Below are 72,089 nucleotides of genomic sequence, written 5' to 3'. Positions count from 1 at the left end.
CGAAAAAAGTGGTCAACTAAAACATCCATATTTCTTTACGTACTACTCGAATATGTAATAAAAAATGGGGGTTTCTATTTTTAAAAACGCAGTTGATATCCGTTTGAGCTATGGCAGCGACATCTAGCGGGCCAACTATAGCGCCATCTGGTTTCCCCCTTCAAGCTAGACGAGTTTCGTTCTTTGTAGGGTTTTCGTTTGACACTTATTTCGTGAGATATTTGGCCCGGTCACTATCAATGGACCACCCTGTATATTCATGAAAATGGAGGAACAGAAAGTATGGAAAGTAATGGAAAACTGCGAGGATTACGAGAAGCTTATAAAAGTATTAAGCTGTGTTTTGTCGTGTAAGATTAGATCAGGATGTCGAGCTAGGTGTTTGTTGATTTGCAGGGCTTGCAAGAGACTGAGCCTTTAGGCCTTTGTTTGCTAAGTAAAGGACATTGAACTGCGACTGGTAGTTGTGACCCTCACTCAGTACCTGCTCAGCGAATGTAGAGTCATAATTATGCAACATCCAGTTGCGTTCATGTTCAGCCATCCTAGTTGATACATCTCTGCCTGATTGACCGATATAAAACTTATAACAATCGGGACTAGTAATTCTGTACACTCTAATGTTGGCGGCCGGCCGGAGTGGCCGTGCGGTTCTAGGCGCTACAGTCTGGAACCACTGGACTGCTACGGTCGCAGGTTCGAATCCTGCCTCGGGCATGGATGTGTGTGATGTCCTTAGGTTAGTTAGGTTTGAGTAGTTCTAAGTTCTAGGGGACTGATGACCACAGCAGTTATGTCCCATAGTGCTCAGAGCCATTTGAACCATCCACTGTTGGCTAGTAATTGTATTTTACCTTTACCATTGAAAATACACTGGGCTGTGATGTTTTTCACGCAGTAGGAGATCCTATAGTTGCAAGTTTTCAGTGTTGTCTGTGATACCTGACCTAGGTAAGGTATAGTAAATCATTTCTTGAAGAGATTGGAAGGGGCAGCATTTGGAGTGTAGAGGAGAGGCATAATTTTCACTTTTTGATTCCTATGCAAGATATGGTCAAACAGGACAGTATCATAGCCATTGGTAGAGGTAGGATATCTTATTGTATCCAACTCTGCTTGGAAATCCTCTTTGGACATGGAAATAGATATGAGGCAGTGTGCCACTGAGTGGATGTGAATGGAGCTTTATACTACGGATTTTTTGTGCGTCCCTTAATGGCGTAAATGGTCTCGATTCCGACATTTTCGACCGATACTCCAACATATGCCTACTTACCACTGCTGTTTACAGTAAATCTTAATAAAAAAAGAAAAGCTACAGAAAAATCAAAACTTTTCATTGGATTTCATGAAAAAAGTGTTCGACAATGTCAAATGATGCAATATGTTCAAAATACCGAGAAAACAGAGGTAAACTATAGGGAAAGACGAGTAATATACAATACGTACAAGAGCCAAGAGGGAACAATAAAAATGGAAGACCAAGAACGAAGTGCTCGGATTAAGAAAGGTGTATGACAGGGAATATTCCTCAGCCCCAACTTTTCAACGTAGACATCCTAGAAGCAATGACGAAAATAAGAGAAAGGTTGAAGAGTAGAATTAAAATTGAAGATGAAAAGATATAAATGATAATATTCCCTGATGACATTGCCATCCTCGGTGAAAGTGAAGAAGAATTACAGGATTTTTGAAAGGGGTGATAGTAAATCGAAGAAAGTCTAAAGTAATGAGACGTAGCTGAAATATAACACTGAGAAACTTAACATCAGGGCTGGTGATCACAAAGTAGACGAAGTGAATTAGTTCTGCTACTTAGGCAGCAAAATAACTTGTGACAGACAAAGCAAGGACATAAAAAGCAGAGTAGCACTAGCAAAACGGGCGTTCCTGCCCAATAATGTACGTTTGAAGCTCAGCATTGTATGGTAGAGAAACATGTCCCGCGGGAAAACCGGAAGAGAAGAGGATCGAAGCATTTGAGATGTGGTGCACTGATAAGGTGAGGAATGAGGGGGATCTACGGAGAATCGCTGACGAAAGGAGTATATGGAAGTAACTTACAAGAAGAAGAGACAGGATAGTAGGACATCTGTTAAGACATCATAGAATAACTTTCATGGCAATAGAGGGAGCTGTAAAGGCCAAAAACTGTAGAGGACGACAGAGACTGGAATACATCCAGCAAATAACGGAGTACGTAGGTTGCAAATGCCACTCTGAGATGAAGGGGCTGGCGCAGGAGAGGAATTTGTGGCGGGCTTCGTCGAATCAGTCAGAAGACTGATGACTGAAAAAAAGAGACTATGACTGTGTACTGTCCATGCCATCTTCATCTTCACCGATACAAGGGTTTTCGACTGTTGCTGTGTCCAGTACATTTTGCATTTCTTTCCTCTGTCGCAAACTTCTAGCACGCCACCACTCAGCAAACACTGTGATTTTCGAATTATGGCATAGTGTTAAAACAGGTTTCTCTGTGTAGTACAATTCCGCTTGCTGTATACTCCCAAATCAACTACACTACTGGCCATTAACATTGCTGCACCACGACGATTACGTGCTACAGACGCGAAATTTAAACGACAGGGAGAAGATGCTGTGATATGCAAATGATTAGCTTTTCAGAGGTCGGATTGTAGCCATCGCGATTGCGGTTTATCGTATCGCGACATTGCTGCTCGCGTTGGTCGAGATCCAATGACTGTTAGCAGAATATGGAGTCGGTGGGTTCAGGAGGGTAATACGGAACGTCGTGTTGGATCCCAACGGCCTCGTATCACTAGCAGTCGAGATGACAGGCATCTTATCTGCATGGCTGTAACGGATCGTGCAGTCACGTCTCGATCCCTGAGTCAACAGATGGGGACGTTTGCAAGGCATCAGCCATCTGCACGAACACTTCGACGACGTTTGCAGCAGCATGGACCATCAGCTCGGAGGCCATGGCTGCGATTACCCTTGACGCTGCATCACAGACAGGAGCGCCTGCGATGGTGTACTCAACAACGAACCTGGGTGCACGAAAGGGAAAACGTCATTTTTTCGGATGAATCCGGGTTCTGTTTACAGCATCATGATGCTCGAACCCGTACTTGGCGACATCGCGGTGAACGCACATTGGAAGCGTGTATTCGTCATTGCCATACTGGCGTATCACCCTGCGTGATGGTATGGCGTGCCATTGGTTACACGTGTCGATCACCTCTTGTTCGCATTGACGGCACTTTGAATAGTGGACGTTACATTTCAGGTGTGTTACGACCCGTGGCTCTATCCTTCATTCGATCCCTGCGAAATCCTACATTTCAGCAGGATGATGCACGACCGCATGTTACAGGTCCTGTGCCGGCTGTTCTCGATACAGAAAATGTTCGACTGCTGCCCTGGCCAGAACATTCTCCAGATCTCTCACGAATTGAAAACGTCTAGTCAATGGTTGCCGAGCAACTGGCTCGTCACAATACGCCAGTCACTACTCTTGATGAACTGTGGTATCGTGTTGAAGCTGGATGGGCAGCTGTACCTGTACACGCCATCCAAGCTCTGTTTGACTCAATGCCCAGGCGTATCAAGGCCGTTATTAAGGCCAGAGGTGGTTGTTCTGGGTACTGATTTCTCAGGATCTATGCACCTAAATTGCGTGAAAATGTAATCACATGTCAGTTCTAGTATAATATATGAATACCCGTTTATCATCTGCATTTCTTCTTGGTGTAGCAATTTTAATGGCCAGTAATGTACGAATTTACTCGTGTATTCTTCGTATTGCACTGTACTAGTGCAATAAGTAAAAGTTTATCCATTGTAATCCTGCCTGCAGTTGCCACTTCAAAAGCCAGTGACGTGTCAGAGTCGCTGCAGACGACACTGAGCCGACAGCCCCGGCTGCAGGGGGCCACGCAGCTGACGGCAGACTACGGCCGGCCACTACCCGCCACGCCTACTTCATCGCGTGCGTCTCTACGAATCACGCGATCCTATTTCTCGCCCCCACCCACGGCACCCCCTTTTCCGTTATATTCGGCCGACTTCCGTAGCGGCCGCCGGCCTCCCCATCGCTGCGCACAGATAACCTTATCTCCGAGGAAACGCCTGGGGATTTATCACGGCTAATTGGACGCGTCATAAATACACCGTTAACTGGGCTGCGCTCGCTTACAGCGGCCGGGATTTATAATTCGTAATTTGCGGTTCCGAAATTACGCGGCGCGGCCATCCGTTTTCATTAGGCGGTCCGCGCGGCGACGGCGGCTGCCCGACCGGCCGGCCGTCCGTTCCAGGAGTTCAGAAAAAGTTCGCCGCCCTCGTGGGCCACACAACTCGCGCCACGCTTAAGCCGTCCTCTCGCGGGACTCAGAAACGCACGTGGACGATGATCGAGGCCACCGAGTAAGACAGGCCGCTGCGTGTGCGTCACACCACATAACGCTGCTGGTCTTACGAGAGCCAGCAGTCGTCCAGCTAGTAGTTATTTCAGAGCACTTTAATAAGCCTTAACTGCACGTTTAAATGCATGCAGAGTCCCAGTAGCACAAGGCAAAATTAAAACGTTCAGTGGGCACCATTTCACTGACGTACTGATTTCCCCCTTGCTCTGCGCGGAGACGAGCGTTCCCGAAGTATGGCGGACAAGCCGATTAGTTTGACTTGGCAGGTTCGTTGTGGAGCCCATATTTCTCGTCGGCCCCGGACAAGGATCTAGTGACGGACCGCGTAGAATTCCACCTTCCACTAGGCTGCGCAGCATTATTTTGCCTGTCAGATTTTTGCCACGTCCAGGGGAACGCGGTTGGTGACATCCACTAGCAGTCTTCGTTGTTACAGCTCGTAGTTCCAATTGATCATAAACAATTGGGGTATAATCTGGTTTGATATATCTATCTTCCTTGAGATGAGTTTTCTTTAATAATTAGTTTAACGGTGCTGCACCGCCAAGTTTAACCCTGTATTAGCATTTGCGGATAGTTAAGATTTCAAGATTTTTGGTTTAAACCTAGCTTTTCCTTACTGTACAGTTTTTGCAACAAATTCTATTTTTTATGAGTAACGTTGACCTCAGATTGTAATGTATACCCTACATCAACAAATAAATTAGGTTCATTATAAGTGATCCATTTAACTTATTTCGCTCTACGTCATGACTTTGAACAGGCGACCTTTCTTTATTGAAAATCTTATAAATATGTTCAGTTACAATGGAGTTACAATGGCATATTTTAATCTGTGCCAGCGATCTCCCTTGCAATACAGGTGCACGCCACTTCGATCAATTTGAGGACTTTTGTCCGGAAAGATCTGCATGAATGAATAGCTTTTTGAAGGCTTGAAATCGCTGGGTAAGCGATAAACATTCATATTTCTTTACGGTACTACACGAATATGTAATAAAAAATGGGGGTTGAATAGATAAGTGACAGCAGATCCAGTAGGTCAGGAAGGCATGTTGTGCTGCTGAGGCGACAGTACACCACGGAACACCAGTGTGCTCTCGTCCAGCAATTCTGCCAGTACTGGATCAGGGGCTTGTTGGCCTGCGGACGGTTGTTGCCACAGCTGCGCTGCTGCATAGTCGAATGGGAGCAGGTCCAACAGATCGGGAAGACGTTCTGTGGACACTGGCTGCTGCTGCTGAGGCAATAGTATGTCGCAGAACACCTGACAGTACTCGTCTGTAACAACAATAACAAATCTCCGAGTATCATGGCTTATGGATAATTTACAGGCAGCAAATAACGACGCTCATGTGGAGTGGAGATGATGATATCAAGGCCATGGTGCAATTGTCTGGATGTGATGATGTCAGAATTCGTTTAATGCTGATGTGTAAAAATATAAAAACTACAATTTCCCTAGCATTTGTTACTGACTTCGAAAATTCTGCGGATGCTGGTGCTGATTAAATCAATTCAAAGAATGTTGATGCTAATGTCAGCGATTTGGGCTTGTACCCGCAGTGGTCCTCTACTGCAGTCGAACTAGGGACCTTTGCCTTTGGCGGGCAAGTGTCCTCTGTTCGAGTATCGGTCCGACACATAGTGTTCATCTGACATGAAATTTCATATCAGCGCACACTCCGCTGCAGAGTGAAAATTTCATTCTGGAAACATGCCTCAGGCTGTGGCTAAGCCATGTCTCTGAAATATCCTTTCTTCCAGGGTGCTATTATAGCCAGGTTTGCAGAAGAGCATCTGTGAAGTTTGAAAGGTAGGAGACCCGGTACTGGCGGAAATACAGCCGGGAGGAGGGCCCGTGTGCCATGCTTGGATTGCTCTGTTGGTAGAGCACTTGCCCGCGAAAGGCAAAGGTCCCGAGTTCGACTCTCGGTCTGGCACACAGTTATAATCCGACAGGTCGTTTCAAAAGGAATACTCATGGCAAATCCATTTTGACGTCAAGAGTTTTCTGACGAGCAGTTCATCAACTACTTCCGTTTGGACCGGAATCAATTACTTGCGGTTCACGATCTTGTGCGGAAATGCAATGGAAATGAAGTATTTTCTGCGTTCTTGAGCTGGAGGACTGTGAGTTTCTAGGAAGGACACCGCAGTTCGCGAAATGACTTCAAATACTTTACCTCGGATGAAATGTTGACTTGTTGATGGCATTGAACCTTCCCCTTTGAATGTAAACAATGACTGTGCTGGTAAAATTCTACGTTATTTGATACCGAAACAGCTGAGCAAAACTGAACGTACTCAGACAGTTCTCTCTTTACTTATTCTGATCATCACTAAACTGACACACAACATTTTAGCGCAACGCAATCTGACTTTCAATAATCCCTACAAAAGAATGGCCCTGACTAACAATCACCTACACCTTTCATGAATCACTTACCTCACATAAATCTTCGTCACTCGAACCACCTCACTAAATAAAAGATTCTAACTACTGAAGGCATTAACTACTGATAGAGATAGTTAGCAAATGAAAGTTTTTGATAGAGAACAAACACTGTATTTACGATTATAGTGTTCAAAAGTCAGTTAATGACATCCAGTCTTATAAAATTTCCTTTTTCTGACGAAAACACGTCCAGATCGTCCGCTCATAGTAACCTCTCAAAACTCTGGGACCTCTCTCTCTACATCCACCACTGCTGGTGGCTCACCTCCAACTGCCCAACGCTACGTGCTGTTCACATCCAACGCTACACCAGCGAATATTACAACAATGAGTCCAACCAGCCACAGAATGCACACAGCGCAGTCAGTGATTTTCGTACAGAGCACTACGTGGCGTCACCAACATAAAAACCTAAACAGCCTACTTACAGCATTTATTAAGTTGCTTTGTACATCGACTTATGCTGAAGATTAGATGGGTGGATCGGATAGCTCTAGAATAGATACTGTTCGAATCGGGAAGACGATTTATGAGCAAAAGAAGTGATCCATTGATAGCACACATCATGAGGCTAGGAATAGCCAGTCTGATAATGGAGCGAAGCGTCGATGTAAAAACTGCTGTGGGAGGTGTAGGCTTGACTACAGTAAGCAGGTTCAAATGGATGTAAGTTGCGGTAGCTGTAGGCTCTGCAGAAGAGATGAAGGGACTTGCACAAGATAGACATGGGTGGAGTGTAGCGTCGAACCAGTCTTCAGACTGAAGGCCACGAACACTAGGGTTGCTGTTGCTTATAAAGCGACACGTGCAGCTGATGGAATCTGCGTCTTGTACCTTCAACACGCGGCCATTTATCAGGCCAGATTTAAGGATACTCGAAATCCTCGCTGCATCTCCTCCATGCAATTGCCCCTTCAGCCTAGGAAATGATAGTCCATGGATAAGAAAAATGCTATCTGTTTCCACACTGAAGCCAAAAGTCCATCATTCGCATCTGCAGATGTTAAAATGTTGTAAATCGCTGTTCGCAGCTCGTGGTCGTGCGGTAGCGTTCTCGCTTCCCGCGCCCGGGTTCCCAGGTTCGATTCCCGGCGGGGTCAGGGGTTTTCTCTGCCTCGTGATGACTGGGTGTTGTGTGTTGTCCTTAGGTTAGTTAGATTTAAGTAGTTCTAAGTTTTAGGAGACTGATGACCATAGATGTTAAGTCCCATAGTGCTCAGAGCCATTTGAACCATTTGTAAATCGCTTGGTCCTTCTGTATGCCAAAGCTGTGACAGTGGGATTTTTGTCTGCTGAAGTGCTTGCAATTTACATTTCGTAGACAATGAATGCAGAGACCGATCATGCCCACGTTTTAATACAGTATAGACTCTTATATTTCACATATGTTCCTTAAGTTACAACTTTCTGTCGTAATTACGTAAACAGATTTAGTGAGTTTTCTGCTTTATATTTTGTCAACATTGGTAAGTCAAATGCAGTCGTGGTATTTGTTGCCGCATGAGTCATGTTCTTAAAAATTCGTCTGAAAATTCGTTTGTGATATGGTCATCAATGAACCACAACATCAAATCATATCAAAGTGATACACTTTTCTTTGTCTATTCCGAAACAAACTTTACAGAAGCATTGGTAAATTCTTATTCTTATAAGTAACATTGTTACCTCATATGTGATACACGGACAGGAGTGAGGTCATGATGAGAATATTCCAGCGGATGGAGTACCCTTGAATAGCCTTCATGCGCCCTTGTAACAACTATTGGTAGTTACGTAAGTGACCTCTCTTAATGCACGCGAAACAGAATGACTCCAGGCGCGGACTCAGGATTGCCTTCAGCGGGGGTTAATAGTTTCATACTTCCTCCTGCTCGTCCCTCTCTGCTCAAAAGAAAAATTTCTGTCACCACCACTTTTAACGTAACGCAGATCGCTAGGTCTGTAATAGCAACAAAATATATAAAAACTGATATAGCTAAGAGAAGCGGGATACTACATTCTAGCAATACCACAGAGAAGATGTCAAACCCAGCTGCAGATGTCAAAAAAAGAAAGCTGAAGTTCTGTGGGCAAATCAGCAGGCTACCACCAACAAAACTTACCAACAGAATTCTGACACACATGGAAGGGATCAAGTTGTCAGTACCATGAATCACACAAGTCAACAATATCACTGATCACACAAGTCAACCTTGACCTAGAGGAAAGCACGAATCAATCCAATAGAAGTTCGAGACAGGTCAAGAATGAAGTCCGAAAGAATACTCAATTGAGACAGAATGCTTTGCGTGCTCCTACAGGATCTCGACGCAAATAATAATAATAATAATAAGTTTACATTGGTTCAAAAAAATGTTCAGATGTGTGTGAAATCTTATGGGACTTAACTGCAAAGGTCATCAGTCCCTAAGCTTACACACTACTTAACCTAAATTATCCTAAGCACAAACACACACACACACCCATGCCCGAGGGAGGACTCGAACCTCCGCCGGGATCAGCCGCACTGTCCATGACCGCAGCGCCCTCAGACCGCTAGGCTAATCCCGCGCGGCTTTACATTGGTGCTTACTCCATCGCTTTAGCTTAACTTGCAAGGCAGTAATTCAGAAAAATCCACAATTTTAAAAGCATTTGCCGAAAAAATTGGGAACTTATGCTCTTAATTTAAGAACTTTAATAACAATAAACTCTCACAAGTTTGACAATGTGACAATTTAAAATCAAAATGTGCAATGATCTTTATCAGTATTTCAGTTAGCAGTAGCATTGTGCGTACTCTGGCTATGTCAGTCCGTAAGTGAGACGAATCATATTTTTTTCGTTCGTTTCCTCCACAATTTGAATAAGTCAGTTTTGGTGTTAGTCTTTTCATTTAATGTACCCGTCTTACTCGAAAATCCATGAATTCACGAACCGTGTCAAGTTTGTCATTGAGAGCAGGTATGGTCAGCCAATGAATGGCCGTCATTACTTGGTTCAAATGACTCTGAGCACTATGCGACTTCACTTCTGAGGTCCTCAATCGCCTAGAACTTAGAACTAATTAAACCTAACTAACCTAAGGACATCATACACATCCATGCCCGAGGCAGGATTGGAACCTGCGACCGTTGCGGTTGCTCGGTTCCAGACTGTAGCGCCTAGAACCGCACGGCCAATCCGGCCGGCGTCATTACTTAGCTGGCGGTTAGCCCACAATAGCATCCATGTGGGCTGACACTCAGGCAGGCAACTGAAAAGTGTCCTGCGTTAAACATAGCTTGTCGTTTTATAGAACCCCTTTTGTGGTTGTTAATTCAAATACGTTCATAGGATTTACCATTGTGGAAAAAGTGTTCGACGAAGTAAAATGGTGCGCGATGTTCGAAATTCTGAGGAAAATAGGGGTAAGCTATAAGGAACGACGGATATTATACAATATGTGCAAGTACCAAGAGGAAACAATACGAGTGGAATACCAAGAACAAAGAACTTGGATTAGAACGTGTGGAAGACAGGGATATAGTCTTTCACCCCTGCTGTTCAGTCTGTACATAGAAGAAGCAATGACGGAAATAAAAGAAATGTTGAAGAGTGGGATTGAAATTCAAGATGAAAGACATCAATGATAAGATTCATTGACGGCATTGCTATCTCCACTGAAATTGATGAAGAATTACTGGACGTGTTGACTGGAACAATCTAATCAGTACAGAAGATAGCTTGAGAGTAAATAGAAGAAAGACGAAAGTAATGAAAAGTAGCAGAAACGAGAACAGCAAGAAAGTTAACATCAGGACTGTTGATCACGAAGTAGATGATGTTAAGAAATTCTGCTACCTCGGCAGCAAAATGACGGACGGAGCAAGGAGGAGATAAAAAAATCAGAATAGCACTATCAATAAGGGCATTCCTGGCCAAGAGAAATGTACTGATATCAGACATAGGTCATAATACGAGGAAGAAATTTCTGAGAATGTACGTTTGGAGCAAAATATTATATGGCAGTGAAACATTGACTGTGGGAAGACAGGAATAGAAGAGAATCGAAGCAGTTGTGATATGGCACTACAGAGGAATGTTGAAAATTAGGTGGACTGATAAGATAAGGAATGAGCGGGTTCTCTGTAGAATCGTTGAGGAAAGGAATATATCGAAAACATTGACAAGAAGAAGGGACACTGTCGTAGAACATGTGATAAGACATCAGGGAAGAACTTCCGTGGTACTAGAGGGAGGTGTAGAGGACAAAAACTGTAGAGGAAGACAGGGACAGGGATAAATCCGGCAAAGAACTGAGGTCGTAGGTTGCAAGTGCTGCTCAGAGGCGAAAAGGTTGGCGCAGGAGAGGAAATCATGGTGGGTGACATGTAACTAGTCAGAGGAGTGATGATACGAAAAAAAAGTGAGATACTTGAAAACTGATAAATGTAAAAACATTGTAATACTTCACTACTAAATAATGACAACAGCAGAGGACTACACTCCTGGAAATTGAAATAAGAACACCGTGAATTCATTGTCCCAGGAAGGGGAAACTTTATTGACACATTCCTGGGGTCAGATACATCACATGATCACACTGACAGAACCACAGGCACATAGACACAGGCAACAGAGCATGCACAATGTCGGCACTAGTACAGTGTATATCCACCTTTCGCAGCAATGCAGGCTGCTATTCTCCCATGGAGACGATCGTAGAGATGCTGGATGTAGTCCTGTGGAACGGCTTGCCATGCCATTTCCACCTGGCGCCTCAGTTGGACCAGCGTTCGTGCTGGACGTGCAGACCGCGTGAGACGACGCTTCATCCAGTCCCAAACATGCTTAATGGGGGACAGATCCGGAGATCTTGCTGGCCAGGGTAGTTGACTTACACCTTCTAGAGCACGTTGGGTGGCACGGGATACATGCGGACGTGCATTGTCCTGTTGGAACAGCAAGTTCCCTTGCCGGTCTAGGAATGGTAGAACGATGGGTTCGATGACGGTTTGGATGTACCGTGCACTATTCAGTGTCCCCTCGACGATCACCAGTGGTGTACGGCCAGTGTAGGAGATCGCTCCCCACACCATGATGCCGGGTGTTGGCCCTGTGTGCCTCAGTCGTATGCAGTCCTGATTGTGGCGCTCACCTGCACGGCGCCAAACACGCATACGACCATCATTGGCACCAAGGCAGAAGCGACTCTCATCGCTGAAGACGACACGTCTCCATTCGTCCCTCCATTCACGCCTGTCGCGACACCACTGAAGGCGGGCTGCACGATGTTGGGGCGTGAGCGGAAGACGGCCTAACGGTGTGCGGGACCGTAGCCCTGCTTCATGGAGACGGTTGCGAATGGTCCTCGCCGATACCCCAGGAGCAACAGTGTCCCTAATTTGCTGGGAAGTGGCGGTGCGGTCTCCTACGGCACTGCGTAGGATCCTACGGTCTTGGCGTGCATCCGTGCGTCACTGCGGTCCGGTCCCAGGTCGACGGGCACGTGCACCTTCCGCCGACCACTGGCGACAACATCGATGTACTGTGGAGACCTCACGCCCCACGTGTTGAGCAATTCGGCGGTACGTCCACCCGGCCTCCCGCATGCCCACTATACGCCCTCGCTCAAAGTCCGTCAACTGCACATACGGTTCACGTCCACGCTGTCGCGGCATGCTACCAGTGTTAAAGACTGCGATGGAGCTCCGTATGCCACGGCAAACTGGCTGACACTGACAGCGGCGGTGCACAAATGCTGCGCAGCTAGCGCCATTCGACGGCCAACACCGCGGTTCCTGGTGTGTCCGCTGTGCCGTGCGTGTGATCATTGCTTGTACAGCCCTCTCGCAGTGTCCGGAGCAAGTATGGTGGGTCTGACACACCGGTGTCAATGTGTTCTTTTTTCCATTTCCAGGAGTGTATAACTAACTATTCGCCATGTGGTACTATATAGGCTAATCGTTCCTTGGTTATCGTAGTACAGCCCTGGTGCTGACTGGAACCGTTGTAACCGAACGTCCTTCGGTGTCTCCGTTGTCGCGGCTTCTATGGCCACCATAATCCCGGTGACTAGCATCGTTTCCAATAGTCGCATTCGGGCCATCTGCAATTAAAAAAACTCCTTCAGTCTATTGGCGTGCACCTTTGTACATTTTTGGTCTTTTATTCTAATCACTACGTTGGGTCCGTCCACATCAACTACGGTGTACGGCCTTCTCCACTGACTGTCTAATTTACACGATCTACCACGTCTCACGCTTTCATCATACAACAGTACACGATCATTCACCTTCAAGCTTTTCGGATTCTGCGTCCGGTCGTACTGAACCTTGTTTCTCTCCCTACTTTCCTGCGTTGCGGCTCTGGCCTCTTGATGTAGCATCTGTAATCTCTGGCGTACTTCTAAAGCATAATCGTCGTAGTTGTATACGACATTCGCCGGTTTTCTTTGCAGAAGCCCCGGTAGGTTACATTTTCTGACAAAGAACAATTCAAATGGCGTGTACCCTGTTGCACTATGGGGGGCCGAATTATAAACGAATGTGGCGAATTGTACCCATGTGTCCCAATCTCGCTGATCTGTGGGCACGTAATGTCGGAGCATTTCTGTTAGTGTTCGGTGCGTTCGTTCGAGCGCGCCGTTGGTCTGGGGGTGATAACTCGTGGTCTGAATCTTTTCAATTTTTAACAGCTTGCACACCCGCTTCATGGTGTCACTCAGAAAATAGCTACCCATATCGCTTAACAGTGCGGTTGGAATGCCGAACTTCAAAATGATACTTTCAACTAACTTCCGCGCGTCCGTATCGGCGTCTTGCCGTTCTATCGGTTCAGCTACTACAAATTTTGTTAGTGAATCTTGAAAGGTTACGATATACTTGTTTCCAGCATTAGAGGTCGGCAGAGGTCCTACCAAATCTACGTTACATCTCTCGAAGATAAATTCTGGGGTCGGGGTTAATTCTAATGGTTGCTTGGTCTTGGCTTGTGTAATTTTATTCTTCTGACAGCTTTCACACTCACGGATGAACTTTTCAATATCCGCCTTCACGCCTGGCCAGCTACAATACTGCTTTATTTGCTCGTACGTTCTCCCCATTCCCCGGTGACCTCCGATAGGCGACACATGCATTTGTTTAAGAATTGCCAGCTTCTCCTCGCTGCTGAGTGTGGCGTCTTGCTGCCTCCCGGGTAATCTTTCCGCTGGTTCCGCTTTCTGTGAACTCGTAATGTTGTCTCTGCTTGTCAGCTGTGCCGCATCTTGTTCGGCCCTGGTGACTGCATCAGCTGTGCGGCCTGTGTCCACAGCGCTATCTGTCTCACTCCCGGTCGGACTGTGTGCGGCTGCCTCCACGTCCCGACTAATTTCTTGCGCGTTTCGGATACGCGATAAGGTGTCGGCTACCTTATTATGCTTCCCTTCTTTGTATAAGATGTGGTAGTCGTATTCTTCAAGTTTGAGTCGAAATTTCATAAGTCGAGACGACGGGTCGGAAATACTGCTTAGCCACGTAAGTGGCTTATGGTCTGTGAGAATTTTGAATGGTCGTCCAAGCAGATAAGGACGAAAATACTTCACGGCCCATACAATTGCAAGTAACTCTCGCTCCACAGTACTGTAATTTTGTTCCGCTTTATTGAGCGTTCTGGAGATGTAAGCGAAAAAATGGCTCTGAGCACTATGGGACTCAACTGCTGTGGTCATAAGTCCCCTAGAACTTAGAACTACTTAAACCTAACTAACCTAAGGACATCACACACATCCATGCCCGAGGCAGGATTCGAACCTGCGACCGTAGCAGTCGTGCGGTTCCAGACTGTAGCGCCTTTAACCGCTCGGCCACTCCGGCCGGCCAGACGTAGGCAACTGGTAAATCGTTTCCTACTGGTCCTTGGCTTAAAACAGAGCCTATAGCATACTGGCTAGCATCAGTGGTCACGATAAATTCTTTCTCAAAATCCGGGTATTGCAATATTGGTGGTTGAATCAACTTTTCTTTCAATTCCTGAAATGCTTCTTCTTGTTTCGTACCCCAGTTATATGGGACTCCCTTCTTCAACAGCTCATACAGTGGCTTGGCTACCTTCCTAAAGTTGCTTAAAAAACGTCGGTAGTACCCAATTAGTCCCAGATACGCTTTTAATTGTGTCGTCGTCCGTGGTTGAGGATAGTTTCGGATAGCTTCCACTTTAGAGGGGTCTGGCTGAAGTCCCTGCGCTGTTAATACATGCCCCAGGAACGTTACTTCCTTTCGTAAGAATTCGCACTTGTCAACCTGCAGTTTTAACGTATTTTGTCTCAACCGGTCGAATACTGCCTCTAAGCGGGCATTGTGTTCCTCGAGTGATGTCCCAACCACGACTATGTCGTCTAAATAGACAAAAACTTGATTACCTTGTATTCCGGTCAGTATCGTATTCATCAATCTTTGGAATGTTGACGGAGCTGCTTTCAATCCCATCGCCATTTTGTTATACTCAAAATGTCCCGTCGGCGTGCTGAACACGGTTTTCTCTCTGTCCTTCTCATCTATTAAAACTTGATAATAGCCTTTAACTAGATCTAGCGTCGAAAAGTATTTTGCCTTCTCTAAGCTGTCGAGTATCTCATCTAGTCCGGAACCGCGGGACTGCTACGGTCGCAGGTTCGAATCCTGCCTGGGGCATGGATGTGTGTGATGCCCTTAGGTTAGTTAGGTTTAAGTAGTTCTAAGTTCTAGGGGACTGATGACCACAGAAGTTAAGTCCCATAGTGCTCAGAGCCATTTGAACCAGCCATCTCATCTATCCGAGGCAGACGATATGCCATGTTGAGTGAAATCTCATTCAGTTTGCGGTAGTCGGCCACCACTCGCCATTTCTGCTGTCCACTCGCGTCTGGTTTCTTCTTCAAGAATAATAAAGGGAAATTCCAAGCACTCTTACTCGGTGATATTATCCCATCCTTCAGCATGATGTCAATTTCCTGCTGTAACGCACGCTGCTGTGCATGAGGTATCCTGTACGGTCTTTGATTTATGATCGTCCCTTCGGCTTCTGGTACTTACGGTATTTGGTGCTTTACTACAGTCGCATGTGTCAGCTGATTCCCAGGTAAATGAAACACGTCGTTATATGCGACGCACAGTTCTTCTATAGATCGTTTCTCGTCGTCGTTAAGGTGACCTATGCGCATGTTCTCCAATATGAGGCTCCTCCGGGACTTATCGACGGGTTTTTTACTCGTTTTTATTTGTCTGACTTTGCATGGCTCTGGGGGAGGTACCGGTTCTGCCAGCACCTCGGGCACGGGTAGCCGTATCTCTTCCTCACGGGTGTTAATTACACTGGTAATACATGTCCCGTTCCTGACTGTTACTAAGGCATCGGGGATAAAAACACCTGGTCGAATTTCTTGCCTGGGAACGACTGCTTCAGTCCCCTTGACTCTCGTTAGCCGTACTTTAATGAATCGTTCTTCTCGAGGGCCTATCTTCATTTCTATGTTCTTCGGAGATGACGCTTTCCCCGGTCGTCCTGTCAGTACATCATTATCTCTCCTTTTCGGTTGGACGATGGTTTGCTCGTGTGGCGTCGGTTTCGCTGGTCCCGTTCACTTACATGTCATCGAGATCTTTTCTGTGACACCTTTTTCGGTTATCTCAGTCGCAGATCCTTCCTCTTCCCCTACTCCGTGGTCGTTCTTTCGCCCTCCGGTTATCTCTCGGCCTGATGACTTATACGGTGCCCTGTGTCGGGGACTCTTATCTCGCGTCCGACTCGCCTTTATCTGGCTGATGTGTTTCCCTTTCTGTAAAACTCCACTCTCCGTCTGCGATGGCGGTGTTGACCCTATCTTTGCTACCTCTGTGTACTCGCTGGCTTCTTGCAACTGCACCCATTCGTTCCATATTCTTACTCGCCGATTAGCATAATCAATTATCACACGACGCCGATCCAAGAAATCTCTGCCTAACAATCCCTCGAACGGTAAATCAAAAATGGTTCAAATGGCTCTGAGCACTATGGGACTCAATTGCTGAGGTCATTAGTCCCCTAGAACTTAGAACTAGTTAAACCTAACTAACCTAAGGACATCACAAACATCCATGCCCGAGGCAGGATTCGAACCTGCGACCGTAGCGGTCTTGCGGTTCCAGACTGCAGCGCCTTTAACCGCACGGCCACTTCGGCCGGCAACGGTAAATCAATATTGGTCCCTATTACTTGAAATTCTTGCCTGCATCTGGCGCCCTGCGGCGTGTGCAGCACTATACTCATTTTTACTTCTGTTCGTATCTCTTCGTTCGCAATACTACGGATGGTGACAGCTCCCTTGGGCTCCCAGTATTTTTCTGGTTGCATGGCTGTCCCCTTCATTAAACTCACATGGGCCCCACTGTCAATTAATAGCTTCACTTGGGGTTTAATAGAATCTGTGCATCTTAATTCAATGAAATCATTTTTGCTAGTGCAGCCCGCGGTCCGTACTATCCCAGATGCGACGTAATGCGACTGCGCCATTACGCCTTGCTTTCCTTTCCTTGTTTGGTCTTTCTCCTAATGTTCGCCCAGCGACTCTCCGTACAATCTCGAGCGTAATGTCCCGATCGGTGACAGGTGAAGCATGTCCCGGGCTTTGAATTTGTATACGGTGGCGTGTTCCCCGTTAGGTTACATTGACTGCACCGTACTGGAGGTGGACACTGTCCCCTTTGTTCCATTACCTAGAAATTCTCGTGCATTTATTTCTGTGACGGGCAACCTACGTGGAACTGCTTTTTGCACTTGCCTGATGCTGTACTTTAATTCACAATTCTTTGCTAAATGTCCTTCCCGACCGCAATTGAAGCATTTCACATTAATTTTGCGCCCTTGCTTCGGTTTTTCCGGACCTCTGAATTTTTCTTTATTAGACGCTATGGCACTCTCCTCAACTGCCGACAAATCTATTGCTTCCGCAAGGGTTACACGTTCTCCCTGCGCTCTCACAATGGTCTTTATTCTATCATCACATAGCCCTTGTATAAAGACTGCCCGCCCTAGTTTCCCTATTAATGCATTACCCCCTGCAAGATCTTCTTCTCTCATAACCCGTTGCATTGCTTCTCTGAAATGAAATTGCATTGTATCAATTCTCGCGCCCCATAGAGCCACACTTTCACCCGGACTTGTCTGCTATTGAATAATTTGCAAGCATAATAATCCAAAGTTCTCTTATTTTCATAATTTTCGATTAAAATCGAGCGCACTGCGGGCCAAGTTTCCGTGTGATCAAGAACAAGAAGTTTGCTACGCGCAGACCCTGTGATCTAAAATGGTTCAAATGGCTCTCAGCACTATGGGACTTAACATCTATGGTCATCAGTCCCCTAGAACTTAGAAATACTTAAACCTAACTAACCTAAGGACAGCACACAACACCCAGCCATCACGAGGCAGAGAAAATCCCCTGTGATCTGCCCCAGAATAAATTTTAAGAATATATTTTTACAACTAGGCTCTACAAGATCATAAGCATTATCACAATTGTTGATGAATTCCGACAATTGTTCGCGATCACCGTCGAATTTTCGCGGCACAAGCTTTGTTGCTTCGCTATAAGTTAGGAATTGACGATCCCTACTGTCTGGATTGACACTATCGGCCACACTAAGAGGAGCCATTGTTCACTAGCCTCTCGTAGTTGTCTTCGTGGAACTGACTCGGACGTAGAACTGCCGTTGGCTGCTGTGGTAGGCCTCTTGCCCACGGTGGTGCTGGCGTCGGCGTCGGCGGCGGCGGCGGCGATAGCGGCGGCGGCGGCGGCAGCTGCGGCGGCTGCGATCGAGACGGTGGCGGTGGTTACCGTCTCGTTAGGTGGGCCTCTTGCCCACGGTGGTGCTGGCGTCGGCGTCGGCGGCGGCGGCGGCGGTAGCGGCGGCGGCGGCGGCAGCTGCGGCGGCTGCGATCGAGACGGTGGCGGTGGTTACCGTCTCGTTAGGTGGGCCTCTTGCCCACGGTGATGCTGGCGTCGGCGTCGGCGGCGGCGGCGGCGGTAGCGGCGGCGGCGGCGGTAGCTGCGGCGGCTGCGATCGAGACGGTGGCGGTGGTTACCGTCTCGTTAGGTGGGCCTCTTGCCCACGGTGGTGCTGGCGTCGGCGTCGGCGGTGGCGGCGGCGGTAGCGGCGGCGGCGGCGGCGGCGGCAGCTGCGGCGGCTGCGATCGAGACGGTGGCGGTGGTTACCGTCTCGTTAGGTGGGCCTCTTGCCCACGGTGGTGCTGGCGTCGGCGTCGGCGTCGGCGGCGGCGGTAGCGGCGGCGGCGGCGGCAGCTGCGGCGGCTGCGATCGAGACGGTGGCGGTGGTTACCGTCTCGTTAGGTGGGCCTCTTGCCCACGGTGGTGCTGGCGTCGGCGTCGGCGGCGGCGGCGGCGGTAGCGGCGGCGGCGGCGGCAGCTGCGGCGGCTGCGATCGAGACGGTGGCGGTGGTTACCGTCTCGTTAGGTGGGCCTCTTGCCCACGGTGGTGCTGGCGTCGGCGTCGGCGGCGGCGGCGGCGGTAGCGGCGGCGGCGGCGGCAGCTGCGGCGGCTGCGATCGAGACGGTGGCGGTGGTTACCGTCTCGTTAGGTGGGCCTCTTGCCCACGGTGGTGCTGGCGTCGGCGTCGGCGGCGGCGGCGGCGGTAGCGGCGGCGGCGGCGGCAGCTGCGGCGGCTGCGATCGAGACGGTGGCGGTGGTTACCGTCTCGTTAGGTGGGCCTCTTGCCCACGGTGGTGCTGGCGTCGGCGTCGGCGGCGGCGGCGGCGGTAGCGGCGGCGGCGGCGGCAGCTGCGGCGGCTGCGATCGAGACGGTGGCGGTGGTTACCGTCTCGTTAGGTGGGCCTCTTGCCCACGGTGGTGCTGGCGTCGGCGTCGGCGGCGTCGGCGGCGGTAGCGGCGGCGGCGGCGGTAGCTGCGGCGGCTGCGATCGAGACGGTGGCGGTGGTTACCGTCTCGTAAGGTGGGCCTCTTGCCCACGATGGTGCTGGCGTCGGCGTCGGCGGCGGCGGCGGCGGTAGCGGCGGCGGCGGCGGCAGCTGCGGCGGCTGCGATCGAGACGGTGGCGGTGGTTACCGTCTCGTTAGGTGGGCCTCTTGCCCACGGTGGTGCTGGCGTCGGCGTCGGCGGCGGCGGCGGCGGTAGCGGCGGCGGCGGCGGTAGCTGCGGCGGCTGCGATCGAGACGGTGGCGGTGGTTACCGTCTCGTTAGGTGGGCCTCTTGCCCACGGTGGTGCTGGCGTCGGCGTCGGCGGCGGCGGCGGCGGTAGCGGCGGCGGCGGCGGCAGCTGCGGCGGCTGCGATCGAGACGGTGGCGGTGGTTACCGTCTCGTTAGGTGGGCCTCTTGCCCACGGTGGTGCTGGCGTCGGCGTCGGCGGCGGCGGCGGCGGTAGCGGCGGCGGCGGCGGTAGCTGCGGCGGCTGCGATCGAGACGGTGGCGGTGGTTACCGTCTCGTTAGGTGGGCCTCTTGCCCACGGTGGTGCTGGCGTCGGCGTCGGCGGCGGCGGCGGCGGTAGCGGCGGCGGCGGCGGCAGCTGCGGCGGCTGCGATCGAGACGGTGGCGGTGGTTACCGTCTCGTTAGGTGGGCCTCTTGCCCACGGTGGTGCTGGCGTCGGCGTCGGCGGCGGCGGCGGCGGTAGCGGCGGCGGCGGCGGCAGCTGCGGCGGTTGCGATCGAGACGGTGGCGGTGGTTACCGTCTCGTTAGGTGGGCCTCTTGCCCACGGTGGTGCTGGCGTCGGCGTCGGCGGCGGCGGCGGCGGTAGCGGCGGCGGCGGCGGCAGCTGCGGCGGCTGCGATCGAGACGGTGGCGGTGGTTACCGTCTCGTTAGGTGGGCCTCTTGCCCACGGTGGTGCTGGCGTCGGCGTCGGCGGCGGCGGCGGCGGTAGCGGCGGCGGCGGCGGCAGCTGCGGCGGCTGCGATCGAGACGGTGGCGGTGGTTACCGTCTCGTTAGGTGGGCCTCTTGCCCACGGTGGTGCTGGCGTCGGCGTCGGCGGCGGCGGCGGCGGTAGCGGCGGCGGCGGCGGCAGCTGCGGCGGCTGCGATCGAGACGGTGGCGGTGGTTACCGTCTCGTTAGGTGGGCCTCTTGCCCACGGTGGTGCTGGCGTCGGCGTCGGCGGCGGCGGCGGCGGTAGCGGCGGCGGCGGCGGCAGCTGCGGCGGCTGCGATCGAGACGGTGGCGGTGGTTACCGTCTCGTTAGGTGGGCCTCTTGCCCACGGTGGTGCTGGCGTCGGCGTCGGCGTCGGCGTCGGCGGTAGCGGCGGCGGCGGCGGTAGCTGCGGCGGCTGCGGTCGAGACGGTGGCGGTGGTTACCGTCTCGTTAGGTGGGCCTCTTGCCCACGGTGGTGCTGGCGTCGGCGTCGGCGGCGGCGGCGGCGGTAGCGGCGGCGGCGGCGGCAGCTGCGGCGGCTGCGATCGAGACGGTGGCGGTGGTTACCGTCTCGTTAGGTGGGCCTCTTGCCCACGGTGGTGCTGGCGTCGGCGGCGGCGGCGGCGGTAGCGGCGGCGGCGGCGGCAGCTGCGGCGGCTGCGATCGAGACGGTGGCGGTGGTTACCGTCTCGTTAGGTGGGCCTCTTGCCCACGGTGGTGCTGGCGTCGGCGTCGGCGGCGGCGGCGGCGGTAGCGGCGGCGGCGGCGGCAGCTGCGGCGGCTGCGATCGAGACGGTGGCGGTGGTTACCGTCTCGTTAGGTGGGCCTCTTGCCCACGGTGGTGCTGGCGTCGGCGTCGGCGGCGGCGGCGGCGGTAGCGGCGGCGGCGGCGGTAGCTGCGGCGGCTGCGATCGAGACGGTGGCGGTGGTTACCGTCTCGTTAGGTGGGCCTCTTGCCCACGGTGGTGCTGGCGTCGGCGTCGGCGGCGGCGGCGGCGGTAGCGGCGGCGGCGGCGGCAGCTGCGGCGGCTGCGATCGAGACGGTGGCGGTGGTTACCGTCTCGTTAGGTGGGCCTCTTGCCCACGGTGGTGCTGGCGTCGGCGTCGGCGTCGGCGGCGGCGGTAGCGGCGGCGGCGGCGGTAGCTGCGGCGGCTGCGATCGAGACGGTGGCGGTGGTTACCGTCTCGTTAGGTGGGCCTCTTGCCCACGGTGGTGCTGGCGTCGACGTCGGCGGCGGCGGCGGCGGTAGCGGCGGCGGCGGCAGCAGCTGCGGCGGCTGCGATCGAGACGGTGGCGGTGGTTACCGTCTCGTTAGGTGGGCCTCTTGCCCACGGTGGTGCTGGCGTCGGCGTCGGCGGCGGCGGCGGCGGTAGCGGCGGCGGCGGCGGCAGCTGCGGCGGCTGCGATCGAGACGGTGGGGGTGGTTACCGTCTCGTTAGGTGGGCCTCTTGCCCACGGTGGTGCTGGCGTCGGCGTCGGCGGCGGCGGCGGCGGTAGCGGCGGCGGCGGCGGCGGCGGCAGCTGCGGCGGCTGCGATCGAGACGGTGGCGGTGGTTACCGTCTCGTTAGGTGGGCCTCTTGCCCACGGTGGTGCTGGCGTCGGCGTCGGCGGCGGCGGCGGCGGTAGCGGCGGCGGCGGCGGCGGCGGCAGCTGCGGCGGCTGCGATCGAGACGGTGGCGGTGGTTACCGTCTCGTTAGGTGGGCCTCTTGCCCACGGTGGTGCTGGCGTCGGCGTCGGCGGCGGCGGCGGCGGTAGCGGCGGCGGCGGCGGCGGCGGCAGCTGCGGCGGCTGCGATCGAGACGGTGGCGGTGGTTACCGTCTCGTTAGGTGGGCCTCTTGCCCACGGTGGTGCTGGCGTCGGCGTCGGCGGCGGCGGGGGCGGTAGCGGCGGCGGCGGCGGCGGCGGCAGCTGCGGCGGCTGCGATCGAGACGGTGGCGGTGGTTACCGTCTCGTTAGGTGGGCCTCTTGCCCACGGTGGTGCTGGCGTCGGCGTCGGCGGCGGCGGCGGCGGCGGTAGCGGCGGAGGCGGCGGCAGCTGCGGCGGCTGCGATCGAGACGGTGGCGGTGGTTACCGTCTCGTTAGGTGGGCCTCTTGCCCACGGTGGTGCTGGCGTCGGCGTCGGCGGCGGCGGCGGCGGTAGCGGCGGCGGCGGCGGCAGCTGCGGCGGCTGCGATCGAGACGGTGGCGGTGGTTACCGTCTCGTTAGGTGGGCCTCTTGCCCACGGTGGTGCTGGCGTCGGCGTCGGCGGCGGCGGCGGCGGTAGCGGCGGCGGCGGCGGCAGCTGCGGCGGCTGCGATCGAGACGGTGGCGGTGGTTACCGTCTCGTTAGGTGGGCCTCTTGCCCACGGTGGTGCTGGCGTCGGCGTCGGCGGCGGCGGCGGCGGTAGCGGCGGCGGCGGCGGCAGCTGCGGCGGCTGCGATCGAGACGGTGGCGGTGGTTAACGTCTCGTTAGGTGGGCCTCTTGCCCACGGTGGTGCTGGCGTCGGCGTCGGCGGCGGCGGCAGCGGTAGCGGCGGCGGCGGTGGCAGCTGCGGCGGCTGCGATCGAGACGGTGGCGGTGGTTACCGTCTCGTTAGGTGGACCTCTCGCCCACGGCTGCGGCGGTGTCGACGGCGGCTGTGTCCCGCTGGTAGGGTGGGCCTCTCGCTCACGATGACTGCGGTGACGTCGACGGTTGCTATCGAGATCCCTACTCCTAATTCAGTGCCCTGACTCGTTTGTACGTCTGTCCAAAAACGCCTATTTATTTCTCGGAATGCATCCACCCCACACCTGGCACCACTTTTATGTCCGCCCTTGTCGTGTCCCGAGAGGGATTAAGAAGGACACTGTAAGTGACAAGGGCTTACCTCGGTAACTGCGACCGTAGGTGGACGTTGAGCGAGGGCAGCTTGGAGAACTCCGACCTGAAAATGCTCTACAAGCTATTGGATGATCAGGAACACAGAACTCGGAGTATGTTTCTCGGGGTCTCGGGTAAGAATGAAAGTCCAAGATTTACAGTGAAATAGGAATTCTACCCACGGCACTATTGAATGCGTTTCTCTGAGTCCCACTCTGGTATTCACGTATTCACGACTCTAAGCGGTTGCTGCTTGCAACATCGCGACTCGAATTCTATCTCCACGGAGTCGGCTGCACTGCAACGTAAACTTTTCTAAGTCCGTAGGCTGGCACCGACCAACACAAGGGTTGCGTCCCAGACGCCAACCTGACTGTGTGTTACTCGGCGCCGGCCTGGCGGGGTTTGAGTAAACGGTGTCGCAAGGGCTTCCGCGAGCTGTGGCAGCCAGCGGCTACCGAAATATTCATCTTTCTATCATTGGACCTTTCTGAATCCTTATTAATTCCAAATGACGTTACAGAATGATATGGGAGTTCGTGGGTTACACACCAACTGCCACAAAATCGGAAATTTTCACACTGTATGTTGCCTGGGAGATGTAGGTACACGGTGTCAGATATTCACTGGATGGGATTGCTTTTTGAGCACAGCAGTGACAAAGACAATGCGTGAAAGTTCAGCACCCTGCGGGACTGAGTGAGGGAGACGGGTAACAAAACTGCCAAGACGGAAGAGAGAGGAAAAATCAGACAGATTGTGACCAGACGGTCGTCAATGAGTTAGCAATGCAGAGAGAGGGGAATCGGACTGGAGGGAAGAGAGAATGAGTTTGCCTGCTGGACGCATGGCAACCTATTTCGATTTGAGACATGACAAGGAAATTTTATTTCCCACGCTCATCATTAAATGAATGTAAGATAATGTAACTGAAACGCCCTGCTAAAACCGCAGGACAGGACAGATAGAATAAATAGTGGAAAGGGGCCAAAATAAGGGGCTGTCAGTTACACTCGAAAATGCAACTTTATTGTTTGACCAAACATTATAAGAGCCCAAAAACATTTTTTTAAACAGACAGCTTGAATCTTTGGGACTTAATTACCGGCTGAAAGCTACATTAATTTAAAAACGGCTGAAGGCCAATAACTTAAACCACAAGCATAATCAGAAATTTAAAAGGCAAGCCTTATCTTGAAACAGTTCTTTAGTTAGGCTGAAGTAAACAAGTTTTTTTTAGAATGGCAAAGGGCTTACTTGAAACAGTACCTTAAACTAGGCTGAAGGCCTAAAGAGTAAAACATCTCTAATTTAAAACACAAAACCGGCTACAAGCCATACACGTAGCAACAAGAAGAACAAATTACAAAAAAATAAGGCAGTACACACAAGGGCGCCCAGATGTTCGAGGGTCGGCCTGTAATTCAAACTCCTGCCTCGGGCATGGATGTGTGTGATGTCCTTAGGTTAGTTAGGTTTAAGTAGTTCTAGGTTCTCGGGGACTGATGACCTCAGCAGTTGAGTCCCATAGTGCTCAGAGCCATTTTTTTTGTAATTCAAACACTAACGCTCGCTTATGTGAAACAGACAGTCGGGCCAACGATTCACGATCCGACGACAACCCAACCGACCGACAGTCAGCGTACCCACCGACAAGATAACTTCGATTTCATCCGACCAGGGCACAACAGGGAGTTCAACGGAACAACGTAGAAGATATTGGCGCCCACAACGGAGCTGCTGGACAGCAACAACACGATGAGGAAAATACACTGCCTGAAATTTACGTCAACGGCCAGGGCAGGTAACCGGAACGTTAACGGCCACGAGGGAGAAGATTCCGCTGGTGCACTTCAATTCAAATAACCAGATACAGTGAAACTCCGCCGGAGGGGGGCTAGAATTTTCCAACTTAAAAACCACATTGTTGCTCGTGGGAATATCCCAACAGCCAACGAACTCCAAAGGACATAGTGTGAACAGTCTGGACTTGCTGGTAGGTTAAATCAGAACTCAACTTTCGTTTCCAGGGTCGGTGAACCACGGACCTCGTAGCAGTGGGAACAGCCCCACACTCTCCGACACCGCATAGAGACCGCCAGCGGGCTCCGGCCAAACTACGCCCCGCCGAGAATTCCTCGTTGCTCCACGCCAGCCGACCGACTCCTCAGAGCCAGTACACCGACAACATTTAAAAAAAAACGTGTCGGTCAAAATCACGCAAACTACACACAGTTTCACGAACACTTGCACGAAGAACCAGACAATGCTAGCGGCAGTGACTGTAGAATAACAGGGACGAATCACGAGTCGGCACACACAGCCAACCCATAAGCGATCGCCGGCCAAATACACGTCGTCCGGCAGGATGACCGACCGACGACCAACCGAAGTCGTCGCCACTCCAATCACGCGTGTCGGCAACCGTCGGGCGAGTCATGGCGGTCCGGACCTCACTGCTGCCGCGCCCCCACTGAAGTTATGCCGCGTGCTAACTCACGAACTGCCAGGTCCCAACTAACTGATGGCACGTACCAAGTGACTGGTCTACACACGACGGCCGGGAAGTAAATGCAGTCCAGGCATAAGCGCTGCTGCTTCCGCTCACGGGCAGTCAAAGTAGCAACTGAGTGACACAAGTAATTGAAAATTAACATAACGAGGTGGCAGTACGGCGATAACAGGGTGTTAAATAAGAGATGGCACCAACACGAGCGACGCACGGCTCAGTAACAATCTAAGACAACGAAAAGAGTGTCCATTAAGTCGTAAAATACGCAGTAGAAAAAATGCTATTAAGTGATGCAAGACAAACAGTTATCGCTGTGTGTGCACGGGCATTATCTTTCTGAAATGTAAGCCTAGGATGGATTGGCAGAAGGACAACACAACGGGGCGTAGAATATCGTCGACGTTCCGCTGTGCTGGAAGAGTGCCGCAGATGACAACCAAAGGGGTCCTGCTACGAAAAGAAGTGCCCCCCCCCCCCCAGACCAGCACTCACAGTTGTTGGGGTGTAGGTAAGGCAGACGACAGTCAGGCTGGTATCCAACCGCTGTCTGGGGCGTCTCCAGACACGTCTTCGGCCTGGAATCTCATTGACTGGACTAGATTTGTCTTCAGTGATGTATCACGCTTCGAGCTGAGCCCCGATGACCAGGGAAGACGTTTCTGGAGATGCCCCAGATAACGGTGGGATACCATTCTGAGTGCAGCCCGTTATACGGCCTGACAGCCAGGAGTGGCGCTGTGGGGTGCCATGCCTTTTCATAGCAGGACTCCTGTGCTTGTCATCCAAGGCACCCTTCCAGCACTGTGGTACGTCGACTATTTTGACGCTCCCTTTTGTTGCCGTTCATACCGAGCCAGTCCGGGCTCACATTTTAGCAAGCTAATGCCCGTCCAAACATGGCAAGAGATTCTACTGCTTGCCTCCATGCTTGCCAAATCCTACATTGTCCTTCAAGGTCCCTCACTCTCTCCCAAATTGAGAACGTTTGGAACATTATTCGCAGGGTCCTCTACAAGCTCGTGATTTTCACGATCTAACTCGCAAGCCCGACATAATTTTTCTTGATATCCTCCAGAAGGACATCCAACAACTCTGTCAAGCCGAAAAACTGCTTGCATAAGGACCAAAGCCTTATTGACTGGCTCAAATGGTTCAAATGGCTCTAAGCACTATGTGACTTAACATCTGAGGTCATCAGTCCCCTAGACGTAGAACTACTTAAACCTAACTAACCTAAGGACATCACACACATCCATGCCCGAGGCAGGATTCGAACCTGCGACCGTAGCATCAGCGCGGCTCCGGACTGAAGCGCCTAAAACCGCTCGGCCACAGCGGCCGGCGACAGGCTCAATTTGTGAGGCTCTTTCTCTTCAACAAATCATCCCATTTTTCTGAAATTGTAATCATTTGTTTGTCTTCACACGCCACATCTACCGATTTCCGTCCCATTCAGATAATTCGTTCATCGTTTGTCGATTCGTATTTGGCTTAGGCTGTAGAAGAGCAGCCGAATTTAAGTGAGTGAGAGGTAGCTATGTTTCGAATGGCAAGAGTAGGCACATCCAAGTGATCAACCGGTATGCTAACGTTGACAGAAGATGGGTCATGCAGTGGGGAAAAAGTGGGTTGTGGAAGGTTCTAGAAGGTTGTCACTGGACACACTCTGGCGAAAAGAGGTTGTAAGAAGGAGTATGAATGAAGAGATGCCGCTTGGGCCCAGCAGAATGCTCTGCCTTTGCTGGGGAAGACACAAAATGATCCGTCGGTAAAGATTCTGTTTGCAGTTCAGATAACACATATTAAAGTTCTCGTATTACTCTGAGTATTTTAGCATTCATAAGAACTGCGACAAACAAAAGTATTTTAATTATATGTGCTGTAAAAATTGACGTACCTGACGTCACAGACATGGAAGAGCTTACAATAGGGACAGCAATCCCTTGTTTCAGGCAGAACATTGCGAACGTTGGCTGAGCACTGTTCAAGTAGTTGGTAGCGGTTGAATCTTAATGACGCAGTAAGCTGAATTAGTAGTTTATAGCCAAGGAAACATGTTCAGTCTGAGTATACCACAGTGTCTTAGATTCCTCACCCCGCCAGAATATCGACAAGGAAGAGAGGTCATAAATACTTGAGCTTTATACTCGAGCCGCAACTTACTGCTGCAAGGGGAACTGCTGCAGTCGCAGGCATATCACGTGGACCCATCCACAGACGCGAGTGTGCTGGTAAACACCGCGGCCCGACTACTCTGTGAGTCTCGCTTGTACCTTCAAGCCTTTGGTACACGCCGTCATTTAGTAGCATTACTGGCGTTGTTCGTGTTACGTTTTGTTTCGGATTGCTCCCTGGACTGCTTGTGGATGCTTATGACAACTTCACTATGTTTGGACATTTTCTTCTTGGCCAAGCTTTCACTTTATAAACTCCGCAGTCACTGACCTCAGGAACTACCTGTTTGTTCCAGCGAACTCTGCGTTGCTGCCAGAGCGAGTGATCATAAACTGTGTTCTACCTGCATAGAGTAGGAAACAAAAGTGACGACGAGGAGTTTCTCACGATGCACCTATTCCAGTGAACCATGGATTGAGAGTTTCAAAAGTTATGACACCAACAGTTGCAGCTGCAACAGCAATAACAACTGCAACAACAGTAACAGCAAGAATGACAGTGGGAATTTTAGCAGCAACAACAATTGCAACAACTAGAAAAACAAAGGTAATTCCAGTAGCAGCAGCACAAACAACAGTGGGAATTCCAATATCAACAGCAGAATTTGATGTTCGGACTGCTGCAAAACCAACAACAGTCGGCAGGTGCTGTTGCCTCATCTGCCCCTCCGCCATTCGTTTTGTTCGACGAGGCAAATGAGAGTTGGAGGTATGTTGATGTTGCTTTGTTAGTCATTACAAAGCATGTCAAACAACTGACACAGAACGTCTACGTGCTCCTACTGTCTTCTGGTAATAAACCGTAGGAAGCGGTGTAGCACTTACGTCCACTCTCGGATCCCAGTAGTTTCAACTTTTCTGATTTTTGTGGTTTTCTGACTGACTAATACGGTCGCCAGACTCATGTAACTGCAACTAGGCTCAAATTTAACCGCTGTTTGAAGAAGTGTGATCAAACATATGCATAATCTTTCTCCTGATCCTATGAAGGCTTTAGAGTTGTGTGATCCAGCCGTGAGTAATAAACTTGTAACTGCAAAGCTTACAAACTAACTGCATCAGCGCGTGCTGTTTCATGATATTCCTGGTGTCGACGTTGTTAGTAGTAAAAGTCTTCATTGTGCCTACGGTTAACTTATGACTTCCAATCAAATTGATCATCCGATTTACTGCTAGTGATCCTCCACCCTCATCGTTGGTAGACGCGCAGAAACAGAAGCGTTTTGCTCGCCATCAGCTTGTCCCAAAGTGAGCAGTGACTCATACATTAGTTTCCTCCCCGTCATTGTCAAGGAATCCCAGAATAGTACGTGCCATCAAATCGTGCCTAGAATGTCACAACTTCAGCAGCATCGCTGGTCTTTTTGTGACGTCATCTGCCAGTCTGCGACAACAACAACGGCCGTCAGCATGCTGCACATATGTTGCCAGTGCCCGTAGCATCAGCAGACAGGTGCCGGAAACTCATGTTGCAGCTGGACATTAATGGGACAATGGCAGATGTTAGTTGGACGCAGACGCGCCAATTTGTCTGATTAACGTGGACACGTACCGGCACATCGGCTTCCCACAGTTGTAGCACCGTCAGCACCGAGTGATGATGTGCAATAGTCAGTCGGTGCTGCTGTGGGGTCAGTCAAAGTTAGGTATGAAAATGTAGCTCAGCAAATGACCCTGATTATAGTCAACTCTTGGACGACAGCTAACGGTTTTGGCTTATATGCTTTTGCGATTTTTTGTTTCCAAATTCAGTATCAAATGAATCTCGTTTCACCTGTCATAACACTCACGTAACTTGATACATTATGTGTACAATATAAGCAATTGTTTGAATTTATACTGGTAGCGATATGGGTTTCCAAGTCCACATATCCTTAAAGGATTCATTATTACCTAAGTTATGTGGAGCATGTCCTGTGCATTTCACCATGAAGGTTAAAACAGAACTAGATAGAGTGCAAAGTACTGGAGTAATATCCCTAGTATCACCTAGCCAGTGGACATCTCCCTTGTACGCAGTTATGAAGCCAAATGAATCACTTAAGAACGTGTGGTGATTTTAAGTCTACCATTAATACTCAAGAAAATGTTGATCTGTATACAGTTACTTGGCTGGAGGAATTGTGGTAAAATTGACTAGGAGCCACTAGTTTCCAGACAGACCTCACTGACATCTGTTTTCAGTTGGCTATAGACGATCAAAGGAAACAGTTTTTCATGATTAATATATCACTTTGTCTGCACTGTTATAACAGGTTACCATTTCAGATCTCAAGAACTCCCGAGGTATTTCAGAGATACCTTGATCAACTCATCCATAGTATCCTCAGCTACGTTAATTATTTTGTTGACTTGTCACTTATCAGAGCCTACATGTGGGAGCAGCACCCATGCAGTCTGCAGACATTGCTTGAGGAGCTCCTATACAATGGTTTACATTGTTGCCTAGACGTAAGTAGTTGCTTTGAACCAAGTATAAAGTAACTAGTGAGCCATGGCGCCATTAAGTTAGTAGACTGTTCTGTCTGGCACCAATAGCTCAAGAGTAGTATCGACTATCCCTCTTGTGGCCCCATTTCCAATATCTATGAAGAAGAGTTGGTATCTGTGAGTTGGGTCCTCAGAATCTCTTTGCTTGCCGATGTATATATATATATATATATATATATATATATATATATATATATATATATGGGTTTGCTGGCCTGAGAAGATCAACCTCCCATATGTTGAACTTTGCAGTAACATCTACCCTTCCTTCCAACTGCAACCTGGCCTTGTCCCCCCTCCCCAGGGCCCCCCTTTTCCTCTCCCCTCCTTCTACCAGACTGGATTTTCCTCCTTCCCTCCCTGAGTCCCTGCACACCCTCCTTGGCTGTTTTCCTCTCCCACCCCTTCCCTCTCCAGCCCCCCTTCGGCGCGCTCCCCACCTCATCTACTTTCTCTCCCCTCCTTCTCCCTTCTCCCTTGTACGCATCCCTGACAGATCCCCCCAAGTTTTCATTCATTATCACATGTGCTGCATTAGTGTTGTGTTTGGTGCCATTATATAGTGTCATCCAGTGATGTGGTTTTAATTGTATGCTCAACCTATATATAGTCCATTGTTTGTTCATGTGACTTTTATACTGTGGCCAACTTTTAACTTGTGTCTGACTCCAGTGGTTTTAAGTGTGCAACGACTTGCCAACTGTATTCTTTTAACTTTCTGTTGGCTTTTTAACTGGTGGTAGCATCGTGACAAGAGGGGTCACATGGTCCAAGTGGCCGGAGCCACGAGCTATGCAAGGAGGGCCTGTGCAGAGTAAGGATACCAGAGTACTTCTCCAGTGTCAGCGTCGACTACAAGCAACAGGCCAACATCCCATCAATTGGTTGGCACCATTTGTATTGGGTGACTGCTCATGGCCTGGCTGCCCCCTTCTACCTGGCTGACATCAGCACCACTCAGCAACCACTGCGACTCACTGTGGATCCATGGAGTTGCTTGCTGACAAAGGGGAGTAACATTCTGTAATCCTCGTGGTGATTGGTGTCATTGTCTGCCTGACATAATTATTTTCTGGTTTGTACCTGAACCTCAGAGTTTTACTCAGATGGCTCTTTGGCCGTAAATATAGGCCATAGTATTGTACTAGACACTAGTTGTCGTTTGAAAATTTGTTCTGATATTATATTGCCTTCCTTTCCAGTTCATAGCCAATCATTAATGTTTTAATGAATGAGCTCCTGGACGGAAATGCTGTCGGAACAATTGTACAAAGGCACAGATTGCCGTTAAACAGACAGAGGTCTTGTGGTTAGATCTAGATGATAACCAGTACAATTCCTTGACTGTAATTGTATTTGAGATAATCTGAAATACCTGTGTAATAAGTTGTGCATTCCCGTCTTTGAAAGACTGGGTCATTATTGGTGTATGTTGCATGGGGGCTTAATTATATTATTGAATGCAAATAATTTTTTATTTTTGGTAACTAACTGTCCGGTTACGCAGTCTCGTAAACGGTTGGCCCTGACTAGTATTTGTACGCAATCTGACTGCATAGAATAACAACAAAGAACGAAAGAAAACTTCCGTTAACAAAATTAATTAATTAAGTCCCCAGCAACTATGAAAGCTACGAAACCACAAGGCACAAGTGTCGCTGTTCTGTGTGTGGAAGTGTGATTCAACGTACACATCTGGCACGCTCTTCCTCAATACGACGAAATATTTTAAATACCATTTATACTGAAGTAATAAAAAAATAAACAAATACTATAATTACACATAGAAACCAGAAATACAGTCTAATACAAGAACACGAGCCAGATGCTTTGTTGACTGAACCTGTGTCCAAGAGGCATTATTGTTTAAGACATTGAAATAATAAAAAAAATGAACTTTTTTACCTTCATATATATTGACGAAAAGCACACTCTGATCAATACAGCATCCCCAACCCAACAACATCTGGTGTCTAGCCCATCAAAACAATACTACAAGTTCTGAACAAGCACTCACTACCGCAACTTCTCAACAACGACTCACCACTGCTACATCTCAACAAGCACTCTCCACCACGACTTCTCGATAGGCACTCTCCACTACCACATCTCAACAAACACTGCCAGTGGAGGCGGCTGAATAATACTCTTTGGCACAATCCCTGGCGCTGTGGCTCAGTGTAGCCACCTTTCATATGCCCCTCCTCCACGGGCTAGAATTTGATGGTATTTTTGCCAGCATTGGTGGTGAAAATACCACCAAATTCGTCCAAAAAAATACAGACAAAAATAAAAGATAATATTAATGAGTAAATATCACTTCACTAAATAAATTTTGGCTTTGCACTGACCCTTCAGTAACCTAATATATAAAATACAGTAAGGAATACAAATGCTTTCATACATATGATTTTATATAATAGTTTACATAAGTATTATTCAATCCCTAGCCGAGCCTCAGGTACAGGGCGGGTCGCAGGTGGCGGATAGCGAACGATCCATCAGATATGGTGGACAGCTGCGAATAAGGGGAAACCCAAATAAGCAGTCCCGGACCGAGGCGGCAGCATCACGAGGGTGTGGGAGGGTGACTTTTGGCAAGGGTCACACTCATTCAAAAACCACAGAACCCGAAGACGTTGCTGTGTCATGGCGAGTAAGTGCCGCCATTACAATAAGCACTGTCAACACCCAAATCCAGGACGCGTCTGAAGTGGGAACCATCGGCATCCTGGTCAGCGTCTGTTCACACAATGTGCGGCTGGTCATAATGCGCCAGGAACTAACAATCCCTGGTTCTAAACACCCAGTGGAAACACTGGACCAACTTGATTACAAGCAAGTATGACTCGTGCAAGTAATAACAACATTACCCCAGGTGGTAACCAATCCACCCATCAACAGATGGCAACCAGGAATTCGGATTCTGGGGAACCTGGACTTACACGATTACATCAGAGAAAGTCGGAGCTCTCTGGCAAACTTCCACTTAAAACACCTACATACATTGGAACCTTTAACATAAATACATTAATCCAACCAGGAAAACTTCTAAACCTTACAACAGAACTTGAAAAGCAAAAGATAGTAATACTAGCTTTACAGGAGACAAGTTTTACAGATGAAGAAACATCAGATTATGGCAACTATCGCATCTTTAAGAGCAAGACGGATAAACGAATCGGAAGAGGAGCCCCCCATCTCGGGATGGCGTTTATCATACACAAGAGCGTGCTCAGCTCCATCAAGGAAGTTACTCCCGTAAATGATAGGATAATGACGATGCGCTTACAATGTGCCAACAAAACATACACAATGGTTAATGTTCATGCTCCCACAAACGGAGACAACAAGAAAAACTCCATAGAAACCGAAAAGTTCTGGGAAAATTTGGAGAATATAATGGCCAAGATTCCAAAAAATGATACAAAAGCTCTACTCGGCGATTTTAATGCCCAAATTGGTAGAGAGAAAATCCACCAAAAAACCATAGGCAAATATCCTGCACATAAATTTACCAATAAAAATGGTACAAGGCTCGTCGAACTATGTAAGCAGAATAACCTGAAGATAATGTCAACATCTCTAAGAAAATGTCCAAGAAAACAAAAGACATGGAGATCTCCTATACAACAAATTGGCGAGTTTCAAATAGATCATGTGGCGATTTCATACCCAGTAAAAAAAGACATTTACGACGTCCAAGTACGCAGAGGAGCAAACATTGGTTCAGACCATTACCTAACTAGAATTAAAATCAAGTTTACAGCACGAAGAAGTCATCAGAAGAAAACAGAAATACAGAAATATGACACCAAGAAGATTAAAGAATCTAAAGTAAAAGAAGAATGGGAGAAGGAAAAGGCAAACACATGGGAAGAATTTCATTCTAAAATCACGCGAATAGCTAAGGAAACTATTCCCTTGAAAAAGATATTCAAACACCCTTGGTGGGATTCGGACTGTGAAAATGCATTGGAAAGGAGAAAAAAGGCATTTCAAGAATATAACAGTAAAAAATCACAAGAAAGTCTACATTTATTTAACGAGGTTAGAAAACAGGTTTCAAAATCTATTAGGCAAGCAAAAAGGAAGTACACAAAGGCACAACTGGATGCCATAGAAGACAATTTCATAAACTATAATACAAGAGACTTCTACAGAACTTTCGCAGATAAAATACGAGGATATATCCCTCAAAATTTATGTTTCAGAAAACCAGATGGTAAATTAGCCCTAACAAACCAGGAAAACTGTCAAGTATTGGCTCAATATTTTTCTAACCTACTAAATTGCCCAGAACCTAGTTTAAGGTTTCCCAAAGAAATCTGTGCCAACGCTCAACCGGATTCATTACCACCAACACAGGAAGAAATCAAATGTCACATTAAAAACTTAAAAAATAATAGAACATCTGGCGAAGATGGCATTGTTGCAGAGCTATTAAAAAACCTAGGACCAAAGACGTTGCAAGAGCTCACAAAAATAATAACAAAAATATGGGAAACAGGAAAATTACCAGAGGATTGGAAATGTGCCCTTATTCACCCGTTACATAAAAAAGGAGACAGAACAAATGTCAATAACTACAGGGGAATCTCACTTTTACAAGTCACCTACAAAATTCTCTCAAAATGCCTGCTGAAAAGAACACAAGAGCAGCTGGAACGCCAAATTGGTGATTATCAAGCAGGCTTCCGCCCCGGTCGCTCATGCATAGAACAAATATTTAATTTAAAGACAATATTAAAACACAAAGCAATTAGAAATGCCCCCATAATTTGTAAATTTGTAGATTTTAAGAAAGCCTATGACTCAATTGACCGGCAATCTTTGTTTAACATTTTAGAGGAACTTGGACTTGACTCCAAAACACTAAGGCTTATCAAAGAATCACTGACAGACACTGTATCTAAAGTTAAATTCAGGGGAGAAATCTCTGAACCTTTTCTCATAAAAACTGGAGTACGTCAAGGTGACGGGCTATCTCCACTTCTGTTTAATATAGTCCTGGATAAAGTCATTAAGGAATGGGAAAAAGAATTAAAAAATCAATCATACTGGAAACCAATCCATCTTGGTAGAACCAAAGACAACGTGGAGATATCTTGTTTAGCATTCGCGGACGACTTGGCCATACTTGCAGATGATTAAGAAATCGCCACCAAACAAATAGAGATCCTTAAGGAATGCGCGGATAAAGTAGGTTTACAAATTTCGTTTCAAAAGACAGAATTTTTCTGTACGAAATTCCATATACACAGTTTGAACACAAAATATGGAAAAATAAATAGAGTAAAACATTTTAAATACCTAGGTGAAATTTTGGAGCCAACCGGAGGAGAGAAAGTTGCACAGAAGATCAGACAACAGAAAATGAAGAGAGCATATGGTATGACACATGAAATATACAATAAAAAATGCATCTCCTCAAACACAAAAATCAGACACTACTGCGCAGTAATTAAGCCAGCAGCACTATATGCTAGTGAAACGCTCACACTCCACACAAAATGTGATTTAGAAAAAATACTAAAAGAAGAACGCAAAATTATGAGAAAGATTTTAGGTCCAAAATTAACAGAAGAAGGATACCGGATACAATCAAGAAGAACCACAGAAACTATATCAAACCTGGCAGCAGACATAAGAAGGCGAAGATTAAAATTTTATGGACATGTCACTAGACTTCCCCCCACACGACTCACCAACAGAATTCTCACTTACATAGAAAAAGTCAAATCAACAACACCATGGATTAGCCAAGTAAAATTAGATTTACAAAAAGCAAATATTGAACTTAAAGATGTCAAAGATAGAAAAACTTTTAGAAATAAGGTGGAAAAGTGGATTGTATTGTCGGAGAAGGAAGCACTAAAGAGACCAGGAACAAAATGGACAGAAGAAAGAAAAAGAAAACATGGAGAACGAATGAAAGAAGTATGGAAGAAACGACGTCAGAAAGCTTTGCGTGATCCTTCTGGGTCCATTCGCGATAAGTAAGTAAGTAAGTAAGTATTATTCAATCAATGGCACCCAGTAACGTTGAGCAGGTGCAGACACCAACAAGTGACATTATTTCAGTAGAAGCAGTCCATCAGTGGCACCCAGTAATGTTGAACAGGTGCAGACACCAACAATTGACATTATTTCAGTAGAAGCAGTCCATCAGTGGCACCCAGTAATGTTGAACAGGTGCAGACACCAACAAGTAACATCATTTCAGTAGAAGCAGTCCATCAGTGGCACCCAATAATGTTGAACAGGTGCAGACACCAACAAGTGACATTATTTCAGTAGAAGCAATTCCATCAGTGGCACCCAGCAATGTTGAACAGGTGCAGACAGCAACAAGTGACCTCATCAGTAGTAGCAGTTCCATCAGTGGCACCCAGCAATGTTGACAGGTGCAGACACCAACAAGTGACCATTTCAGTAGAAGCAGTCCATCAGTGGCACCTAGCAATGTTGAACAGGTGCAGACACCAACAAGTGACATTATGTCAGTAGAAGCAGTCCATCAGTAGCACCCAGCATTGTTGAACCGGTGCAAGTAACAGTCCATAATATTCACTATCACTAATCAGACAATTTATCAGAGTTTATCAGCAGAAATTAAACATTTCCAAGTGGCACCCAGCAATGTTGAATAGGTGCAAGCACGAACAACAGTTTGAAGGCACACACAATTGCTTTTACAAAATTATTATCAATGCTCTTACACTGAACAAACAAATTATAATAAACACACGAATGATATCAGATAATTGTCATATTAAATATTACAAACACACAAATATCAGTAAACCTATAATATTTATGGGTGTCAGTGCAAGCCACAACAAACAAGTAAAATTATATTTAGGAGATAGGTCGGTACCAATTATTTGGGGTTAGGAAAGGAAAACACACAAAACACACTCACTCATCTTTCATCCACATTAAGTACTACTGTGTAATTGAATAGTGTTAACTATGTAAATGCAATTCTGTCCAAAATTTTATGTTCAACTTGTGTATCAAGTAGTAGTGGCAGCAATGTATAACAGTCAATAATAGTTAGTCATCATGTCAAGACCAATGTTTGCTAAGCCAAATCAAATGTACTGTTGCTGAACAACTGTCAGTGTGCCAAGATATGCAAATAAATAAATAAATAAATAAATAAATAAATAAATAAATAAATAAATAAATATATATATATATACTGCTTATTGATTTAACAAAGTGTGTGTGTAGACTATCTTCCTTCTACTTGTGTGTTCTAGTGTGCCAACTTCATCCTCCTTGTTCCATATAAACCAACAAAAAAAATATGCTCCTCACTTACTTCACCTCTTATCCACCAAAACTCCAATAATCATCAGCATCACATAATCATAATACTTCAATAATACCTCTTACGTCGATACATATAAACCTTATCATCAATATCATTTACCTTACCTCTTGTCCACCAAAACTCCAATAATCATCAACTTAACACAATCTCAATACCTCAATAATACCTCTTCAATACGTCAACACATATAAACCTTACCGCCAATATCATTTCACTTCCATAACAACTCTTTCCTCTAGTCAGTTTCCTCGAACAAGTACAGACAAAATCCTAGTGCAAACTTCAATTTATCGTACCATGCAATCCGAAGGCACAATGTCCACACACAACCTCTGTGTAGTCCACCTGAGCCAAATCTTCTACTCATTATGAATTATAAAATACATTTTGGTTACCTTGTCCATCACTAAACAAAAGAAATGCATACAAGACCTCTAACAGCCTTTAGTTCGAATAACTTTCAGTAAGTAAGTACGAGTACGGAGTTTTAATGATCGTAATATTTCACAGTGTGTACACCACTTCAAGAATCATGGCAAAACAGAAGCAAACATGTGGAGTATTTCTTGTGTCGAGTGTCACTTACTATTTCAATTGCTCACGAAAAATGCAGTGTAATGACTGTCAATGGTCTAAACCTAGTATTGGTATGTCATGTCGTTAGCTTCCTTCCTATTAGCATAAATTTATACAGCTTCCATAAAACCTCCAGCTCATGTGACTTCAATGAAGTTTCTTGTACCAACGTCGTTCGTAGAATTATAGCAGTTCATTTTCTTAATCTTAAAATATAAGGCACTAAGCGTAGGCAAAACATACAACAGCGAGTAAATATACCAGTGTAGTACAATCCCTACAACGAGGCTCTGCCAAGCAAACAATCTATAATTAATACCATAGTGTAACCTAAACTCTATGTTCGTACACAGTATATCAGCATTTCTATATACCAAATTAAAGAATAGTTATGACAACAAGCAGAAATGTGTAAATATGCAATCCATACGCAATGCAGCAAATATATATCTTACATAATAAACAGGTCATTAGCATCATATCAGCATAAGCAAATAAATGTTCATATGTAATATTAATAAGTAAACACGAAGGCGCAAGCAGATAAATCACAAAGTATAACCTACATACATAACCATATCAGCACAATTAATCAGGTGACAATTATAATTTAAATAAATAAGCACAGCTGGCACATAATAAAAAAAATATGACGTTAGTGAAAAAGCATAGCAGCCAAGCGATGCATAATATACATAAGTAACAACCCTGTTCATTAATCAATCATTGTCAAAATCAGTTAATGTACGCAAGCACGTCGCTTCACAAGTAAATTCATAGAACATGAAATTTAGTACAAAGTATGAATCACGTAATCGTGAGCAGCAAATTACGTCTAAAGTACGTACCTAAGTGGAAATATGTTACCTGAAAAATAAACTCAATTTATAGTTACCTTTTTAGTTTATTAGTTTCTTCTTCGAAATTACATTCTTCCTGAAATTTTCTCGATAGCAAGTCCTCTTAACGTCGGACACACATAGAATTTACCTGAAGTTCTTAAATATTTTATACAACCGTATCCTGAAAAATACTGAACGTTAATAACATAATTTATCAAGTCACTATAGCTTTATACTGAATTTATTCGGAGAAATTACACTGTGTATTTATTTACGGCTGTCAGTGCATTCGCACTGAGCGCTCGATCAGCTGCAGGTACGCGTGACGTAGGAAGTAATTGTTTGCGGTCAACGACTGCCTTGTGTGCCGCGCAGACTTGACTGTTGCTTTGAGTGTGTGCCGCCGCCGGAACACGGCGCGGTATCCTTGTATTCTCTGCGTGTTTACATGTAACTGTTAGTCTCTCAAAAGTATGTCATTCCACAAAAATTTTAACGTTCGATATATGATGTACTCCCTTACAGCGCCGAGATTTAAGAGTTTCTACTTCGACAGTGTTATCATGAATAATTTTGCGAACCCTATATGGACCGTTATAAAGCAGAAAAAATTTGCGACACAAGCCTTTTCCTTTGTGAGACAAACGATGAGACTTAATTAACACCTTCTGACCAACTGACAAGATTTTTAAACGACCAGGACGTTTAGCTGATTTCTCTCTTCTAGCAGCCGCAGATGCAATATTTTGCAGAGCCAGATTCACAACTTCAGAATGCCGCAGTTTCCGTGTAGGCGGAAAAGGAACGATTTCAGAAATGCGATTTGTCGGTGCTTTATTTTTTAATATCAATATAGGCGGTAAAGAAGTTGAATCATTAGGGAGTTCATTCAGAATATTTTGAAAAATATGAAGATACTGATCCCAAGCTCTGTGATTCTGATGACAATAAAGACGACACAATTTATTGATTTCCTTCATCCATCTCTCTGAAGCGTTAGATTGAGGGTGAAAAAGTGAAATGAAATTTGGTTTAATCTTACGACGCCTTAGAGTACGAAGCCAAATTTTGGAGCGAAACTGTGATCCATTATCTGATATAACCTTATCAACATGACCCACTTCTTTAAGAAAATGTTTGATGAAAGCATTAGATACTGAACGAGCTGTTGCTTTGCGTAAAGGCGTAAATCACACATATTTTGATCTCAATTCCACTGCTACCAAAATGTGCGCAAAACCATTAGTAGAACGAACCACTGTACCGAACAAATCGACTGCAGCCATGTCCTTTAATTTCGCTGGAATGATGGGAAACAACGGTGCTCTGTGAGAAATAGTTGGCGGCTTAGCCTTTTGACATAATTTGCATTTGACAAGAACAGATCGAATACGTTTTTCCGTATTACTGAAGTAGCAATTTTCTCGTAATTTATGAAAGCATTTTCTGGGACCAAACTGTGCATAACTGAAATGTGTGTACCAAATCAATTTATTGACCCACTCATCAGGAATACAAACTAACCAAACAGCGTTGTCGACCGATTTTCGTTTAAAAAGAATATCATTGCGAACTAAATAATACTGTCTAATCGCTACGCTTTCCTTTCTCCTCCACTTCTCCTTAATGTCCTTCCAGATTGGATCCTTATTTTGCTCCTTAGCGATGTCCTGGAGCGAAGACGAAATAAAATTTTCAAACGCAACACCTTGAATATACATCAAACAATAATTGTTTTCCTTGCAGTCCTCCTCAGCACTTTGTTTCAAGCCTATAGGTGCACATGATAAAGCATCAGCAATAATATTTGAAGAGCCCTGTATGTAAACAATATTAAAATCAAATTCCTGTAGGTACAGCGCCCATCGTGACAATCTTCCATGTGTTAATTTTGTTGACATAAGAAATTCCAGAGCTCAATGATCGGTGTAAACCTTAGTATGTCTGCCAAACAAAAATGTCCGAGATTTTGTGAAAGCCCAAACAACAGCCAAAGCTTCAAGTTCCGTAATCGAATAATTCTTTTCTGATTTAGAGAGAACACGACTTCCAAATGCAATAGTTTTCTGTACTACAACGCCGTTTTCTTCTATCTCTTGAAATAAGTGTGCACCTAGGCCTTTGTATGATGAGTCCGTCGCCAAACAAAAATCTTTAGATAAATCCGGATGTGAAAGAAGTGGAGCAGCAACTAAAGCATCACGAAGTTGTTCAAATTCTGATTGAGCTTCCTCATCCCAACACCAATTAGAATTCTTTCCAGATAGTTCACATAAACGAGGTGTGGCCAAATCTAAGAAAGCGTCTAAGAAAATTACAGACACCAAGGAAACTACGAACGTCACGTTTTGTGGTAGGAACAGCATAATTACGAATAGCATCTAGTTTCTCTGGATCAGGAAGAATACCTTCTGTAGAAATAATATGACCAAGAAATTTCACCTGAGAACGACCAAATTCAGATTTTTCCGAGTTCACTGTAATGCCAACTCTTGCAAAAATACGTAATAATGAATCCAAAATTTTGTTGTGCTCATTCTAAGAACGTTTTGCAATAAGAATATCGTCAACATATGAAGTGATATTGTCACGAAGATAAACAGGTAAAATTTCGTTTAAACTACGAATGAATGCTGCTGAAGATACAGTAAGTCCAAACGGTAATTTCCGAAACTGGTAACAGTTACCAAAGGCTAAAAAGGCAGTGTATTTTCTACAATCAGGGTGGAGTTCTATTTGCCAAAAACTTGCGCGCATATCAATCGTGGATAAAACTTTAATTCCATGGAAATGTTGAAGAAGTTCATCTAAATTTTGTGGGCGGTCAGTTTCAGGAATGATGATATTATTTATCTGTCTGGAATCCAGAACCAAACGAATTGACCCATCCTTTTTAAGAACGACTTGTAATGGGCTGGTATAAGGACTGACTGCTGGCTCTATAATACCTTGATCTAACATGTATTGAAGTTCACTCTTAACCTTGTCTCTGTAAGCCAAAGGAATAGCGTATGTTTTCCCCCGAAATGGTGTGTGTTCTTTTACTTTAAATAAATATTGTAAGCCTTGTATAGTTCCTGTGTGATGACTAAATACTGTAGCATGTGAAGTCAAAATTTGGTGAAGTTCTTCTCTTGCAACGTCATCTGGCACTTCAACTTTCTTAACCTTTAATTAATTCTTCGCTATTAATTATATCATCCATTGCGTCTCTGTATCTATTGTCGTTGTCATGAATGAACACATTGTCGTCATAATGCTCAACGAGAACATCAGAAGTAAGAAACCTTAAACATTTTGTATCTGATTCAGATCTTGTTAAACACTCGAAAAATTTCAAACATTTCGGCATTCCGGCAACAGTCAAATTCACACTTCCTTCTTTAAAGTTCAAAATTGCCTTATGTGTGTTAAGAAACTCCATACCTAATATAATTTGTGTACTAAGTAATGGAACAATAATAAAATTAGCAGAAAATTCGTATCCTTGACAAATGAAATTTAAGTTGGTCTGTTGTTTGACTTCCACACTTTTTCCAGAAATAACTCCTCGAATTGTAGTTTTAGAAACAGGTAACACAGGACAAGCGATAGTTCTTACACACATACGAAAAACTGATTCACTAATAACATTCAATGGGCTCCCAGAATCTAAAACCGCAGTGAACTTATTCTTACCCACACATACGTCAATAATAGGATGTAAAAATGAGTCTACATTATTTTCCTTTTCGTCTAGCAAAATGTCTCTCACGTCTTCCAGGCGTACGTAGTGCAAAGTAGTAGTGTCATTACTTTCTGAACCGTCTATATTGCTGCCAGAAGCCGAAGCTACAAGTCATTGTCGAATGCCTGCGTCACGTCTTTGATTATTCGCGTCATTTCGCGGATCAATTTCTACGATTTGCACTTGTCTCTCTAAAGTTCTGTCACGTGGAGGATGCCAATTAGGTCCCTCATGTCTGTTAGATGCAAATTCTTGGTTGTGTCTGTTATTAAAATCTCTATTTTCCTGTCTATCTGCATGACTGCTTCTTGTGTAATTTCGACTGTCACTTCTGAAATTATTGTTGTATCTACTACCCTGGTTATTTCTGTAGTAAGAATTTCTATTACTATATGAATAATTTCTGTCTTGATGATACCGATTACTGTTTCCGTATAATTGATCATTCCGGTAGGAATTTCCGATATTATAATTGTCTGTGTAATTTCTGTTAGAACGTCTGTTATTGTCATAAGGCTGGTATCTATTGTCCTGTCTGTTTCGTCTGTCATTCTCAAAATTACCGATATAACGTCCGTTCCGATCACTATCCCTTTTCTCTGAAAATCTATTGTGATTACCGTTACTGAAAAAATTACAAGAAGTCCCGTCCTCGTTGTCATACTCAAGTTCTTGTAGCAAAGTCTTAAAAGTCTCAATGTCGTCTTTACATCTTCCGGCTAAAGCAATTTGTCTTATGGATTGTGGCAGCTTAGTTAAACAAATGCGAATTAATTCAGTCGGTCTATAAGGGCTGGAACGTAACTGATTCTTTGGAACATGTCTTCAAAGTATTCTGCTGGCGTGCGGAACTCAGACTGTTTAAAATTACGCTGCATAATAAGACTGTGTTTGACTCTGTCTTGCGTGTTTTCCGACCAATATGCCGATAGAAATGCATGATAAAAATCATTTAGATTATTACAATCTCTAATAAGTGCACGCATGCGCGTCGCCGGTTCGTTTTCCAAATATCTACACATAAATTCCAGTTTGTGACTTAGTGGCCAATTTGGTGGAAGTGCGTACATAAATTGATCTAACCATGAACATGGATATATGTCATTCTTAGAATTGCGAAAGATCTTAAATTTCCGAACAGTTAAGAAGTGTTTATAGTCAAAGTTTTCTCCTCGTGGCGACAAAGACCTACCGCGTCTGTCCCAGTCCGAACGTCGATTATTGTCAGTTTCGCGCGCCTGGCGCTCTCTTGTTGCATCCCGTAAATGAAACAAATTATTTTCTTCAAACCCCTCTGCTATCTGTGATTCTAAATTTCTTCTGCTGTCTTTTCCTACGATTGCGCGTTCAATTTGTTTGTCTTGCTTTCGCAATGCCTCAAATTCCCTTTTGACACGTTCAATAAATTTTCCTTGATTTTCAACATACTTATTTATGTTCTGGTACTCTTCGGTTTCTGCAAATGGCAATGGAGCTGTATCATCTGAATCTCTGTCCCCATTTAAACTAAGACTTGTCAATTTATCTGAAATCTCCTCAACTCTTTCCGATAAGTCACCTATTTGTTCCTTCTGTTTATTTACGTCTTCCGTAAGTGTTGCGACTCGGGTTTCGGTATTGACACATTTAGTAGTTAACTGTTCATACTGTTGTGTTAGGTTATTTATTCTGTCATTTGGTACGGATTCCTCGATTCTTTCAAGTATTTCTTCCTTATCATGTGCACGTTGTAAATTTAACTCTGAAAACTTTTGTACTATCAGGCGATCTCTTTCTTCCTGTTCTCTATCCTGTTCCTTTTGCCTGATTTCTATTGAAATTAATCTGTTATTGTGAGCATTCAAAATACGTTGTACTTCTTCTCTAATTTCTTTCTTTAATTCATCTTTCATGTTTTTAAAACATGTCCCTATTCGTGAGTCTAACCGTGTTTCCATTGTTTCCATCTCAGTTTTAATTGTTCCTATCTCTGTTTTAATTTCAGATCGTAACTGTGATCCCAGTGAGTCTAACCGTGTTTCCATTGTTCCCATATCGGTTTTTAATTCAGATCCCAAATTTAATATTGCACTCATCAACTGCTCCATATTAACTTGTTCGAAATTCTTTTCGCCCCTAACATTTCCCGTAAAACTAACTTCCTTCGTCATAGCAGTAAAGCTATCTGTGTTCGATACTATCCCAGAATCTTCTGTCATTAATCTCATATTCTGAAAATTTTTTGATTGTGAAAATATTTGAATTGGTTCCGGACTATTTTCCCGACTTATTAAATTGTTTTCAACTCCATTATTCATCATCCTGTTCTCCTGTGTTGGCGAGTTCGCCATGTTAACGATTTCGTCATTCTCACTATTCATCATTTTTGCCTTTTTCATCGATCGCGTAATCATTTACAAAACATACAAAACTCGTCACTATACGAAAATTACACACAATGAGACTTTATCTCCAACAATACCATTCACACGAAATGTTTCCCGACAAACACGCCTAACGAACAATTAAAATCTTCATAATTGCACAAAATTGTCAAACCCGTATACAAGACAACAAAAATTAAATTCTACAAAAAATACCATTAGAAGAATGACAATTACCAAATCTACACATGCAATATAGACTACAATTAATAAACTACAAATTACTACAACAATCCTACTATCTGCTATTTTTACAATCAGAAGAATTCCAAGGGACGATCCGAAGCAGCGGTCGCCACGTGCATGGGGGCTTAATTATATTATTGAATGCAAATAATTTTTTATTTTTGGTAACTGACTGTCCGGTTACGCAGTCTCATAAACGGTTGGCCCTGACTAGTATTTGTACGCAATCTGACTGCATAGAACAACAACAAAGAACGAAAGAAAACTTCCGTTAACAAAATTAATTAATTAAGTCCCCAGCAACTATGAAAGCTACGAAACCACAAGGCACAAGTGTCGCTGTTCTGTGTGTGGAAGTGTGATTCAACGTACACATCTGGCACGGTTCTTCCTCAATACGACAAGATATTTTAAATACCATTTATTCTGAAGTAATAAAAAATAAACAATACTATAATTACACATAGAAACCAGAAATACAGTCTAATACAAGAACACGAGCCAGATGCTTTGTTGACTGAACCTGTGTCCAAGAGGCATTATTGTTTAAGACATTGAAGTAATAAAAAAAAGGAATTTTTTTACGTTCATATATATTGACGAAAAGCACACTCTGATCAATACAGCATCCCCAACCCAACAACATCTGGTGTCTAGCCCATCAAAACAATACTACAAGTTCTGAACAAGCACTCACTACCGCAACTTCTCAACAACGACTCACCACTGCTACATCTCAACAAGCACTCTCCACCACGACTTCTCGATAGGCACTCTCCACTACCACATCTCAACAAACACTGCCAGTGGAGGCGGCTGAATAATACTCTTCGGTGCAATCTCTGGCGCTGTGGCTCAGTGTAGCCATCTTTCAATGATTAACTGGATCTTGTAGTTCTGCCGAGTGAGTTCTCTTGTAATAAGTGCTCATACGTAATGTTTTAAAACGTTCCTTCATAACTGAGAAGCAACTCATTTTTTGACATATTAACACGAACTGTCACCAGGACTTTAGTCAGAATAAGATTGTCAAAAGTTATGGGTTGGGATCCAGTCGCACCTTGTTGCTGATTGAAATGAAAAGGTTGCTCGCTCTGATGCAAGCCTCATCATTGTCATAACTGTTTCCTAATTTATTTAACCTTTAAGCATAGGTGCGCATCTTAACTCCGAATCTTTCGACATACAGTTTCCTAATAAAATAAAAATTATGTAATTTGTTTGAGTAATTGAAACACTCTTGTTATCAGTATTACCTACACGTTTCCATGTGCTGCAGAAGGGCATTTAATAAGACAGACTGTGTTCAGCGCGGTTGCACCCGATACGGGCGGGCTGCAGGTCCGGGCCCTTTTAATGATTGTCATGTTGTTCCTGTTTTGACTTCTCTTGTAAAAGCTTATTCAATTCGGAAATTCGTTAGTTTGTAAAGAAAACAAATTTATGATTATATATTGTTAAATAAACAGATTGTGTGAAAAGAAAGTTACATTGTTGGGTACTCCGTTCCACGTTTTCCTTAATACCATGAAATACCATATATCGCCTAGGACATATATTAAGTAAAGAGGGGCTCACGCTTACACAGAATCATGTGGACGTAATCATTAATGTACCTCCTCCTAAGCCTCAAGAAATTACAGTCGTTCTGCCCAAAATTAAATATTATTTGAACTCCATTACAAATGTGGCCCATATTTCTCATCCCCTTAATCAGCTCTGTAATGAGGATATTACATTTGTGGGGTCTGTGGCGTGAAAGAGGGCTTTCTTGAAGCTTAAAAACATACTTAAGTCGGTTCCTTGTTTAGCAACGTTGCTACCTGGAAAACGCTAAACGTTTGCCATCGATGCGTCCGTTTGTGGCATTGGTGCCATACTGTTCCACAAATATCCTGATGGCAAAGAACAGATCACTGTATTTCAATGTAAAACTTTGATTCAAAAAATCGATTTTTTTAAAATTGCATTTTTGGATCCATAAAAGTGTTTAGAATTCACCCATGAAACGGTTTTTCCGAATATGCAACGGAAATGTTTGTTATTCGCAGTTGAACAAAAAAATGCATCTGTCTGAAATCGGCCTTTTTCACGCACCAGTTTTTTTCTTTCGGAGAACGCGTTATTGTACCGGTGCTTGGGAGGAAACACAAAATTCAAATGCAAGTTTGAACGCGTGTGTTTGGAAGTTAGCCCCCAAGCATTTGCATTCTGCTGCGAAGACTGTGGAGACTGCGACTTTCCTGGCAGTGAGCAGTTTCAACGAAGGGTATTCAGCAATTCTGAAGACCATGACAACGATGGACGTAACCCCGGGACTCTATTCGACGCAGTTCGCCAAGCATTCGGACGACCACCGGATTCAAGCGGTCGAAAACCGCTTGTCGCCGGCCGTGCGAGCGGCTCTGGAGCAGCGCAGGATGGCCCAGATCGAGCAGAACGCCCTCTATGAGGAAGAGGAAGGACTAGTTTATGGAGCCGGAATAGCAGATTGAACGTAACTTGCATAATATTGCATTTATATGTAGTCAAAACTTCAAACGTGTTTTTCTCGAAACAACTTTTTTTATCGCGCGGTTGGTAACTTCAAATCTACTGAACCGATTGGCATGATTCAATGTTTCCGACGAAGCTAACTAAATTGTCTAGGAGTTGTACCACTGTAATTCCGATCCATCAACTATAAATATTTTTATTTGGTCGACGAAGTCGAAAAATCGATGAAAAAACCCTATTTTTTCAAATAGCCGCCATTTTGTTTCCTACGGTCCAAATAACTTAAGCGAGGTACAACTCCTAAAGAATCTTATATAATTCGCTAACGTCAACTCAATTTTGTTTTCAGACTAGCCCGCTGACCTGTGACATACCGCGCGTGGAGGTCTACATCGAAATTTTGTGTCGTTCCGACGACACTTCCACCTTTTCTCTTAGACATTTCCGGTCGAGAAAACTCCAGTTTGTAGAGAAAATACCAATAAACATTTTGACCAATTTTAACATTGATATCTATAACACATCCCGAGAAACAAATTCTCAAAGAACATGCTTTTTTCGGGATAAAGATAGTAAACCTCCTCTTAAATGGTGCATAGAGGAAGAGGTACTGGCCGCCATATACAGCCTAGAAGTTTATGTATTTCTCGATGGTATTAATTTTTACCTGATCATCGATCACAAGCCCCTCATTTTACTGTTTTGTTCCCAAGCGATACTTCTCGATAGCATGGGACAGTGGTTGCAGTGGTGGCGTTGCTCCTAAGTAACTATACCTACAAGATCCACAAACGTGGACGCACTTTCCCACTTGCAGTGAGGACCAGATGCAAACTTTGATAGGCAGAAACCACTACGTTTTGGCTCAGACACAAACCAGCGGTACACCCTCAAAGAATTCTCCAATATGGTGCACAAAGTAGCACCAGGAATGGGCTAAGTTCCACTGCTCTGCAAGCTGTTGTGTTGAAAGGGTACAGTACCGCCCGACATTGAAAATAGGTACAACATACTTCATTAATTTTGTCAGAACAACACATTTTTTTCTAATAATAACTCGATTTCAATTAATACAGTCAAGCCGGATACAAGTGTGGGAAATAATGACAATTTATTTATTTAATTGATCACATGTGCACGCCCACAAAATAAATCCCTACATCCAGTTTGGTGAGATCTGTGAAATGAATGAATGTATGGTCGTCTGCTAACCGCAGATAGTGAATGTGAATATATGATCATCTTTGAGACGATCCTTTGGCCACCTTTGGTGGAACCAAAGAGATGAAACTTACCGGAGCTTTGAGCGCCTGAAATGTGGCTGACCAATACGGTAACATGGTCTTCCCCCACCTCGACAGAGGTGCGAGATGACCTGGAGAACGGCCATGTTTCAGCACTCTGCCGATGGATCTTGTGCTGTTAAGACCTGTCTTGGGTGTGCTCCATAAAGACAAAAGAGTGGAGGCATGGTATGCATGTGGAATATTTAAGAGTAGTTTGAAATAATAATTTCTCTATTTCAGGAACTTTTGTGGGGAGAATTAAATGTCAGGCAGGTAATATTAATGGGATCGTAGTAATCTTCGGAAGTGACCAGCAGCCACAATGAAGCCACTTGTAGCAATAAGTTGAAATACTTCCGTGTGCTTAAGTTAAGCTGAATTACTAGCGTGTGTACAATAAGTTGAAATATTTAAGAAATAGCGTGTGTACCATAAGTTGAAATATTTAAGAAATGGCATGTGCAGGACCTGAAATTAGAGACGAGTACTTCCACGTGGTGAGTACTGTGTGAGTCTCAATCTGTGTATGAGACAAAGGATAAAGAGAAGTACTCGTCCATGGTATCAGTTGAGGACTCGCGCGTGTGATGAATATGTTCTTAATATTACTTTGCGTGATATGATTCCGTGTGACGCTAGATTCAAACTCTGAGAGAGAAGCAAGGTGAGTCGGCCGTCTATCCAGCAACGCCACTTGGCTTGCATTGCACAGGAAGACGTGCATATATCTCCAGAGTTCATAGTAGGAAAGTAGAATTACAAAGTGGGGCAGTGTCGTGTGAAACTGGGATAAATACTAATTGAAGTGGGAAAGCTGAAAGTGATAGTGTTGTGACTATTTATTGTATTGTATTCCGTGTTGTAGTGTGGTGTATGTCATGTAATTTGGGTATGTGTGGTTTGCATGGGAGAGTAGCAAGGTAGTTTCAAAAGATTAGTGGGTTATGCTTGTTCCTTCGGTACCGCTCGGTCTGGAGGAAAGTTTCGTGATGATGATTGTGAGAGTCGAAATGTGAGGTATAATAAAAGATCCACCATCCTATCCAGAAAGTGCACTGTAGCGTTAAATAATTACGAGACCATAAGGTAGAGAATCACCAATGTTAAGCCATGCCCACTGAACGGAATTTCTCATGTGTTATTGTTGTAGGTTATAGAATTTGTGTGTTTAGGTTGTAGAATTTATCGGAATAAATAAGATAGTGAAAAGAAAAAGATTGGTGGACTTTTCCTTCGAATTGTATGTTGTCATGATGTCCCAAATTTATAACGTGTGCGCCATTCATATTCAGTGCGGTGGCCACGTGTTGATAAAAGCCGTTAAATAAAAGAAAAAAGAAAATGTGGTATTGCCAGTGCGTAGTGAACAGTCAGAGTTATGTAAATTACTGATAGTCAGAAGTGCGATTCCGTCGCGTATTATTCATACAGGAGGTTGATTAGTGACTTAATTGTGAGTACGAGAGTTCATGTTACTCGATAAATGAGAATGAATCCACTCGCTTGGCAGACCACTCATCTTGCAGGCCTGACTGCTTGATGCCACAGTATGAGCAAGGCACGTGGGTGCCTCTCAGTGTGCTGTATGGTAAGGTTGTCCAGTGCACCTGCCTAAGGACACTGAACGAGAATGGTGCACCTATTTCTCGTTATAGCACAGGCTTAACATCACAGAGGGAGCCCGTTTTTAGCTAAAGACGATTCTGAATGTTGGGTGGTAGTTCCTGCCATGCTACCCCCCACCCCCACGCGCCGCACCCTAACACCGAAGCTCCTTCAGATTGCACATTGGGGAATGTGCAGAATGAAGGCAGTATTGTGGCTTCATGAGTAATGTGTATTGGTCTGGTGTTGCCGTCGCCATGAATCATATCATCTGTAACTGTTAGGCTTGCGCCCACGATCAATCAGCCCCAGGACAGTGTTTCCACCCTTGGAGACGCCTTGGTCACCCCTGGCAAAGAACTCACTGGTACACATTACTGGCGTGAAGTTGGCTAGGAGTGGAAAAACCGAGCAAAATAAGGAGTGAACATCATTCGTATGAAGATTTTTATTGACAGTAAACAGGAAAGACAAGTTTATCAATTAGGTCAACAAGACATTGACATCTTAAGGGGCTCCGGAACGCCCTATACTTGCAATGTTAAAATAACGCTTATAAATTACATCTTTCCTCACAAAGTATTTGAGATAGGAAGTTGAACTTTTAACAGATTATTTATTGGAATATGGGCTACAACTTAACACAGGGATTTTACAAAATTTTAGTTCAGTTATTAAAGATGATTTTTTTCAATTGTAATGAAAATTCACAACATTTTTTTGCACTTTTTTATTTATATATTCAAAAATATACAGTTTTTTGGGAAAAGGCTGTGTTAAATTATGCAGAAGGTACTGTGTAACATTTACTGAAAGTTTGAAACAAATACACTCCTGGAAATGGAGAAAAGAACACATTGAAACCGGTGTGTCAGACCCACCATACTTGCTCCGGACACTGCGAGAGGGCTGTACAAGCAATGATCACCCGCACGGCACAGCGGACACACCAGGAACCGCGGTGTTGGCCGTCGAATGGCGCTAGCTGCGCAGCATTTGTGCACCGCCGCCGTCAGTGTCAGCCAGTTTGCCGTGGCATACGGAGCTCCATCGCAGTCTGTAACACTGGTAGCATGCCGCGACAGCGTGGACGTGAACCGTATGTGCAGTTGACGGAATTTGAGCGAGGGCGTATAGTGGGCATGCAGGAGGCCGGGTGGACGTACCGCCGAATTGCTCAACACGTGGGGCGTGAGGTCTCCACAGTACATCGATGTTGTCGCCAGTGGTCGGCGGAAGGTGCACGTGCCCGTCGACCTGGGACCGGACCGCAGCGACGCACGGATGCACGCCAAGACCGTAGGATCCTACGCAGTGCCGTAGGGGACCGCACCGCCACTTCCCAGCAAATTGGGGACACTGTTGCTCCTGGGGTATGGGCGAGGACCATTCGCAACCGTCTCCATGAAGCTGGGCTACGGTCCCGCACAGCGTTAGGCCGTCTTCCGCTCACGCCCCAACATCGTGCAGCCCGCCTCCAGTGGTGTTGCGACAGGCGTGAATGGAGGGACGAATGGAGACGTGTCGTCTTCAGCGATGAGAGTCGCTTCTGCCTTGGTGCCAATGATGGTTGTATGCGTGTTTGGCGCCGTGCAGGTGAGCGCCACAATCGGGACTGCATACGACCGAGGCACACAGGGCCAACACCCGGCATCATGGTGTGGGGAGCGATCTCCTACACTGGCCGTACACCGCTGGTGATCGTCGAGGGGACACTGAATAGTGCACGGTACATCCAAACCGTCATCGAACCCATCGTTCTACCATTCCTAGACCGGCAAGGGAACTTGCTGTTCCAACAGGACAATGCACGTCCGCATGTATCCCGTGCCACCCAACGTGCTCTAGAAGGTGTAAGTCAACTACCCTGGCCAGCAAGATCTCCGGATCTGTTTCCCATTGAGCATGTTTGGGACTGGATGAAGCGTTGTCTCACGCGGTCTGCACGTCCAGCACGAACGCTGGTCCAACTGAGGCGCCAGGTGGAAATGGCATGGTAAGCTGTTCCACAGGACTACATCCAGCATCTCTACGATCGTCTCCATGGGAGAATAGCAGCCTGCATTGCTGCGAAAGGTGGATATACACTGTACTAGTGCCGACATTGTGCATGCTCTGTTGCCTGTGTCTATGTGCCTGTGGTTCTGTCAGTGTGATCATGTGATGTATCTGACCCCAGGAATGTGTCAATAAAGTTTCCCCTTCCTGGGACAATGAATTCACGGTGTTCTTATTTCAATTTCCAGGAGTGTATGTTTGGAAGATCCTTAGAAAACATGTAATTAGCATGAGAAAATAAAAGTTTTGGGAATCGAGCGACAAAGATTGGATTAACTTTTTAGTGCATTCCAGGTCCATAGGATGGATTATCTTCATCCTCTGCAAACTCCTCCTCCAGCTTCCTCTTGTTCCTCCTCCTGTTTACTCTTGCTTGTATTTCTAGACTCTTTACAGCCCTGTCTGCAGCCCGAAGGCGTTCGTTGTCTAAAGCAAGCATCGCTCGTTGTTGTGTTCGTAGATTTTGCTACCATTTTCTTCAGTTGCAGTTACTGGCAACACTGTTCCAAAAGGTGGTCATGTATGAACACTTATCACATTTCAGTTGTATTTCACTAGCAAGTCCTACGTGCTTTATTATGGAGAGTTCCAGACCAACTTCACTACAATGAATACATCTTACACAGTTTGAAAAAATTCCTTTGAGAACCGACATATCAAATTTTTCATTCGCATCCGATTCGCCCATAAAACATTCATAGTTTTCACTCATTGAACCAAGCTTCTTCTGTGAAGTATTTTCTTTCCCACTTTGACTGCTATGGGCAGGTGTGCTTGAGAGGTTAGGTTCACTCACTTGGTTATCGTCTTTATTGTTTACAGTAATAACACATACCTTTGGCTTTCCAACATTTCTCCTTTTCTTAAAAGCCTTCAGAGGATTTCTAATAACTTTACTTTTACTCATTATTATACTTCAACAAAACAGAGACTCAAGAAACAGAATTAATTACGAATATTTTCGAGATAACGACAGAGTAAATAAACATGAAACAATCGACAATCACACCAGCGATATATATTGAACCATCACAGGTTAGCCACAACACATACTTTATCTCACATCACTAAAATGTACCTGATGAACACGGACGTTAATAATAACACCATTTGACAGCAGTTTAACAGCGCCACAGTCGGTCACGCCCATGTAGAACACATTTCAAAAAAAATGTAAAAATAGTTGTAGTCTTCGGAATGGAATAAATTATATATCTATTAAAAGGTACTAGTCTGCAGATTCAGAAAACGCAAAAAAGTAAAAATTGAACTTTTTATGATTTTGAGCCTTTCCGGAGCCCCTTAAGATAAAATCATCAAATTAGATAAAACAGTTTAAGAGATACTAATAATCGATAAAATAATTAAGTACAAAACTCAAGAATATCCAAAATAACAGTGTTTTATAACAGTCCTCAAAACAGTGGGGCAATAAACATCTTTAGAATGCGTTTAACTAAAATACAACAGATAATTCAGGTTTACCTAAAAGAAATTCATTAAAAGGAAAGAGGAACAATTAATGCTCTTTGGTATGAAACCACCGTGCATCGGGCAATGTGGTCCAGATAAACAGCACTGAAATTACTTAGGGCAGGCCCAATACGCTGCTCACCACAATCCTCCTTTTCTAAGCAACCAGTGGGTACTCGCCCCAAGTCACAAACAGATAATTATAGCCTGACGAGCAGAGAAGAATTTTTGAGTAAAACGAGTAAAAATTTAAGTAATCAGATTGCATGCTGGTAGCGTCAACGAAACAGTTATAATAAGCTAACTGGCCAAGGCAACCACCCCCACTTACATCTGATTATAAGGAAGTTCATTGGCCAACAGAGATTCAGCTACAAATCACGCCACAAAGCGGAAACGGTAATTAATTAACTATCGCGAGGAACGAAAAATGTTGGTGGAGGGACGGTGCTGACGAACGCCAGCTACATTAAATACAAGCTTGACTTGGAAGTATAATACACCAAAATAGATGCAACAAGATTTTCCCCCATAAAAGGAATAATCATGCGGGCTGCATATTACTAATGAAAGTGACTTTGCGATACAAAACCCCAATAATGTAAAACACACAATCAAATCACAACTCTGTGATAGTTACCAAACTGAAGATATATTGTTTTCATACGAGGGCAACACTCTCCTCAAATCCAGAATGAGATTTTCACTCTGCAGCGGAGTGTGCGCTGATATGAAACTTCCTGGCAGATTAAAATTGTGTGCCGGACCGAGACTCGAAATCGGGACCTTTGCCTGCGGTTCGTAGGAGAGCTTCTGTAAAGATTTGAAGGTAGGAGACGAGGTACTGGCGGAAGTGAAGCTGTGAGGACGGGGCGTGAGTCGTGCTTGGGTAGCTCAGATGGTAGAGCACTTGCCCGCGAAAGGCAAAGGTCCCGAGTTCGAGTCTCGGTCGGGCACACAGTTTTAATCTGTCTAGAAGTTTCAAGCTCCTCAATTCACTTGCTTAGACACAGGAACAAGGAACTACACAACAACAGGAGGCTAAACCGAGTCCTATCCAGAAAAAGGAAGGCACGAACATGTGCAGGAACCGAACCAATCACAATTATTAAGTTCGCAATGGAGGGGAAGCTAAGTTTTTACAAATGCCGTGTGGTCTGGCCACCGAAGCAATCAACCAAAAGTAGTTCACCGAGCATACAAAGCTGCTGTGCGGTGACAAACAGTGGAAAAACTTGGAGTCACCAGGAGATGCACGAATGACGATCCACCGCCCTCCTCCAGGCCTGGTTGGCCAAAGGAATAAAGTGTGTGTTTTCAGTGCACGTCTCTCATGTCCAGAAAATGCTCAGCCAGACAAACTTGGAAGTCAAAGGAGAGGTATAAGAAACAGCCAGTCCGTTGCTCCATGGATCTGTGCTGTCCATGCCGCTTGACTCATTGTCTCTCCCAGAAAAAATGCCTTAATGCCACTCATGGCAAAAGTGCCACGCCCTCTTCACGTCAAAGATCGTATTGTAAGAGATGTGGCGCGACTTATCGATCGCGCAACTGTTCGCACATGTTGACTTCAGGGTTGCTAGTTGTCGATGCCGTCTCTAACTTTCCTTACGTGGCATGGATGGCTATCACTACCCCAGAAGCTAATATTAACGCCCTATTCATCGTAGATATATATATATATACTGACCAGCCACAACATTATGACCACCGACCTATTGTCGATATAAACCCATCCAGGCGATAGCAGCATCACCTGTAGAGGAATGACTGCTAGTCAGATACATGCACGGTGCAGGTAGTATCAGGAAGTGTGCCGTCCGTGTGTGGAAAGGGGAAAGGCGCGCAATCTATCTGAGTTTGACTGAGAGCGGATTGTGATGGCCCAGAGGCTTGACATGAGCATTTCGGAAACTACACAACCTATCTTGTGTTTGAGGAGTGATGTGGCGAATGTCTTCAACACGTGGAGAATGCAAGGTGAAACCACGTCCAGATGTCGTGGGGTTGAGTAGCCACCCCTCAGTACAGATATCGGACGTCGTATGCTGAGAAGATTGGTAAAGCAGGACAGACGGCAAACTGTGGCGGAACCAACATCAGGCTTTGATGCTGGGCAGATTACTATTGCGTCTCAACACACAGTGCACCAAACACTCCTTATGATGGACCTTCGTAGCCAATGACTCATGCGTGTACCAATGTTAACACCATGACATTGCAAGTGATCTTCGGCACTGGACGCGTTGGCGCAGTGGCAGAGTCTTGCATGGTCTGATTGACGTATCTCGATACGTTCTTCTTCATACTGATGGGGGAGAGCGAATCTGTCGTCTTCCAGGGGAACAGCTTATTGACACCTGTACAGTGGGACAGAGACAAGCTGGTGGTGGCATGGGAATCCATGGGTCCAGTAGGGGTTGCATAATGGCAGCCAAAGACTATCATACATGGTTTTCAGACCACACACGTCCCTTCATAACAATAATGTTTCCTAACAGCAGTGGCAATTTTTAAAAAAGGTAATACACCATGTCACAAGTCCAAGAGTGTGATGGAGAGGTTCGAGGAAAACTGTGGCGATTTTCAGTCAATGTGGCGGTCCCTCAACTCACAAAATCTGATCCCGATCGGACACATCGGGGATGTAATTGAACGTTGTGTCAGACCTCATACCCCCCCCCCCCCCCGAAATATATGTGAATTAGATGACTAAAGTGTGCAGATGTGGTGGCAACTTCCTCCACCGACCTACCAAGGCCTCACTGCTTCCATGCTAACCCACATGAATCTTATTATCTATGTCAAAGGTGGACATAAGGGCTATTAGCTAGACAGTCATACTGTTCTGGCCGATCAGTATATTTGCTATAGAGGGGCATCCTCCACAGCTCTTACTTACAATAGCCCTCAGTTCACAGTATCAGCAATTCTGAAATTTTTGTAAAGGAAGTGGAACTGAACACATGACCACTGCCCCTCTCGATCTCGCATCCAAACTGAATGGATGTTCAGGACATTCAGAATAGATGTGCAAGATAACGACAGCCAAATCTGGGTAAGCACTCACCAACTTCCTCGCCTACTACTGGTCCAGCCCCATGGATGCAGTCCAGCCTAAAATTTTACACATGCGCAGATACCACACCCTATTCGACTTGCTGCAATCGACTCAGCCAATCCATTGCCCATGCCCACAGCCTTGTTGCCGTATCGGAGATATATGCAAAGGGGAGCAGCAACCACTTGGGCACCTTAGGCATGGATGCATGGCCCCTGTACGCCTCGAACCGAGCAAGGTGGCGCAGTGGTTAGACACTGGACTCGCATTCGGGAGGACGACGGTTCAATCCCGCGTCCGGCCATCCTGATTTAGGTTTTCCGTGATTTCCCTAAATCGCTCCAGGCAAATGCCAGGATGGTTCCTTTGAAAGGGCACGTCCGACTTCCTTGTCCATTCTTCTCTAATCCGATGAGACCGATGACCTCGCTGTCTCGTCTCCTTCCCCCAACCAACCAACCAACCCTGTACGTCTTAGCATAGTGAGCTCTCCATGTCGCAGTCACGACTGGACACCAGCCGGCGGTACAAGTGCTGGTAGAGGCCTCCACTTCCGAGGGACCTATTTGCGTCTGCACACCATGCGATAGAGAATAGGATCTGGAGTATTCTGGAGCCGTCAGCTACAAAGACTAGCGCAAGACTACACGAGCCAAATCTTCCAGCTTTGAGAGCCTCTCTGGGCCTCCATGCTGTAGCTACTCGCCTCATCGTTTCAGGACACTCCCGAAGCATGTCGCAGGGTCAGCTTTCATAGCTGCTTCCTCTGTACTATATTAAGGATAGACTTTTCTGTGCTCGTGTTGGACTTAATTAGGACGTCATTCTCGGGATTTGGATTATTTCTCTGCACGTGTATTTTCCTATGGGGCTTCTAATGGTGTTACTGTGTTCTGGAAACAGTCTTGACACTGTATACAGCAGCTCCGCCAAGCGTCTGTACCAGTGTCTAGGGAGACGCTGTGCTTTGTGCCTTTTGTTCTTACCGCAAAGAAGACGTATTTTGTTGTCAATAAACTCGTTAAAACTTGGTTATTGTTTTCCTGTGTCGCTGTGTGAGGGCAACTTTCCATGTGGGTTGCAACGTCTATGTTTACACTTTCGGCTGGTCCCAAGGCATTGCGTTGCGTTGACAATAGGGGTGGCGAATGTTTGTGGTCTAGTCAGATGTCACAATCAGCTTTCGCCCCACTGATATGTACCCCTTTGCCCTCAGCTGCCAGCTAGGCGCAGTCTGTCCAACCACATCCAGGAAAAGCTGTCCAGCAGCCTGCTTTCTATTGCTACAACATCCACCCATGTGTTAGGTATCTGCAGGGTGTCGACAAAGACCAGCAATGGGAGCAAATGGAAGTGGAACCACTTCCACCTCTAAAGCGAGTGGCAGCTCCCAGAAACACCAGCGACCATCTATTCACAAAATCGGCGGAGGATGGGCGTTTTGGGATTGGATTGGTCATAGAGACCAAACGGTTGTTCTCGTCTCCACCACAGCCAACACTCGCCCCTAGAGGCATGAACAAGCTGCTCCCCAGAACCAGCCGACCAACTGGCTCTCTCACAACCGGTAAGTAACACAGGGGCCATTGTCAAGGATCCCAGCACCCCTCCCTTCTTTTCCTCTGGGCCTGTGTGCTGATTAAAGGCGGGAGGGGTTGGTATCCGACAGTGATTCGGATTCCTTACCCAATCCGAGCATCGATACAGAGAGAACGTGTCAGAGATACTCGGACTTCAAACTCCAGTCACAGCTTGTTCCCACACTATGGCCACACATGTATCACGGGAGTCCATCCACTGATATAAGTGTGTTGATAAATACTGTGGCCCAACGTACTTGTCAATCTCGCTAGTTTCTTGAAGCCTTCGATACGTGCCATTGATTAGTAGAGTAACTGACATTGCCTGCGGTACATTTCGATTCAGATCGCTCCCTGGCTGTTTATGCACCCTTATGAAGACTTTGGTACAGCCTAGACTTTGTTTTCGGCTAGTTATTCGTCGACCTCAGGAACTGCTGTTTATTTCACCAGTCTCTGAGTAGCTGGCATTGAGAGTATAAATGAACTGTGTTTTATCTACGTAGAGGGTTAGAAAATCAGTCATGTAGGAAGTGACTTTGACTGGCGAATATAAGTTTTATCTTAAACAGTAATAATAATTAGGGATTTAGACGTGTGTAAGGACTGTACCGCTCATCTATGCCATTGCGCTCCAGGACTGGTCAGTATGCCTCTGCTCACGATCTTTCTGCAGATAATGTCAGTGTTGTTGCAGTTAATCATAGATGGGATTATGCGATTGAATGGCTAAGTCTTATAGGAGTGGTGAATTCTTTGTGAACAGTGTCAGGCGGTATATCAACTTCCTGTATTAAGTGTTATAAAGTACCAAATGGTAGAATGTTTCGTACAGGCTTCATTAAATGTGTTGAGTAACTATCATCTGGAAGTTTTATGCCCCAGTGGTGTCGTGAGTTGGTGTAGCGTACGTTGGGAAGACGACTGGACAGAAATAGTGGTATAGCAACTTAAATGGAGGACACGACACCTCAACAGTATAATCTATCCTACCAGGTTGTTATTTACTGGCCAACCTATCGTTTCATTCAGAGTGTACGAATGTATTACCAGAAGTAGGGTAAAATCAAAGCTTGTGCAGTTAACACGAGCCAGCAGGTGAGTTTTACAAGCTGCAGCATCACTGAATGTGAGGACTGTCCAGGAGAGTGCAAGTCACAGCGTGTCTGTGCGTCCTTCCAGCTCAGCCAGCCGACACTACTTTTCTCACAGAGACGTGGTGTTCTGTACATTTCATCCAACTGGTACGAAGTGTCAGGGAATTATAAGATAGGTGAATAGATCACAGTTTCTGTCTTCAGACTTTGAATCATATCCCCGCATTCATTCCAATGTCTGTTGTCGACTTGTGACATCCTCACTTTCCACTGCATGTTGTACGAATATCCTTTGCAGTCCGATGCTTGGGTCCCTAGGCATTCGACTGCATTTCCTCATCTGACTTGAGCCTCCAAACATTATGGTAACACCGCCTCTGCAAGATAATCACAGTATACAATTGCTGCCGAGAGCAAATGCACAACAACAGCACGTTGGTCACTGAGGTCGCGCTATACCTGTGGATTAAGTCCGGAGGCGTGGAAGAACGAGGCAAGCCGCCCAGAGCGCCGCCACAAAGCTGCAGGACACGGAAGAAGAAAGCTGCCCTCTGTCAACCCATATCCACACAAGCTAACGACAGGTGATAGACGCAGTGTACTGACATTACATCTACATGCACAAGTGCATATAAAACTGACTCCCTTGAGTGGTAAGGCGAGACACTTCATTTTCTCCCCTATTTGCCCAATTACTGAGTTACTTGAATAGTCAAATTTCGAGGCGCCGGGGCTAGCATTGTATTTAACACTAAATTCTTCTAGAATCTTCATATGGACATGATGTTCTAAGCACCCGCCCCCTTTTCTAACTCCGACTTTTGCTGTTGCACATGGATTAAGAAGAAACGCGAGCTGACTGTAATCGACCCTGCAAGTGAAGTGGAGAAGTGTTTGGCACCTGCAGAAATTTAATTTGATAAAAATTAATTTGATAAAGGATAGTTTCATTAACATAGTGAGAAATGAAAGGGTTGCTCTACCGATCTACAGAATGAAAGTTCTGTCCATAATAACAATTTGATTTATTATGACTAAACTCAAAAAAATAAACAAAACACATGAAACATTTACAATACGTCAAATTGGATACTCAAATAATGCTGTGAAGTTGTCCATAAACTAGCTTGTGACATTTATGACCAAGTGGTATGTGGAGCCAATTCCTTGCAACTCAAATCTTAAGAGAAACACCCAGCCAACCCAACATTAATTCCTGCTACAGTAGCGAGAACTCAGACAATGAACACCCAAGATAAAACCACGTTAGAAAAGATGGGAACAGGCGCGCTCTGGTGAGTTCTGATTACCACATAGCAAAATTCCCTAATCTGCCGTAGCTGCGGACATACATTATTAAGCTGTCTTCTTAACTGCAAGGGCACCATCTGACGTACCGGAGGCGATGGCTGCTTGCTTCGACGTCCCGTCGTGGTGATGATAATGTTGCGAGTATTGCCTGAAACAAATTATCCTCGTCTGGTTGTTCCAGACTAAAGACTTCCTAGCAATTCAGATGCACCTCTGAGGGAGACGAAGAAAGCTCGCCTTACAATCATTGATGGTACAGTGATTGATTTTAACAAGCGAAGTCACACAGTAATCCCGATACAGTCAACTTTAGCCAAAACTGCTCAAGACGGACAACATAGGCTGCTTGTACGTAGAACGCTCAATTGCCAACTGTACTCAGAAAGTTACGGAAAGTCACGTTGAATTCGAAACTTCAGCAACTTCGTCAAACAGGTACAATTAAATGAAAGTATATTAGACAGCCAACGGAAGGCAGGTTGTCCAGAGCAGCGAGAGCTCAGTCTTGTAACCTACTATGACCGAAAGGCGAGACTCCACTTTCCCAAGAGCACCCATACAGGCCGAACACAGAACATTACCATCCCCACCACAGGGGCCGTGGTTAAATGTGCCAATCAGCAACTCGAAAACCGGTGGAAAATTCCACTCTATTGCCGAAGCACTACTATTTCACCAATGGAGATACTTGGGGCCAATTTCTGCGCCTATTTTGCTACGTCACGGAGCTATCCTCTGATCAAACCAATCACAGTTATGATTTTGCAGAAAACTCGGGAATTCGCCCGCCAAGACTGCCTGGGAACACAAGTCATTCCTACGCCTCACTCATAGCCCGTCAGAAAGCGTTTTCACTAAGTTTCTGCGAAGTAACGAAATATCTAACCCTAGCCACTCCTTCAGGCCACTGTGGGCGTGTCGCCCTCGCTCTTATGACAATGTCGGCTTCTGGACAGCATTCACTCGACTCCCTCACACCGGTCGGCATAATCCTTTCAAGATCAGCAGAACCCACCTGTCACCGGACCACCCGGATGACGAGAGATGCTGTGTGGGAAGCCTGCATGTGAAGGAATAGCAACTTTTCACCGCATGCAATTAGAGGGAAAATATTCATATCTTCTGAGTTCTCAATACTAGCCTTATAATGACCATACTTGGCTATACTTCCCCAAATTGAATTACTCAGAGTAAGATATAAATATGAGAGAGGGCAAGTCACTTTGTGCATCGTAAAGGCATGCCACCTCCCAAAATTAACTATGAGATTTGCATTTTTGTTCATGATGTATTAATAAAAGTAAATGTTTCCATCTGTTATTCCCTCAGTCACTGAAATTTACAAGAATATAAACCCGTTCAATAAAATGATGATTCGGTGGATGAAATTGAGGGGCATGAGAAATATGACTTCCAGCCCTCCTACCCCTTTCCACAGATTCACGAATTGAATCACTCAGATGTAAGGCAGCTGCTATTAAGTCAGAAGTAACCATGTGGAAAATTAGGACGATTGGCACATCAGCAGAGAATCTACCTTGTTCCATACATTGGGCACTGGAGCTAACAGAGTAGCACTCTGTCAACGGCCGTCGGCAGTGGATACACCTGTTTCCATCAGATAACCAAATTTAAGCACCTTTGGGCATGGCCAGTACTTCGATAGATGGCTGTCTGGGAGTGCCACGTGCTGTTGACAATTTTCCCTTTGTCTTCATGGCAGTGAGGACAAGAGGGGTGGTGGCGTCAAGTTCCTGATCAACAGACTTTGCGCCAATCTTCTGGATTAAATTACAACCTTCTCTACAGTGAATCATGAAGTGAGGTCATGGGCTGTTGAAGGTTGTCTTTCTGTCAGATGGTGACGTTAAGCTCAGCATGCCCTCTGATGCTATTCAAGAGGATTGGGGTATGTACCGGCGCCAGGCTTCACTCCCTCCCTTCCCTCATTATCATGCAACGAATACATGACAACACACTGCACACACACACACACACACACACACACACACACACTCAAACACACACAACAGTCATCTACACTTAACCGTTCCTCAGGCAGCTGATCCTGGCATTTGGGGTCTGCCAGCCATTCATACTATATGACTTCACTTTTTAGTAGCACTCTATTCCACATCGGTAATAGTAATGACTTAAAAGAATAAAATCATTACTATCGATCGTCAGTAATGCAAAAATAAATGAAAATCGTATTACTGACATACTCTTTAACTTTCAATAACGAAATAAATATTAAGGAAATGTACTAAAAATTTATGAATACAGGACCACTACAGCATTAAAGTTTACTGGAAATAAATGAAAATTCATACCAGACTGGGGCTCAAATCCGGATTTCCCGCTTTGCGCAAGCACTCGCCTTAACTGCTTATTGTTTTTTTTTTAATCCTGTGTGACAGGATAAAACAGAAAATAGGCAAACTGAAGATACCCTTCCAGTAGTGCAACATAAGACTGATGTCCACTCAAAATATAGAAGATAAACACTGTCTGGTCCCAACTCTCCACAGCAATCAAGACATATCTCTGGAGTACAGCCTTGTTCAGTGGGCTCTTACTAGATGCAAATGAGTGTCCATCAGAATCAGCTTCTCTTACCCAGTACAGCCCAGCTGCTAGAGAGATCCTTCAATACACCGCTTACATGATTAGCAACAATCTCACAAAGTCTGGAAGAGTAGTGCAATTCATCATGTCGTTCCCATGAGAAAGTCTACAAGTCTAGCACATCTTTGAGTCTGTCCCAAAAGAGGTAATACGCAGAAGGTCCTCTGATCCAGTTCATCACATGTGTCTTTGTTTGGGGAAAGTTGGTCTAGGTCACAACAGGGCAAAGGAATACTCTGAGGTCGAGCATCTGGTGCGGCATTTGGAGACAGAAGGCAAACATCTTATGAATTAGTAGCCACACATCAGCAGAAGGTCCACATTCCAAGCAATGTTTCTCCCTGTTGGTCACACGACACTGATGAGCCTTGGGGAGTTGGCTAGACCAGTGTCATGCAGTGTAGGAAACTTTTTGTTGACTGCGAGGTACAAGCAGACATGGCTGTGCGTTGCGAAATATTTTGGGTGAATCGCTCAGCAGATCGCAGACTACGCCACTCTTGGGTCAATCCTATTTTGAGGGTGATTCTTCATCAGCAGGCTGTACACACAAAGCCACAATCGAGGAAGAATGTTTTGATATGAGAGAGTGCAGGAGAGATATGAGCGAGTGCAATGGGGGGAGGCAGGATGGAGGCGCCAGTTCCTCAATGAGGAGGCCAGTGAAACTCAGTCAATGATGGGTTCACGTCTTGAGCATGGTGTTTATGTAAAGGACCACCACACGTGCTTGATCGTTGATAAGTCCCAGTCCTTTGCTGTGAGGGGTGGAGGGCGATAGCATTGTATCACATGTTACAGACAAGTCTATTACTAAGAGAGTATTCAAAGGTCACCTCCATCTGCAGAGTCATCGCTGGATTCGTCTGGAGAATCTGCGCTAATTAAGATATCTGGGACGCCATGTGAGTGTCAGTGAAGATGACCCTTGGGATGGCATCCAAAGCTCAGAGTAGGTATGTAGGACACCTCTGCGGAGCGCTTCTAAAACTCGTTTATAGTTTAGCACCATCCTATGGTGAACACCTTTCTTCTATACGATGCCCAAACACTGAAGTGTGTTCATCATCCACAGCAGGGTCACGCTCCCCTCCCAGAGCCCTCTGCTAATTTCTATGGCATGCGACATGACCATGTCACTAGTTGCCACAGTCCCATATCACTCAATTCATCCTAGTGGCATCTGGATCTCCTTTTCAGAGCAGGTGAAAAAGACTAGATCATCTGCATAAGTGCTGCACTGGAAATTGTGTCTTCTCAGCACGATCCCAAAAAGATGTTAGTTCAGCCCACATAGAAGTAGCTCTGTCACTGTTACATAGAAGATCATAGAGAGGGGTCATAGAGAGGGGATGGCACTGCCAGACTGAATGTAAGACTGGGATGTGTCCTTCCACCCTATCAATATTACACTTGGTCAAGCACCCTGGAGAATCCTCATGATCACATGGGCAAATGTGGCAGGGAAGACCATCTGATTCATCACAGCAGCCAGGAAAGAATGGATGACATTATCAAAAGTGCAATCAAAATCGACAGGACTAGGTCACCACACGACCTACAGACTGACGCTAGGGCAATCAAATCTCGATAGTCACTAAGTGCTGTATGGATATTATTGTCCTCCACGTCCCCAAGACGTTTGTTCATATCAAATAATTTGATGTATTACTCGCTCAAGATGCACTGCCAAGATTCTGGCGAAGATCTTGATATCACAGTTGAGGAGAGTGATCTGACAGTAATGTTCAATCACTGTGCCTACAGCTGGTTTGCCGGCCACTGTGGCTGAGCGGTTCTAGGCGCTTCGGTCTGGAACCGCGCGACCGCTACGGTCGCAGGTTCGAATCCTCGGACATGAATGTGTGTGATGTCCTTAGGTTAGTTAGGTTTAAGTAGTTCTAAGTTCTAGGGGACTGATGACCTCAGATGTTAAGTCCCATAGTACTCAGACCAATTGAACCATTTTTACAGCTGGTTTGGGCATCGGAATGACAAGACCTTCAATGAAATCTGGTAGAATGGGGACCGCTAATGACAGCAAGTCTTGGTACATCTCCTTCCACCGTGGGGCCATCAAGTACTTTAAGGTCCAGTAGAATTCCAACAGGAAACCTCGTCTGTAAAATCATCACTCATAATCTCGTCCAAAAGGGAAGTCAACCCTGTATCATAAACGTGCCAGTGAGGGTCTGGGGGACTGCTGCCTAGACCGCATCATTGTGATGCTCCTCCTGACATAGTCAGTGACAGCATTCGACAAATGGGCGAGCGATGTCTGTGTGAGTTGTCATCCTGCTACCATCAGGGAGATCCAGAACATCTACCAATTTTAGTCGTATTTGCCATCATTCAGAGATGATGTGATGGATAGATGGAGGTTCTTCACCAATCCTGACCTGTCATTTAATTCGCACGACACCTTCGAGCCTGTGGTGGGTAACAGTGAGATGCTTTGCTTTGCCAAGACGGATGTCCACTTGGCGACTGGGAGATGGTGGTAGCGCCCTAAGTTCTTGGATAAGAGGATAATAGAAGTCTGTCGTTTGTTGGTGCCAGAGCGATCTTTTCCTATCCTAACCAGTGCATGTTATAAAGCCCATCTGAGACATTCAAGCCACCATGAAAGCTGCAATGGATATTGCATCAATCGACATTCACCTGAGGTCCACACGTCATTAGTTGTGTACATTTCTGATCTCATAAGGATGCCACATTCAGTTTCCATAATCCCCAACTTGTGTCCACACCACCTGCCTCTGGAGGTTGACTCTGCAGATGTATGCTCTATGATAAAAAAAAAAAAAAAAAAAAAAAAAAAAAAAAAAAGGGCCAGCAGTCTGTTGCTAGAATGAGCATCGTAAGACCACGGGAGACGTAGATGCGATCGAGACTACAGGCGGAATGACTGGTCACATACGTAAAGCTAGGGCGATCACTATGTAACACCTCCAAACCATCAGCAAGGCGCTGCTGTTGTGCCAAGAGATGCAGGTCTGGCCACGGAATGTAGTTTGGCTGTTGACCGTTCTGAGACAGCACACTATTACAGTCTGTGGCAGTAATGATGTGGTCATAGCATCCTACAAAAAGAGTCATAATGTCTTCCGCATAAAACTGTGATGGGTCCCACCTTTTATCTGATCCAGAAGGGATTTACACATCAATAACTCGAGTCCCTAGCATATCGAACACCAGTCCCTGTGCAAGTACTTTACACTGCTTTCCTCTATTCCATATCATACAAGGGCACCCATTCCACTGCGTCCAGCAGCAGCAGCGGTAACGTAAGCAGTGAACCCATAGAAGTCTTGTATAGCCTCCAGTCTAACTTCCTGCAGTGGTGCAACAGCCGCGTCTGCCGCCCTGAGCATATCGTGCAGAAGTTGAAGTTGTATAACACGTCAATCATGTTGAGATTGAGGGAGGCAGTCTTGTAGACTATGGGACATTTATAACAACAAAGGGAGGAAGTGTACTCTCTGCAGTAGATAAACCACGCCTAGCCACCCCTTCATCAGACAAAACATTCTATCGCTACTGGACCGCCGAGGCAACAGGCGCCTGTGCACCCTCGGCCGAAGATATGGGGACAACGTCATCCATCCATGCCATCGCGCGAGTGGTAAGGTCTTCTGACACCTGCCCAATGGGACGTGGTAGCTGCAATCGTTTCGGCTATCCGAGCACGCTTCACAGGCAGATCCTAACTTCCACATATCACAGTGTCTACTTCAGGTGGTTCCCGCACAATAATGTGATTCCCACTCAGGGGGAGACTTATTTAGCTTTCTGGCAGGTTGCCTTGGTTTTAGTGGTGTAGTCGATAGGCGTAGAGTGGATACCTGCTGCCGACACCACAAAGATGCTCTTTGCTGTCGGTGCGTTGCTGCCTACACCAAAGAGGCAGAAGTAGGAAGACACGCCCACAAAAGTTCTCCATGCCACAGTTGACGGTCTGTAGTGAAGCAGACCGACACACAGACACGAAGTCAGTTCCGCTTCACACTACGTTCCAGTCAGCGCCAAGTTCACAGCCAGCAGTGAGAACCATATCATGTCTGAGGAGAACAGGATTAGAGGCAACCACTTAGGTTCTCCAAATTAATCTGCAAATCCTTGCCTATGTTTGTGAACTTTCTCTTTGAACAGTATTACTAGAAAGAGTTTCTATTCAATGAATAGTGCTTCGAGCTGTATTACATATGGCAGTCTATTTCATCACAAGTGTTAGACTGGTTCTATCAATCTATATCAGGTGGTCCATTGATCGTCACCGGGCAAAATATCTCACGAAATAAGGGTCAAACGAAAAAACTACAAAGAACGAAACTTGTCTAGCTTGAAGGGGAAAACCAGATGGCGCTATGGTTGCCCCGCTAGATGGCGCTGCTATAGGTCAAACGGATATCAACTGCTTTTTTTTTTTAAATAGGAACCCCCATTTTTATTACATACTCGTGTAGTACGTAAAGAAATGTGAATGTTTTAGTTGGACTACTTTTTTCGCTTTTGATAGATGGCGCTGTAGTAGTCACAAACATATGGCTCACAATTTTAGACGAACAGTTGGTAACAGGTAGGTTTTTTAAGTTAAAAAACAGAACGTAGGTACGTTTGGACATTTTATTTCGCTGGTTCCAATGTGGTACATGTACCTTTGTGAACTTATCATTTATGAGAACGCATGCTGTTAGAACGTAATTACCTGTAAATACAACATTAATGCAATAAATGCTCAAAATGATGTCCGTCACCCTCAATGCATTTCGCAATATGTGTAACGACATTCCTCTCAACAGCGAGTAGTTCGCCTTCCGTAATGTTCGCACATGCATTGACAATGCGCTGACGCATGTTGTCAGGCGTTGTCGGTGGATCACGATAGCAAATATCCTTCAAGTTTCCCCACAGAAAGAAATCCGGGGACGTCAGATCCGGTGAACGTGCGGGCCACGGTATGGTGCTTCGACGACCAACCCACCTGTCATGGAATATGCTATTCAATACCGCTTCAACCGGACGCGAGCTATGTGCCGGACAACCATCATGTTGGAAGTACATCGCCATTCTGTCCTGCAGTGAAACATCTTGTAGCAACATCGGTAGAACATTACGTAGGAAATTAGCATACATTGCACCATTTAGAATGCCATCGATAAAATGGAGGCCAATTATCCTTCCTCCCATAATGCCGCCGGCCGGTGTGGCCGTACGGTTCTAGGCGCTACAGTCTGGAACCGAGCGACCGCTACGGTCGCAGGTTCGAATCCTGCCTCGGGCATGGACGTGTGTGATGTCCTTAGGTTAGTTAGGTTTAATTAGTTCTAAGTTCTAGGCGACTGATGACCTCAGAAGTTAAGTCGCATAGTCTTCAGAGCCATTTGAACCATTTGAACTCATAATGCCGCACTATACACTAACCCGTCAAGGTCGCTGATGTTCGACTTGTCGCAGCCATCGTGGATTTTCCGTTCCCCAATAGTGCAGATTACGCCGGTTTACGTTACCGCTCTTGGTGAATAACGCTTCGTCGCTAAATAGAACGCGTGCAAAAAATCTGTCATCGTCCCGTAATTTCTCTTGTGCCCAGTGGCAGAACTGTACACGACGTTCAAAGTCGTCGCCATTCAATTCCTGCTGCATAGAAATATGGTACGGGTGTAATCGATGTTGATGTAGCATTCTCTAGACGGATTTTTTTGAGATTCCCGATTCTAGGGCAATTTGTCTGCTAATGATGTCCGGATTAGCTGCGACAGCAGCTAAAACACCTACTTGGGCATCATCATTTGTTGCAGGTCGTGGATGGCGTTTCACATGTGGCTGAACACATCCTGTTTCCTTAAATAACGTAACGATCCGGCGAACGGTCCGGACACTTGGATGATGTCGTCCAAGATACCGAGCAGCATACATAGCACAAGCCTGTTGGGCATTTTGATCACAACAGCCATACATCAACACGATATCGACCTTTTCCGCAATTGGTAAACGGTCCATTTTAACACGGGTATTGTATCACGAAGCAAATACCGTCCGCACTGGCGGAATGTTACGTGATACCATGTATTTATTCGTTTGTGACTATTACAGCGCCTCTACCACAAAGCGAAAAAAGCGGTCCAACTAAAACATTCATATTTCTTTACGTACTACACGAATATGTAATAAAAAATGGGCCAAACATAGCGCGATCTGGTTTCCCCCTTCAAGATAGACAAGTTTCGTTCTTTGTAGTTTTTTCGTTTGATGTCTATTTCGTGAGATATTTTGCCCGGTCACGATCAATGGACCACACTGTATACCTGTATCTACGCTGTCAACCACAGTCAGTCTAAAGACAAGTTGTATAAGAAAAGGCAAGTGTTCGTTTCGACTGTAAATATATTTCAGTTTTCACATTTTATGTGTGCAATAATCACGTCATTTATTACCAGTTCACAAAACAATTAATTTGTGACATTTGGCAAGAAATACGTTAGTGCAGCGTCTGTATTTGACAGTGTGCATGCATGCATCTCTGAAGGAACATTGTATTGAACTTTAAAATACCGTCTAATAGAGACACCGTACAAACTTGTGTGAAATAATTAGTATCACGGATATCTGGCATATACATCTGCGGATGTCCACATCGACAGAGGATTTTATGCGGAGAGCCAATAGTGAAGCCGATTTCCTAGGTTATATCCACACCTCCAGAGACCTCTGGTTGATCGATTATAGGATTTCAGAGGGCAAAGTGTAAAAACTCGCGAGGAAAAGAAACGAGCGCAGTGCGAGACGTAATGCGGAGACCGCACGCACGCCGGGCGCTAAGCGCCGACGCAGAAGAAGCAATCTGCCAGCGACGCCGCGCCGAGACGCGTCGCCGTGCGTGGCGCCACCGGAAATTCAAATTAGGGCGCGGGCGGGGCGTCCTCGTCTGCGAGTTCGCCTGCGACTGCGGTCGCGCGACGCCCCGCCTGCCGCGCCGGCGAGAAATCAACTCGAAATGTAATTAAGGTTTAGGCGCCGCTGCCAGCCGCTCTTTGTGCGCGAAAGTAGTCGGCGGGAAATATCAGCCCACCTGCTCCGCTCCTACCTGCGCCGCGCGGCACCTTTGATGTCAGCGATATGACTTTATAACTTGTAGGCATAACTTCTCTGTCAATCTGCCGGCGCTGGCGCTAGCGGAGCAGCGTCTGCACACACGCGCGCCCCCGCCCCCTGTGAGAGGGCCGCAGACGTGATTTATTACATACGCGCGCCGCTAATATCGTCGCTTTGAGTAGGAGCGGCGCCGCACCGCCCCGCGTCACACCGCTGCGCTGCGCTGCGCTGCGCTGCGAGCCCTCCAAGTGGCTGAGGCGCCGCGGCGTCTCCTGCACGCCCTCTGTCGAGCGCCGCACGTCGTACACACACACACATTACTAATTACCGGAGCACTCCACAATATTGTGACTTTAGAACAGGGTTGAAACAGAGATCGTCTTCGATTTCGAATGTCCAGAACCTCCACATATTACCAGAACATTATGGCCACCTACATAAGAGCCAGTATGTTCGCATTTGGCACGGATAACGGCGGTGATCCGTCGTGGCACGGGGGCAATGAGGCCTTGGGAGGTCTCTGGAACCTGTTGGCATCACATGTGAATGTCGATTGACGCAGTATCCATTGCAGCTTTGACGGTGGCTCGAA

At 46.1% G+C, this 72,089-nt stretch overlaps 1 protein-coding gene across 1 annotated transcript; it reads left to right on the top strand.

The window, feature by feature from the left end:
- Window positions 1–18,799: 18,799 nt before the first annotated feature.
- Window positions 18,800–71,409, top strand: LOC124616233 (antifreeze protein Maxi-like). Its single transcript, XM_047144536.1, has 5 exons — window positions 18,800–18,931; window positions 19,901–20,053; window positions 20,149–20,301; window positions 21,507–21,630; window positions 71,132–71,409. The coding sequence occupies exons 1-5, from the start codon at window positions 18,800–18,802 to the stop codon at window positions 71,407–71,409; spliced, it is 840 nt and encodes a 279-aa protein (XP_047000492.1).
- The last annotated feature ends 680 nt before the right edge of the window (window positions 71,410–72,089 follow it).

This window comes from Schistocerca americana, chromosome 5 (assembly GCF_021461395.2).
Source record: "Schistocerca americana isolate TAMUIC-IGC-003095 chromosome 5, iqSchAmer2.1, whole genome shotgun sequence".
Classification (NCBI taxonomy): domain Eukaryota; kingdom Metazoa; phylum Arthropoda; class Insecta; order Orthoptera; family Acrididae; genus Schistocerca; species Schistocerca americana.
This window is presented reverse-complemented; position numbering and strand designations above follow the sequence as displayed.

Bases quoted from the DNA above. Each gene is read 5' to 3' on its own strand.
- LOC124616233 (XM_047144536.1), top strand. From the start codon at position 18,800: ATGCTGGCGTCGGCGTCGGCGGCGGCGGCGGCGGTAGCGGCGGCGGCG. The intron at 20,054-20,148 runs GTCGGCGTCGGC...CCGTCTCGTTAG, and splicing joins TTGCCCACGGTGGTGCTGGC to GTGGGCCTCTTGCCCACGGT. The intron at 20,302-21,506 runs GTCGGCGTCGGC...CCGTCTCGTTAG, and splicing joins TTGCCCACGGTGGTGCTGGC to GTGGGCCTCTTGCCCACGGT.